At 33.0% G+C, this 72,089-nt stretch overlaps 1 protein-coding gene across 1 annotated transcript; it reads right to left on the bottom strand.

Annotated features, from left to right (window-relative positions):
• Nucleotides 1-33,953: 33,953 nt before the first annotated feature.
• On the bottom strand, nt 33,954-62,229 carry LOC133198957 (aminopeptidase N-like). The gene is made up of 21 exons (XM_061334856.1): nt 60,755-62,229; nt 57,306-57,415; nt 53,607-53,767; nt 53,099-53,219; nt 51,616-51,770; nt 51,337-51,450; nt 51,008-51,145; nt 50,849-50,914; nt 50,685-50,750; nt 50,326-50,495; nt 49,822-49,895; nt 46,524-46,648; nt 46,057-46,112; nt 45,765-45,912; nt 45,004-45,077; nt 42,671-42,775; nt 40,991-41,158; nt 40,732-40,872; nt 40,228-40,309; nt 39,690-39,763; nt 33,954-34,660 (listed from the first exon to the last, which is right to left on the bottom strand). The coding sequence occupies exons 1-21, from the start codon at nt 61,576-61,578 to the stop codon at nt 34,582-34,584; spliced, it is 3,051 nt and encodes a 1,016-aa protein (XP_061190840.1). The 5' UTR covers nt 61,579-62,229; the 3' UTR covers nt 33,954-34,581.
• Nucleotides 62,230-72,089: the final 9,860 nt, after the last annotated feature.

Raw genomic sequence — 72,089 nt, 5'->3', positions numbered from 1 at the left:
TACTTCATTATGAAGCATTAATGAACATGATTTGAAAAGTTGTGAACAAGGTGCCAAACATTATATTTTATTGAAACCGTCATTAAAATCAACTCCCATTAGTACTTTCAGTACTTTGATTATTATATATTATGCCTAATGATCTTGTAAATTAGATACGTACAGAAACGGCATGATGAGGATGTTTTTGATTAAAATACTGATTTAGACTGTCAGTCTAAATATTTTGATAAACTAGCGTTAGAGCAGACCAGCAGTAACGAAAATGGCATGTCAATATTAAATATCCCACCTTTATTTATGGTTCACGTGTTGTTGATACTGAATCAGCACAGACTGATTGACGCAGTAAGCTCATAACAATCTCTGCGGGATCTACAGACTCCATTGCTCTCCGATGACGAAGTTTATATACCTAATTATCTCTGATATATGTAATCGCAAATATTAGGTATCTCCAAACGAAACTATAAGGATTATTTGGGATGTCTACAGTCTTGTCAATTATTGCTACAACAAAAAACAGTTCAAAAGCCTTTTTAATAATGTTACTGTCACGTACAGTGTCAACCCTCTCTTAGTCATCCTCTCTATTTGTTTCATATAAACAGCGAATTCCCCAACATTCTTAATGTCTTGGTCAAATACATGTAATGCTAATTCACTTAATAAGCTACTTTCTAGCCCAGTGTAAGATTTGATACTGCTCTGGACTCTCGGTGTTCTGTTTAAAATGGCCTGACTGAGCTACGATCTGAGTGTTTCTCTTAATAGTAGACATGATATAGCTTTACAATACAAGTCGTACAACTGATGGAGCAATGATGTTTGTGCAGAACACGCTATTTTCAGCCGAAACATGTTAATTGTGGAATAAAAAAGAAAAGAAAGAAAATAATAGGGTATCGGGTGTCCAAATTAAAGAAATATTATTCTGAATAATTCTCCAATTAGTTGCTTGGGATAAGTGTTGACATGTATTCTAAATATCAGGCTGGAAGATAATGCACATGAAATTAATTTACAGAAAGAAAATCAAGCGCGCTTATGGGTTTGAGAAGCGGTTACGCTTTGAAGTAATCAGCAAAGGGTTATGTTTTGAATATTCTGTGAAAGGCTACCTACTTAGGATTAATAATGGAAAAGGAGATTGTTGTCTGGGAATTTTTGTTTCCATGAGAACCGATATTCAATGTTAACAAGGCACAAAACTACGTCCGATGTTTGTTGTTAAAAAAATGAAGGTATGTTGGTCGGAAAAGGTTTGGAGAAACCAGGCCACATTATTTCATATTCAAGATTAAAAATTCGACATAAAATTATAAAATTTAGCAAAATATATGTCCGATTTCAAATAGGATATTAAACTTGATTCAAATAGATATGAGACACAGAGACACTGGCAACTGCTAACCTTGTAAAGACAATAATGCTCTCCTCTTACCGATATGTTTGTGGCAAAAAATCAAGGAAAAATCAGACTGTAGGAAGAAGATTAAACTAAAGTCTTACAGGAAAAACAAGACTGAAGGTAATCATTGAGACTGCTATTCTATATAAAACATAAAACTTTATCAGACGTAATTGTTTAGTCTCAAGTCTTTGTAAAATCGCCAAAGGACTGGAACATTCATATATACATTTCAAATAAATATGATTATATAAAACAAACAATATTTTCCTCCCTTTTTTTTTTTTGTACATGAAAAATGCACTGACTAAGCATGCTAAATATTATTGCGCTGTGTGATTAGGTCACGTAATGACCTACGACCTTTCGAAAACATGCTTATAAATATGAAGTTTCTTGTTCCCTGTAGCGTTTATAACAAAGAAATACCACATATATGTATATTTATATATGAGCAGATAAAAAAATGTAAAATTGTCCACTACCACTAAAGAAAATGTACAATGTCGGTAGTAAAATGATAAATATACATGGGTTTGCACATATTGCAAACAAAACCTACTGGAAACAAGAGATAAATAATAAATATCAGTACTCTGCAATAAATAAAAAATAATGTGTAAACAAACTCACTAATTCAAAAAACCAGATCGCTACATGTGGCCGTGTGTTTATTCTTTATAATTTTGCTTTCTGAAGCATGTAAAATTGTTCTTATTCTACCAGATTGCTAAATATGGACTGTAATCAATTGATACTGATATGGCCTTGTCATTTCATGATTGACTGACTTTATAGATAAGTGTAATTATTCTTATCAATGTTGCTCTCTGAAGCTTATGAAATGGTTCTTGTTGTAATGAATATCGATAAGACTGGAGAGATCCCGAATAATCTCCATAGATTTGTTGACAGATACCAAGTATTTGCCATGAAATATCTCTGAGGTGACGGGGTATATAGAATCCGGCATCATAAAGCAGTAGGTTCTGTAGATCTCGGAGAGATCGCTGTGTCCTGACTATGTCACCAAGTCTGTGGTGATTTAGAAATAGCAACATGTGTAACATCACTAGAGGAGGGATTTTAAAAAGTGGATTGATATTCTTCTCACAGACATCCCGCTCTAACACTAGTTCATCAATGTAAGTGTACACCATTAGTAGCTCAATATCTCTCACTACAGCTCTCCTTAACTTAGTATCCAGAGATACTCCTCCCATGCAGCGTCTGCACACATCAACATTAACATGATATTCATACCTAATATACGGCAATGACATCCTCTTCTGCGCTATATGTAAACACCTTAGTGAGTCTTCATATCTACGTGTTCTGTAGAGGTACATAGCCAGATACAGAATGTCGGATAACCAGCCAAATTTACACGATTGTTTAAGCAATGCAGATACTTTGTTACCTCTGTAACAAACCTTATTGCTATTTTCATTAAGATATTTACAACTGTCTAAAAACATGGCCGAAATCCGTAGCACAATTGCTGTCATGAATTGCAATGTTACTGTCTGATACGGTGTCAACCCTAGCAAACAAGCCATTCTCTCTAATTGTTTCATGTAAACAGCGAATTCCTCAACACTCCTAATATCTTGGTCAATTAATGCTACTTCACTTAATAAGCAACTTTCTAGCCCAGTGCTAGATATGAGACTACTCTCGTCTGTACACACTCTCAGTGTTCTGTTTAAAATGGCTTGACTGAGGTAAGGTCTGATTGTTTCACTTAATAGTAGACATGATATCCCCTTACAATACAAATCATTCAACTGACGGTACAGTGCCGTTTGTGCAGAACTGACGAGTTTCAGTCGAAACATGTTGTTTTGTGGAATAAAAAAATTTGGACATACTCCAGTGCGTACCCAGCATATCATTAATTTAAAGCTTTCCCAAAAACATAACAATAGATAATCAGGTGCCCAAATTAAGGAAGTATTATTCTGAATAACCCAAAATACAGTTGTTTTTATGAAGTATGAGCAAAGAAGGGGTGGATTGGTCTGACAATTGATAACTTCTTTCAAAAATATTTTAAAGAGACCATAACATAAAAACTGACAGTGGTTCATTGAGTAAATAAGTTTTTGCTCTGCTAGTGAGAAAGATATTCTCCATTCTAGTCCATTATCAGGTGTACTGCCGATAGGAACAACATGAAATCCTCCGCTTACTATATCCGATACAACATTCTCGACTGGCCAACCTTGTTTACTACATCGCTGTATCCATGGTAGTGCTAACGTAGGCCAGTGTTGTGACCAGAAGCAGTACACAAAGTCTGCCTCTGAACCTGGGAGTATAGAAAATGAAGAAGAAGGTCCATGGGGGAAAGCACAAGTCATGTGGGGATCGCTGGTCTTCAAGGATTGCAGACAGTTATCTCTGAATAAAATACTTGAAATGTATACTTTATTATTCATTACTACACAGGAGTAGCTGATTTCTGCATAATTTGATGGGTTCATCAGAATTAATCTTGTAAATCCCATTGGTAAATCATCACACTCCATGAGAATCACGGTATCCTTGGAGATACGATAGAGACTGATCTGAGAGAGATGACAGATTACCTTGTGGTTAGGAGGCCAAAGCATGCAATCTATATCTGAAGTATTCAGTCTGAATCCTTCACGCCTACTCCCACTCCTTACTCTTACTAATCCCCTCATAATGTAAACAGGTTTCTTCGTGACCTCCTCTGTGTCCATCACTTCTTTCCTCATCCTCACTTCTGTAGGACTCCCTACTTTACGACACAGTCCTACATAGACAACTTCTGATAGTCTAGGTATATGATACATACCGATGTATAATAAAATAATCAAAAATCACATATCTGAAAAATAAATGATTATATTTTATTTACCTCTGTTTCAATGGAGATGAATACCATTATATATCATGATGTAATGCTTCAAAATATTTGCAGAAAGAATTCTTGAACCAGAAATTTTGTTATAAGTCAAATAATGTCGACTCTTTAAAAGAAAACTGTGCTCAGCTTTAAATGGCGCTTGGTTTTTTGGGCACTATCAATTAAAACAACATGTGATCAACATGAGAAGCACTGCGTGATATTTACATCCACATATTCATTTGACGATGAATGAAAGATTATTAATTTCCCTAGAATTTATTAAACAGCGTCTTCAAATAAGTAAATCGTATATACGTGAGCCTTGGTTATGCTAAAGGATAAAATATGGAACAGTTAACTTCTAATAACGAAAACAAATTTAAAGTCTTGTGCGCTTATTTTCAAAGAAATTCCTTTAGATTTAATAAATTTAGAGAAAAGGTTTATGTTTCATATATAAAACTCTTAACGAGGCCCAATCTACTTGGTTTGCGCATACGTTTTCATGCAACATTGTTTCAGACGCGTCACAGTACCCTTGATTGCCGTCACAATTGAATACAATAACCTCACAGTCAAAATGACGTCAAATTGCGCTAAAATATTTCGTTATTCTTGCATTCCTGGTAGCTTGACTGTGCCTGTTGAAAGCTCATTCATTCTGGCATTTCTATCAGTTCTTATATTTTAATAAATAAATGTTTTGATTAAAAAACAACTTTGTAACATAATTTATTTTGAGATATTGTGAATTTCTAAGTTAGATATTTAAAAGTTTTATCTTATTTTATTTTAATTTTTGATATTAAAAAATGTAACCTAAAGTAAACACATGTCTTTCTCCTTGAAAATGTTTATTTACCAATTTTGTTGATAACTATGTGTGCAGTTGGTTAACTTTAAAAAAAACGAGTCGATCATTTAAATGCAACCAAGAAGAAATACTTTACTTTCCTACATATTAACAAACTTTGTAATTTTATTGCCGTTTAACTCCCCCCCCCCTTACCTCTTTGTTTTCCAACATCTTTTTGTGTTAGACAAAATAACGATTGGTGAGAAAATAAATTCTTCCATTATGTAACGAGCATAATTTTGAGAAATATATACAAGACAACAATCATTTCTTGATATTATGTAAACCTACTGCGACTTATAAAGTATCTTAGATATAATTTAAAGGCCTATTTTTTTGTTTTTATATGCCTCCTTTTCACTACAATAAAGTCTACCCCCACTTTTCGTTTCATTTTTTAAATGAGGAATGGACATTGCATAATATATGTGAAAAGCAAAACATTTCACCATTTATTATTTTTTTTAATTTATCAATTCCATTGTTTTTATGTAGTTTTAGCATATGATTGTGTGCAAAACCATGAAAAATTGTCCATATTTTGAAATTGCCCCCATTTCACTACAATTAAGACAAGGTAACAAAATTTCAATTCATTTTTTCTTAGCATGGTACATAATATATTTTTAAAAAAAAAAATCAAAAATATTTGCCGGTCTATTTTTGTAATTTCCAACTAGATTGGGCCTCGTTAAAATCAGTTGGAAAGAGGTGATTATTATATATACATGCACTGACAAACCTGCATATCAGAAAAAACTATTTATCATCCGTTAAATCCCTCATAAGAAACAGGACAACCGCAGCTTCACTTTCGTTTTATATTGTAACAGAGTTCGTTTTGTTTAGTGTTTTAAGTATTACGATAATCTAATGACAATAAAAGTAGTGTTGCGTCAGCTGTTTTTTGATGTTTTACTTTCTGTAAGACTTACGTAATACCCTTTGTGGATTGTCGGATGTCACGATTGTAGCCGAGTAACAAAAGCAGACGACCGTCTGCAAAGAGGCACACTCAGCAGAATGAAGAAAATGATGGTGGACGGCGTTGGACTCACTTGGTAATCCGGCCAGGCCAAACTGTGGAAGTCTCTGATCCTGAGAGACTATGAATGTGGTTTTAAATTGTCTAAAAGCCTGTTGACATGTTTCATCCCAAATAAACTTACTATTCGTTTTCAAGAGATAGGTCAGTGGGTTGGGAAAAGTCAAGGTGTTTGGACAAAACTTCCGGTAATATTCCACCATTCCCAGGAATCTCATCAGTTCTTTTTTACATTAAGGTGCAGGCAAATTTACAATTGCATCAACCTTAGCAAATACCAGTCTAACATGGCATCACCTTATATTGGTAGATACCTTTTGGGGGTACATGTAACAAAGGCCGAACTTTCCTTCGCTCTCTCGGTCATTGGGACCTGTCAGTACCTTTCAGAAGATCAATTTACTTACGTATTCGGCAATACCGAACTTATCGAGACGGTCCTCTATTCTAGGAATGGGGTTGGAGTCAGTTTTGGTAATTGCATTAACTTTGAAAAGGTCTTTCGTGGTAGTGGCCATTTTTTTTCTATATTTTTATTTGCTCATATATAAATAAATACATTTGTGATATCTCTCTGTTATATGTACATGCAAGGAGGAAAAAAACTTCATATCTATATGAAGTTTTCGAAAGGTCATAGGTCATTACGTGACATAATCACACGATGCAATAATACTTAGCATGCTTAGTCAGAGCATTTTTCATGTACAAAATATGAAGGAAAATAATGTTTGTTTTATTAAATCAAATTTATTTAAAATGTTTACATAAATGTTCCATCCTTGACGAATTTACATAGCCTTGAGAATAAACAACTATGTCCTATAAGTTTTATATAGTTTTATATAAAGTCTTATATAGAATAGAAGTATCAAGGATTACCTTTAATCTAGTTTTTCCTGTAGGCCTTTAATTTATTGTTTGTTTTTATGTCGTTTTACGTCCCATTCGAGAATTTTACACTCATATAGAAACGCCACCATATACCGGAGAAGGGCGTCAAATTTAGACCTTTACTCGGCATTTAGGGCCATTGAGCAGTGAGGGATCTTTATCGTACCAGCGCCTGTTTTGACACGGGGCCTCTATTTTTAAGGTCTCATCCGAAGGACCCGCAACTTTCACTTCAACGTGCCGAGCCCTTGGCGAAGGAACAGTTGCTACCTATTTTTTATCTACTTAGGTCAGTCGCGGCCAAGATTCCAACTCACGACCTTCCGATCACGGAGCGAGCGCTCTACCGACTGAGCTACCGTGACGGTGCCTTTAATTTAATCTTCTTCCTATAAGTCTGATTTTTTTTTTAATTTACCTTTACGCAAGTTTAACTATCAAATTTGCACCTCTGCTAGAAAATTTCAATGAATAGGGCCTACATGCCACATTAAGAGCATTATTATCTTAGCAAGATAAGCAATTGCCAGTGTCTCATATCTATATGAGTCAAGTTGAATATGCTGTTTGAAATCATATATATATATTTTTGCTAAATTATGTGATGTTATATGAATTTCTAATCTTGAATATAAAATAACGCGATCTGGTGTCTCCATATCTTTTCGACCAATACATTATCAAACATTGGACGTGGTTTTGTGCCTTTTTAATATTGAATATTGGTTCTCATGAAAACAAAAATTCCCAGACAACAATCTTCTCACCATTATTAATCCCAAGTAGCCTTTCACAGAATATTCGCTTCAAAACATAACCCTTTGCCAGATGACTTCAAAACGTTATCACTTTTCAAGCCAATTTACACCTTGTCCCGTTTCTTTCAAAATCTACGACGGGCAGTTAGTGCAATATTTATATACAATCGATGAACACATAAGTTTTACATTTTATACAGTTTTGCACTCGGAGGAATCATGTACAAGGAATGTTCAATCAAAAATGCTTATGTTCATCAATAAACAATATAAGGACGAAGAGCATTTTCTTCATATTTTTAATCCATCATTGTATCCCCTTTGGACCTTAACACATATCTTAAGTCTCTGCACCCTTGAAGAAACTCCTCAGGCCACTCTTTTTTGGACGGTTGTTCAAAAGACACCAATTAATAGCACTCCACAGAATAGATCTAGAATTGTAGCATCTTACTTTTTCGTTTTGGTCTTGATTTCTTGGGGAAAATACCTCAAAATCACTGATATAAAGCAATTTTGGAGGGTGGTTAAGCTCTATCAATGTTCTTTTCTTCAAAGGGATCTCTATACATAATTGCAGGGGCATTGTCAGGTACATGAAAATCACCCTGGGGACCGGTAATTTGACTTCTCTTACAGACAACTTGCATAAATTTCCTCAATACAATTTCAACATAGAAACTACCATTGATGGTCCTGCTTTTGGAGTGTATGTAAATGGACCCCTCGAGGAAAAAAGAAAAACTGTATCAGACCTCTTTGGAGTTTTTGTCTCTCTTTGCAATAAAAGGATAACAGCTTTCCCTCTGATTTCATATTTTATTATTGGTTTTCCTTTTTATGTTCTGAAAGTTGCGTTTTTAAAACCAATCACCAAGGTTTATCAAACCTTCCTCTGTAGATTAATTATTTTCGTTAATAGATCCTTGGCAAATATAATTCGTGTTTTATTTTGGGAGTCTGTAAGGAAACAGGATAATTATTTGAAAGACATATTTTTTTAAAGATTCATTTCCTTTGTCAGAACTACATGATCTATTGTAGTGATGAAGTGTCTAATGTGTTTCACTATAAATCTGCAATTTTCCGATACTACAACATCGCCACTTTTTGGTGTCCCTGTATATTCAAATTGACAAGTTTGACTACGATTTTTTGAACTCTTCCTTTCCACTTTTGAATAACGTAATCCATCTGAACACCGTCTATCCAAATATACAAACCATATCTCCATTTTGCTTTCAATTTTTGTAATGGGGCACAGTTTTTAAATACGCCTTCATATTCATCTACTTGACAGAGTCATCTGTAAATAGTTTTCAGCTCATGCCTCCTTTAAACGTGAATTTCTTTTCGACGACAGTGGGAAAGAGCATGGGGTTTTCGGAGATTAGGAGTTCTCAAAGAGACAAGTGAAAAACTAAAATTAACTTCTTCTAATTTTGCATTATGGACCGTATATTGCATTACGTTTTGATCGACCCTAGTAACTCTTAGAAGTGTTTATGATGTTTAATTATACTGCTGATGATATATAAGCATGTATGTTATTCTAAGTAAAAAAATGGGGGTAACAAGTTTTCTTGGGATTGATTATCCCACACATTTTAGTAATGACTTTATATTTATACAATAATCTTTTACTAGCACAGCACGCATACGAATGAAGAGAAATCCTTGGCTAACATGTTTCTTTTTTTAATTTTGCACATAGAAGGAAAAGGTAATTATGGCAGATTAATAATGCCGATATTTACCACAAGAACGCATATTTTTTTTCCCTTTCACATATAATTACTCACAAGTATAAGGAATATTTATACATATTCCATTAAGTGAGATTCTATTATTTCGCTTTGCGTACTTATCACACATTACAATGTAAACATTCATCTTCTGCAACCTGGATTTTATGTTTTGTTGTATTGTGATAATTACTACTCACTTCATGAAGGCATGTGTTTGGGTATTATATTTTTCATTTTTTGTTGAGAAACTTGTTTCATTTTTATTTAATACGATCCTTAATAAATTGTAGGAACATTAATAAGTCTTTCCGTTATAAGAAGTATAACTCTTGAAAATTACGAAAGTTAACCGGATTTACTAATTTTGAGACGATATTTGTTGTATTGTAGGAAAATAAATGTTTCCGCCATTACAGGTTTTACTCTTAAACTAAACTAAACCTGACCAGATTTGTTGATTTGATATGATGTAAGAAAATAAATGTTTCCGTTATTGCGCGTTTTACTCTTGAAGAACACTTAACTTAACAGTACTTTACCAATTGTAAAGAAATTTATAACCACTTATTTATCTTCCAAAGGAAAAGAGGACATTTATATCAAGAAGGCACTCTCAGATTTAAAAACTGAGAGACAGCAATAACATGTTAACTAAATGTAGTCCTAATACATATAAGCATTTTTATAAATCAAGTATTTTATAGCTGTTTAGGTACATGAGAATGTTTCTTGTACTAGCACCTTTAAAAAGATTTATCAACAGCAGAACAATCTCTAACTTTCATAGAATTTCTCATACATTGAAACAATACAAATAGGAACCAGAACAAGCACGGACCTCTAAAAACATCAGAGGTGGGATCAGGTGCCATTGAGGAGTGTGTTTCACCTGTTGACCGGTCGTACCTATCGCGTGCTCCTTGTCATGATAGAGCAAACGGAAAAATCCGTGGACATTTGAATGTGTAATTAATGACCTAACAATTAGTATGAATAAATGTCAGTCAGCATTCGACTTCACGATAGATTGTATTTTCTGACATGTTTATTGTATCGACATAGAATTTGCGAAATGTTGACTTTAAACAAGACTGTTGATATCCTTGTTTCATCAACTTGTTTGTCAATAGCTTGCCTCGTTTTAGAAATTTTTCGTACGTAGGGCATGCACTTGAGTTCGAATCAACTGGGAAAATAAACTTTTTATGCAGGTGATAAGGGCATTTCGAAATATAAATAAGGGAAGTTGACGATAAAAAATTTAAAGTCGTCACGTGTATCATTATGTTTTGTTGTTAGGTTATCATTAACATCTTTTTTAAATTAAAATACTAAATATGTGCCAGATTCTGTGGTATCTTTAATATCGATTTCAAATGATATATCGAATCAACGTTGGAATGAAAATAAATATTTTTAAATATATACATTTGTGGTATCTCTCTATTATATAAACATACAGAGAGCAAATCTTCATACCTGTATGAAGTTTTTCGAAGGTCATAGGTCATTATGTGACCTAATCACACAGAACAGTAATATTAACCGGTATATAAAAAAGACTTACTTTACTTAGCAAAATAGCATGTTTTTCGTGTATAAAAATGTACAAAATACGCAAGTAAAATAATGATCAATTTACTAACAATGTAAACGAGTATTTAATACAGTTTTTGATCGATTTTACATAGAGAATAGAAAACTACGTGTTATAAATTTCATGTCTGAGCTGCATAGTCTCAACGTTTACCCTTATTTTTTTGTAGACATCTGAATATTAGGCCCTTTACATAATTTTTTTTTTCATTGAATTTTACTCACAATCAATTTGAAAATCTGTTGGAAAATATCAATGTTATGCAATCACGCAACAAACAGCTGACAAACACTTCGGAAGTTAGGTAGGCATACCTCCATTGATAATCGAGATAGTTTCCTTAACAATGTAAACTGTCGCCCGTGTCTCCATGTCCACATCATAATAAATATGCCTCACTGAAATCGTAGGTTTTATCTTTCTGATCAAATTTTATAATTGATTTTATGTTAACTGGTCGGGACAAGTGTCTCTATCCATCCCTTTTCGACCGAAATTCCTCCAACTGTTTATTATCAAACATCGGACGTGTTTCTTGTGATTTTTAACATCAAATATGGGTTCTCATGAATACAAAAAATTCATGACACTAATAACCTCAATATAATTGATCACAAGAAGCCTTTCTCAGAATACGCGGCTAGGATAAGGCTGTCCATAAAATATCAAACTGTTCCAACTGTAGTAACTTCTCTGACCTACCTAAATATGAAGTCACAATAATATATGACGTCAAGTCACTGCATACTTGAGCTGACATGACGGGGAAAGTGTCATAACTTTTACATTCCTTTCACATGACATGTAAGATTTTTCAGAGCTCTTGTTTGATTCAAGCGTCTGGATTGTTCTTTGAGCTTAAGTGTGCTGTTATGATGTTGAACATTTGAAATTTAATATCGTTATTCCTTTCACTTGTCCGATATACATATATTCAAACAATAACAAAAAAAATGACTGTGAAACGCTCCCCCTTTAGTTATAATTTATAAATTCATGTATATATTGGACTGGCACAAGTGATTAATAAGGATAAATTGAAGATCTTCGGATTGAATCTACTAGAAAAGTACGTCCTCTAACTGAATTTTGCTGGGGGATTGTATGTAATTTATCCTATTTTGTATAAAGTGCGATAAAAAGTGGAAAATAACCCCTTGTATATGAGTAAGTTTAATTTCTCGTGGAATATTTTCTCGAGAAAGAAAATTCAGCCCCCAGCACTTTATATGTATCAGAGATTACGATGAATTGACTTATGTGACGCATTTTTCTCAATAATGTTGTTTTGCAATTGTGCCGATGCGGTTTTTGTGTAACATTTAGGATTTTATAAGTGTCCGTCAGGTGATCAACGAAGTAATGTGACATCACAAAAATGCGTTATTATAATACAGTGAAACCTGTCTAATCCGAATGTTGTGTAATCCAAATTCTTGCTTAATACGATGTTATCTTTATGTCCATTTCAGTAAATGTATTTGTTTAAAATGTTGTCTAATCCGAAATGTTGTGTAATCCGGTCATTTTCTTTGGAACCAGTAGTGTCCGGATTAGACAACTTTTACTGTACCTGATTACACTCTCATCACAAGTTGACTGCAAATTCATTCATAGATTACAAATTGAAATTAAAATCTAGCTCAAAATAAAATGTATATTAATGCATATTGAGCCTTCGGACAGCCTTAACATAGTTGCGTATTCCCTTCAAAACAGAATCCTTTGCCAGATGAATTTGAAGCGTAACCGCTTTTCAAGCCGATTTAAGCCTTGCATAATTTGCCAAAATCTACGACGAACAATTAGTGCAATACTTATATTCGATTATATTCGATTGTCCCTCTCAAATGTATATATAAGTAATAAATAACAAGTTTAAAAAACTTCACTAGGAAATGAAGTGGGTCGGTACGTGATCAAATCTTCTGAGAAGGCCTTCGGCCTTCACAGGATTTTTCACTTCACAGCATGCCCTTGAGTACGAATAATTTGAGAGACATAAATACCATATGCAGTTGATAGAGGAATATCACTACATAAATAAGGAAGGTAAACGATGGAAAATCTTTACTTATCTTGTTTGTCATACAGTTTAGTTGTTAGTTGGCCCTTGTCGTCTATAGACAGTAAATAAATTTCTTCATTGATAAAAAGTCGCTCATATATCTAAATGTTGAATAAAGGACCACAGCAAGAGCTCCTTTTTTTCATGAAGAAGTATTTGAATAAATTCTACTTCATATGAATACAAAAATAGTTCTGCCAATAAATGGGCGCAATTGGCCATGTTAGTCATGGGAATTCCGATAGACTGATCATCAAAAACCACACACATATTGTCAATAAGAAATTCAAGTGCCTAAAATAGTGCTTTAATGGTACACAAGGTTATTTGAAAATTTCATTTTATATTCATCATTTGTTATTGAAACAAGAGGAGAAAACGAGCAGCGATCGATAAAAAATACAGACAGCACAATTTTTTCAACAGGGAATAAAGCAATGATCCCTAAAAATTCCATGGGTGGGATCAGTTGCCTGGGAGGAGTGAACATCCCCTGTCGAACGGTCACATCCGCTTTGATCAATATGTTCTAATCAGGTAGATTGAATAATTCGTAGTCAAAATAATTATAAAAACAAAGACATAACAATTAGTATGAAAAAAAAAACACAGCCAAAATAAGACCTTATAATAGGTTGTATTTATTAAGAAGGTCATTATAATTTAAGGATTTAAGAAATTACGAAATGCTGACCTTTAACAAAATTAATAAAAAACCCGTATATCAACTTATTTGTCGCTAGTCTGCTTCTGTTTGAAAATTGATCGTACTCAGAGCATGCCCTTGAGTATCGAATAATCTGAGAGACATAAATACCATATGCAGGTGATAGGGGAATATCACTACATAAATAAGGAAGGTTAACGATGGAAATTCTTAAGTCATCTTGTTTGTCATACAGTTTAGTTGTTACTTGGTCCTTGTCGTCTATAGACAGTAAAACATCCAAAATGAAATAGAATTGGCAGACTCTGTGGTGTCTTTTATTTCGAGTTCACTGGCATGCATAGAGTCGACTTATGAATTGAAGTAATTATTGTTAGCAAATAAAATGTCGTCTTTATATTTGAATGTTGAGTTGAATGCCACAACAAGTTTTCTTTTTAAATAAAGAGGTACATTTATTGCCTATGGGAAATTCATCAGATTGTTGGAAGACTTAGTCTCCAACGACTACTTATTTCTGGTAGATAGATTTGTCAATTAAGAGATCCAGCGTCCTTTTAATATTAAACTTAAAGTGATTTTTTTAAAAATAATTTTCTAGAAGATCTTTCACAAGATATGAAGATTTCCGAACTCTTATTTTATTGAATTGTCATATCAACTTAGAATGTGTCGTTCATGAGAGGGACCTTCCCCATTAAATAAAGTTTAAAGTGCAGTAAGTTGTGTCCCTTTGAAAAATGTTTATTCAATGATCAGGATTTTTAATGCTCTGTTTTTTCCTGAAGTGTGCCGAAAAGTGAATTCATCTCCAAGTTCCGGGATGTTTATTCGGGTTTTCCCTCTTGAACAACCATAGATTTACCCACCATTTTATAAACAAGTCGAACTGCACGTTTTAAAGCATGCGTTGTTGTAAAATAAATAATGCATTCACCAGGTTCTGGAGCCATACAATTGAAATGAGCTCACTTTTGATTTCATTGTCACTTTTACACAAGGTGGAAAAGTGAAACTGAGATCAAAACTGAGCTCGTCTAAGTTTTATGGCCCCGGGGCCAAGTATCGAATTACTGAACATTCCTGTCCAAAAAAAAAAAATCATCTTTATGTTTTCTCCTATATTGGTTTTGTTTTCACTATGCAAAAAAAGTTTACAAGTAACTGAGTAAGACTGGCGCAGAGATTGTTGTGAAGTACATTTCACAAGAACGCGTCCACAAATATAATTGCAATTAAGTGAACCATACATAGGTCAACTAGTCACTATTTGGACTAAACTGTCCGAATTAGAACAAATACACTGTAGGACCCTTTCTGTTCTGTGTTGTCTCTTTTAGTTATGCTTCAAAATAAAGATGTTTCTGGCAACGGTGTACATTCATTAAGTTTAATTAGTTGAATAAAATGAGCCACTAGTGTTATACCTGACAGTGGGCATTTTTATTCGACAAAGGACTTTATAAGTCAAGTTAAATACGAATGAGAATTATTTCCGTGTAGCATTCATATATTTTGATTTGAACATATTTTATAATGTACTGAAACATATAAAGATTGGGCAGCAGGCCTAACCTGCAGTTTTGACTCAGCTAGGACCAGCAGATTAGAATAATTGGGCGCACGGTGCACAAAGAGATGATATTTAACATAACAACAATACGGCAATACTTCTGTATATTTTAAAATAAATGCGTCATGTTTTGTGTGCATATTATCAAGATCTCAAGTAGATACGGCAGGTAGGTTAATTTCATAGCAACAGAGATGTACACAAATGTAGGCCTTCCCTCGATTGTAAATAGCGGGGAAAAAATGTCTGACACTATGTCACAATCTTTTAATGTTTAGTTAAGAAAAAAATGTTAACACAAAACTCTGGTCAATTAATTTGAAAACATTTTGTGAACAGTGAGTTGATTCCCTTTAAAAATATAGCAATATCAGTGTCTGATAACTGATGTTCTACTTACGTCGTCCTTAAGTATCCATGTGATCTGCTACTTTTCGAAGTGATGTCACTAAATTAGTTTGAAAAAAAATCAGAAAATAAAATTATTTTCATGGTATCTTGGACAAAAACCTTTTGATTTGAATTCAAAACCATGACAGATAAAAATTGCATCATTCATGCATTTATATAACGCTTCATAAAAAAAAAATTGATAAAGATGACATCAAATATTCTAAATAGGAGATACTTGCATAAGAAAAATGCTAGAAATCAATTTGGAACGCCCAAAAAGTAGGGTTTTGAAAATTTTGGGAAATACACATCTATTTTGTCATGAATAATAGACTTTTTATTCAGTCATGAATATTTTAGCTATCCGTATCAAGTATGTGTAAAAGGAGGAAACTGAACATTATTTCAGCTCTTGTTACATGTATATCACGTACCATTCACCAAGTATGGAATGCTTTTATATTTTACTTGTTGTTTTCATAATATCCTTTAGTGATCGTGACTGTTTTCTACAAAATCACTGTGCAATGATTAGCGATGATCTTCCGACCTCTCTCTGTCTTTCTGTAGGTTTGTCTGTCAATAACGCACAGTGCCTATCTCTTTGTTTACAAGCTTGTATGTTTCTGTATATGGTAAGTCGGGATCGAGATTCAGGAAGCTGTTATTGTTGTCCTAAACAGAAGACAGGGGCAGCTATAAATGGAACACACTGGAAGTCATATTTCCTCAACAGTGCGTAACTTCAAAATTGTGTATTCATTTGTATTTGCATAGAATATTTTTCATCTTTTCATTCTTAAGACGATTATTTTTTCAAATATTTTTTCCCCTTTATCTTAGTAATATTTCAGTCCATGAATTGATTTTGCAAAAGCCAAACCGATCTCTTAATTATAGTTTTACCGGATAAGTAATGAATTTACAGTTATCTTGATTATCATGATTATTATCTGTTCTAATAATCTGTTAATGCCCCACTTTTATTTCTAAATAAATTTTGAATCATATATTAATATGGATAAGGATTTATATACAATTTTCATTTATTATCCAAGTTAGAAGCATTCATATTGCATAAAAGGTACAATGACATCAAAATTAACAGAATTCAGAAATCAAAACTTTTTGTAGTAAATCAATATTAACATCTGTATTGCGCGGATAAAATAGCATTAAGCAGAAAACAAGGTTAATAATGCTACATAAGGACCGAACATTGAAATATATTTATGCTGATTTACTACATCTGGAGAAATGAGGTACACTTTATCCATATTAAATGATCATGTGACCGCTACTGATTAAAATTCATTATATTCCTAAAAATCTTCATTATTTAACTTTCGTTGTTCTTTTCATGAAATAAAAAACAAATTTGATCACACTTTCATCATGTTGTGTCAATAATCAAGAGTAATAAAACAACGGTATTTTCCCCACTTTGTTTTAAGTCTGGAATAAATGTTATTTTCAAGTTCAAAATGCTCCATTTTATCATTTTTACAATAAAGATTTTTATTCTGAAACTGAAAGTACAACTTACATACTTTCACTTCATATGTCATAAAGAAGAACCCAGTCAGAAAATGGCAAATATTTCTAAATTGACAAAAGCGTTCCCAGCTCCTAGATCACCACATTTGACGAAATGCGCATCTGGTGCATCAACATTGGTAGTGTATAAGATTTACATCAAGCAATAATGCAAGCTTCAGATTTAAACTCAAAAGGAATCATCAGCTTTTCTCATTTGGGAACAAAAGAGTGTATTCTGATCCACGACACAATAAAAGATAGAACCATATGACGAAGAAATTATTCCGAATTAATATTTTTTAAAATCTCTGTTTATCTCTGTTTTTCTTTTTTCCTAATATATGTATAATGCATTAACGAGAAATCTGCCATATCAAATACAATATGGCCGCTATGCAAATTAGCAAAATATACACCATTTCTCCATATGTTTTATTTATTTCATAACCAATGCTACATCTTATGGAACATCATATTTGAACTCCTCTTGCACTGCTTGCCCAATCATGTACAAGCTCGGTCATACCAATAAAGCAATGCCTTATTATTTTATGATATATTTTATTATATTATTTTATGTGCGGTATTTTATTTTTGCGCTAAGCAGTTCAAGAGGAAGCTTATTTTTGTGCGTTTACATTTAACCATTCATTAAAGAATTATACTTGTAAGGAAAGAGAAGAATTGTTTGAAAGTTTTCTTTAAATGGACAGTAATTCAGAGTCATAATATATTAATCATGCAAAAAATATTGAACTTAATAGCCTGTCCTAGAGGGTATCTGCTGTACACATGCACTGACGTCGAAATAACGAATTGTCGAAATTGTTATAATAAACTGAATTTGTTATAGTAATTTCTTTGAATTTGTTATAACAAATTTATTGAATTCGTTATAATGAATTTTAAAACAACAAGTTTTAAAATTCGTTATATAACAAATTTAATTCTTTATAACAAATTTATGAATTCGCTATAACGAATACAACAAGTTTGTTATAACAGATTGAATTCGTTCTTACGAATTCAAAAAATATTTTTTGATAGGTCCTAAATGGGCTTCGCATTAGCCTCTTTTAATCATATTATTTTCAATATGTAACATTTATATTTAGTGCTTACAGCTGACGAAGCAAAAACTCAGATCTGGATTCAAGGGAAAAAATCAAACGGGATTTGGAAGTTTCACGATGGTACACGTTTTTCGAATTTCTTCTGTAACCCAGTACTATCGAACGGCTCATTGGAAAAACGGACGAGGTTAAAGACATTTGATGATTTTACATGCCATGACGATATTCCCCAAAATAAATATGGATTTGTTTGTGAAATTCTGTATCCTTAGATACTTCTGCTAAATGGGTTAATGTCTTTAACTTATGCTCTTCGACTAGACTGTCTCAACTCAGCTAGGACATTAAGATGAAAATGATTGTACACAATGTGCATGGAGTAGAAATATACAAGATAGAAACATATGCTTGAGATGACACTAATGCTAATGAATATAAAGTAAATGAGATGCATTTTTGTTTTCATTTGTGTGACTGTGTGTTTCATTAAGATCTGAAATAGATAAGGAGGATGAGTTAATTTCATTGCAGCAGAGATGTGTTTGCATGTCGAGAATTCCTCTCTGTTTTTCTGTCGGTTTTTTTTCTCTTGATAATGCAATTTACGTCTGACACTATGCTAAAAACTTTTATTTGTTAAGCAAATGTCCTTGACATAAAACTAAAACAAATACAATTTCTGATGTTCAAATGGTTGAAAACTTTTTTGTTTAAATAATTCAAGAGCTCGTACACCGTACGTTCACTGATCTACTTTGTTAAATAATTGCTTGTAGTAAGTAGTAATAGTAGACGCATTGTTGGCACCACAATTTAACGTTGTTTCATAAAGAAATGGTAAAGACTGCTTAATATTTTGCTACAAAATTCTTCATGGAAATGTTTTGTTAATTGTGTGAGCCACAGTACACAAACGAAGATAATATGTTCATATAATGCATTATAAAATTTTGTACTAAAAATGCTTTCAACAAATGTGATGCTTTATTCTTATACATATCTTTGGTTGTTTACAGGTTTTATCTTTAGAGATTAGTGTTACGCCATTTACATTTTCATTCAGGTAAATTTCTTTTTTTATCAATAGAAGCAGAGACAGTGTAGCACTTCAGGCATGAAATATGCATTTGTGTCTGATCAGTATTAAAATTAAAAAAATCAGTGATATATTTATTTGACCCATTTTTAAAGAGTGTGTATCTTTTAGTCAGTTGATAAGGCCGCGACATTCAAACATTAAAAGTGCTTTTCAATGTAGACTATTAGACCTTTTGTTTCGTATACATTTCAGATTGGTTTTTTTTATGAATTCTTAAAACATCGATCTGCAAAATAATAATAATTAGGTTTTTGATTCTCTCAGGAAGAATATTACGAACTAGGGCTGATTGTAACGGGAACCGTTACAGATGTTCCCCAAACGCTCCCCAACTCCCTTTTGGTGCCTTATTCCCTTTAAACTTCATTAAATAAGGCAAACTCTATGCAAAATAGAATTTAACAACATTTTTCCTGAAGTTAACCAAGTATATTGCAAATTTTAGCATTGCACGCGCGCGCACGTGAATGCATACGCATGATGACCATATCGTCTTGTCTACACTATAAATATATTTTAATATACCGAGTATTAAAGCATTTAATCAAAAAGTAGGAAAAATACGGCTAAATCAAGTATATTGGTCATTTGAGCATTTGCACGCGCGCACATGTGCATGCATGTGCGTAATGACCATATCATTTTGACAACACTATTAATATATTTTAATATACTAAATATCAAAGCATTTAATAAAAAATATTTAGAAATTCGGTAAATCAAGTGTATTTGTAATTTTCGCATTGCATGCGCGTACACGTGCATGCATGTGCATGATGACCATACTTTCCTGTAGGAATCCATAATGTCCATCTGTGTTCTAAATTTCATCCTGTTTTGTTGAAAACCAAGAGAGTTAAAGACATTCAAAGTTTAAGCCAATCAGATTGCAGCGCACGTGCATGCGCGTGATTTCATGACAATTTTTATATATCGTATTATAGTACATCCTAATGTATGACTATGTTTTAAATTTCAAAGTATTTTGTCAAAAAACAAGAAAGATATTGAGATTTTTGTTTCAGCCAATCAGAGCAAAGCGCACGTGCATGCGCGTGAGTTCATGCTAATTTGACCATATCATCTTATCTTCACTACTAATATATCCTTATATTATGAGTTTCAAAGCATTTCATCAAAAAATATAAAAGTTATGGCTATATTAAATATATCAGTCATTTCACTCATTGCACGCGCCCTCACGTGCATGCATGTGCGCGAAAAATTACCTTCGTTCCGCACATCTACACAACATGCCTATTAACCCTAAAAAGGTTTCAACTCAATTGGATGAGCAGTTTCCTAGAACACTCGCGGACAAAAAAGTACCGGAGAAGAAATAAGAAAAAGAAAGAATAACTAGAAACTCATTGCGAGCAATGAGAGGTCTTCCGTCCGATTTTGAAAATAAAAACGTAAATTCAAGCTGAAAAGGTGATAAAAGAAATTCAGGCACTCTGGAGATTTAACCCTGGTTGTCAGCGTGAAAATTCAACGTGCTAACCATTAACCATTCACATTTTTGCATCACTTCCTGTCACGACCGGAAGTAACGGCGATATAAGATTTCCTCGCAATTCAAATAAACCGATGACTGACTATCAGTTCTGAAAGTTTTAGACTTCAGTCGTTTACTGTTGCCGAGCAATATTGTGAGAACAAATTCTAATTCTGAGGACAGGTAAACACGCGACCGGAAGTGAATTTTATAAAAAAAAAATCAAAAAAAATCTCTGACTTTTCTCTACACATTTGCAGTATCTACAAAATGCATAAAAACATTTCAAGTACTTTATCGATAAGCAATATTTATGAGAAAGTTAAATATCGAAATAACGTAGTTTATCACCTAAAACCGGAAGTTGACGTTTCCGTTTCCGGTGGAATCTAACCTATTTCAAAACAGCGAAAGAGATGCAATTAAGTGATGCAAACTTTAATTTAAAAAAGAAAAGTTAAAATTTTTTATTTCTTTGATCACTTCCTGAAACGACCGGAAGTTACGATGGACGCGTTTAACCAAAATGGTTTTGCCTACTCCTCAAGGTCTGCTACTGATAAAAATTTGGTGTTTTAATCTTTTACCTGTTTTTGATATCTCGCTCAGACAATTTTTCATTTTGAGGACAGAAAAACACGCGACCGGAAGTGAATTTTTGAAAGATATTTGAGGTTACTTTAGACCTTTGCAGTCTTTATAACATATTTAAAATTCATTTCAAATACATTATCTATAAGGAAAATTTATAGGAAAGTAAAATACTCAAATTTTGTAGTTTTTCTCTTATAACCGGAAGTTGTCGTTTTTCTTTCCGGTGGGACCAACATCTTTCGAATCTGTGAAAAGGATGCAATAAAGTGATGCAATTTTTAAATAAAAAAAGAAAAGTTGAAATTTTCGATTTCTTTGATCACTTCCTATGACGACCGGAAGTAACGGCTGACGCTCTGAACCCAAGTGGTTTTGGCTACATCTTAAGATCTGTTGCTCATATAAGTCTGGTGTCTTAATCTTTTACCGTTTCCGAGATCTTGCTCAGACAACTTCTCATTTTGAGGACAGAAAAACACGCGACCGGAAGTGAGTTTTTGAAAGATATTTGGGGTTACTCTAGACATTTGCTGTCTGAATAACATATTTTAAAATCATTCCAAATACTTTATCTACAAAAGATATTAATGGGAAAGAAAAATACTCAAATTATGCAGTTTTTCTCTTATAACCGGAAGTTGACGTTTCTGTTTCCGGTGGGGCCAACATATTTCAAAACTACAAAAGAGATGCAATAATGTGATGTAAGAATTGATTTAAAAAAGGAAAGTTGAAATTCAACGATTTCTTTGATCACTTCCGTAAGCGACCGGAAGTGCCGACGACGAACGAAAAGGTGCCCTCTCCAATCTAGAAATCATGTTCTATCATCTCTTACAAGTCTCCAGTTAATATCTTAAACCATTCTTGAGAACACTCGCGGACAAAATTTCATTTTAAAATCAGAAAATTGTCCATAACTTGGCACTGGAACCGAATTTACCAAAAAACGGAATTTTATATAAAATTCATATAAAGACCTTTTATCCCTGAAAATTTCAAGGAAATTCATTGAATAGTTTTCGAGAAATCGCGTGCACAAAATTTTGTCTAAAAAAAAAAGAATAATAATAATAATAACTAGAAACTCATTGCGAGCAATGAGAGGTCTTCCGTCCGATTCTGAAAAAAAAAAAAAAGAAAACTCAAGCTGAAAAGTGATAAAAGAAATTCAAACACTCATGAGATTTAACCCTGGTCGTCAGCCTGAAAATCCAACGTGCTAACCATTAACCATTCCCTTTTTTGCATCACTTCCTGTCACGATCGGAAGTAACGGCGATACAAGATTTTGTCACGATTTAAATAAACTGATGACTGACTATCAGTCCTGAAAGTTTTAGACTTCAGTCGTTTACTGTTGCCGAGCAATAGATCGGAAGTTGACGATTATTTCCGGTGGAATCTAACATATTTTAAATCAGCGAAAGAGATGCAATAAAGTGATGCAAGTTTTAGTTTAAAAAAAGGTAAAAAAAAAAAAAAAATAAATAAAACAGGTTTTTTAATCCTCAGAAATAGTTCTATCATTTAATTGTTGCATATTTAAGATCAGAGGTTACGTCCTAAATTAAATATCGAAAAATAGCTTTAAAAATTGGCTGTTTTGTAGAAATTTTCAGGATACGAGGAAAATGACGCATTTCATGACGTCTAAATGCATAGACTAGCCAGAAAATTACGTCATTTTTGATAGATACGCAGTCATCAAAGGTCTAAATGATATTTAATGCTTTGTCAACTAAAAACAAGCAGTTTCAGTTTTTCTGAAATTCACAGGGCTAAAAAAGGTCCTTAGTGAACCTTGTTCTTTAATATTGAAACCACTACACTAGCGCAATGTACCAGCCATCATCGATGTTTACCTTGCACTCATTCCCTGAAGTAACGAGTGTCAGGCAGGTTAATTTTTTTTTCTTATAGTGCCGAATTATGGGATGAAAACTAGCCAGCTAAATTTTGTGCAAGTGCTAGTAGATTTACATCGGATTTGTTACTTGATTTTTAACAATAACTGATAGCAGAGAAAATAATCTGTTACTGATAAAAACTAAAAAAAAAAAAAACTATTGTGTTTACTTCCTTTATTCTTTATGCATTCAGTTTTCTATTCTATGCAATTCCAAATACAGACATGTCCGTGTAATCTTTTTCTGTACTTCTACACTACTGCATCAGACCATTTGTGAAAGGCGGGTCAAGATACATTATTTCGCGCCAAACGTCACGAGTAAATCTTCGCGCCTTTTCTTTGAAATGTGTCTTCAATTGAATAAGTGTACGTGATAGATTCAATGAAATTTTAAAAAAGATATGTTGCTATAGCCTGATTTTCGAGCCTAAGAATGTTTATTTATCACACTGTACATAAACATATCGTGTAAGGGCAAGTAACATAAAGGCAGCGCTAAGTTTTCTTACACATTTCATATTCCTCTTAACCCCCAAAGTGGACTATTCCATTTAGTAACACATTAATGAAAAGTCTTGAATGTTTTGCAACAAAACACGTCTCGCCATATGACGCTCAAGGAATCTGATACCTATTATGTTCGGTAACTTGCATCTGTAAAGGAATATAACCCTACTAAGATCAAAGAAAAATATTGAAAAACGTAAAAGTTGAAAAAATGGACTTTTTTAATTCGCTTCCGGTAGCGACCGGTAGTACTCACGACGCACGAAAAGGCAAACCCGCATATCTAGAAGTCATGTTCTATGCTCTCCAACAATTCTCCAAATCATATCTTTAGCCGTTCTTTAGATCTCGCGCGGATAAAATTTCATTTCAAAATCAGAAAATGTCCATAACTTGGAACCGGAAACGAATTTTTACAAAATTTTTTCAAATGTAACAATGGCATTTCATAGCGCATTATCCCTGAAAGTTAAGTTTGATGGAAAACCATTGAATACTTCTCGAGATATTGCGTGCACAAGATTTGTCTAAAAAATCTATTTTTAAAATGTATTCTGGTAGACAATTTTAAAAACAAATTATATATTAAGCATTACAATAAAAGTCTCTATTAACCCTATTAAAATCAAAGAAAAATATTGAAAAACGTAAAAGTTGAAAAAATGGACTTTTTTAATTCGCTTCCGGTAGCGACCGGAAGTACTCACGACGCACGAAAAGGCAAACCCGCATATCTAGAAGTCATGTTCTATGCTCTCCAACAAGTCTCCAGTTCATATCTTTAGCCGTTCTTTAGATCTCGCGCGGATAAAATGTCATTTCAAAATCAGAAAAATGTCCATAACGTGGAACCGGAAACGAATTTTTACAAAATTCTTTCAAATGTAACAATGGCATTTCATAGCGCATTATCCCTGAAAGTTTGATGAAAAACCACTGAATAGTTCTCGAGATAATGCGTGCACAAAATTTGTCTAAAAAATAAGAATAATAATAATAATAATAATAATAATAAGAAACAGTAGAATCACTATAAGGTCTTCCGTGAAGACGGAAGACCTTAATAATAACTAGATGCGATCTCGTTGTGAGCAACGAGTGTGTCTTCCGTCCGCTTTTTCGATAAGATGAGATAAGAATTTGACTGAGATTTTCGTTTAGAAATATTGATATAAGTAAATTGTTAAGACGAACACTTTTGCTTTAGTATGTGTAACAAAATATTGATCATTAAAAAGAAATAGATTAGTAAAGACTTTCGGCCCATCTTGGCCACTTATAAGAGTGGTCAGCCCCTTTTCTTGATACAATCTTAAAACTGGCCCTTCAACTCCCTAATGGGGACGTTTAGCAAAAATTGAAAGGTTATATTTTGTTCAGAACATTATTTTGAACATCTTTTATTCAATATTGCTTATCTGCACATTTCTCACTTTCGAGATATAGAGTGCCAAAGATTTGGCATTCTGGCCCTTTTGGCCCCTAATTATGTAACATGTGATGTAAATATCATAATATATAATTGAAAATTGTTGAGATAATCATTTTTGTTTCAGTAATAAATTACAAAATATTGATCATTAAACAGTTATTGATTAAAAACTTTTAGTCCCTCTGGGCCCCTATTTTGAGGGGCCAGTCCCTTTTTCTTCATACCACTTTAAAGCCCTCATGATTCTGAACACTTTTTGTTCAACAACTATTCAGAAATTCTTTTTCGTTTCCGAGATATATGCGAAAGATATATCTAGGGGCTGGCCCTTCAACTCCTTAATGGGTACGTTTAGCAAAAAATGAAAGGTTGCATATTGTTTAGAACATTATTTTGAAGATCTTTTATTCAATATTGCTTATCAAAATATTTCCCACTTTTGAGATATAGAGTGCCAAAGATTTGGCATTCTGGCCCCTTATGGCCCCTAATTATATAACATATGATGTGAATATCATAATATATAGTTGTAAATTGTTGAGATAAACATTTTTGCTTCAGTAATGCATTACAAAATATTGATCGTTAAAGAGTTATTGTTCATAGACTTTCGGCCCCTTTCAGTCCCTATTATGAGGGGCCAGCCCCTTTTTCTTCATATCAGTTTAAAGCTCTCATGATTTTGAACACTTTTTGTTCAACAACTAGTCAGAAATTCTCTTTCGTTTCTGAGATATTTGCAAAAGAAATATTTAGGGGCCGGCCCTTCAACTCCTTAATGGGTACGTTTAGCAAAAAATGAAAGGATGCATATTGTTTAGAACATTATTCTGAACATCTTTTATTCAATATTGCTTATCAAAATATTTCCCACTTTTGAGATATAAAGCGTCAAAGATTTAGCATTCTGGCCCCTTATGGCCCCTAATTATGTAATGTATGATGTGCATATTGTAATATATAGTTGTAAATTGTTAAGATAAACATTTTTGCTTCAGTAATGCATTACAAAATATTGATCATTAAAGAGTTATTGATTTAATACTTTCGGCCCCTCTCGGCCCCTAATATGATAAGTCAGCCCTTTTTTCTTGATACCATATTAAAGATCTTGTCATTCTGCACAAATGTTGTTCAATATGTTATTACAAAATAATTATACTTTAAAAGATAAGATACAAAATGTCTCAAAAATTCACTCATGATTCGTGTCCTAAATTTCGACCCCTACCGAGCTTCCATACTAGGCACTTCCGGAAAATATCTAAACCCAGGTGCAAAATGGCATTATGTCCTCTATCATCGCTGAAAATTTCAGCGCTCTAGCTCAAGCCGTTTTTGAGTTCCATCGCAGACAAGGAGGTCCTCTAAATTTTGATAAAAGGGCGATAACTTCCGACCGGAAGTAAATGTCCCTTAACAGACTTGCCGGAATTAACTTCAGATGTCAACGCATCTACCATGAAAATTTAAATAAAATCGAATGAGCCATCTCCGAGAAATCGTCTGCACAAATTTTGTAAGAAGAAAAAAGAATAATAAACTAGATGGTTCTCGTTGCGAGCAACGAGTGGGTCTTCCGTCTGATTTCAGATAAGATTAGTTAAGATCTTGACTGAGATATTTGTCTGTAAAAAGTGAAAGGATGCATATTGTTTAAAACATTATTCTGAGCTTCTTTTGTTCATTATTGCTTATCAAAATATTTCCCCTTTTCGAGAAATCAAAGATTAGCATTCTGGCCCCTTATGGCCCCTTATTACGTAACATATGATCAAAATTTTATAATATATAGTTGCAGAGTGTTAAGATGAACATTTTTGCTTCAGTAATTTATAACAAAATATTGATCATTACAAAGTTATAAATGAAATACTTTTGGCCCTTCTGAGCCCCTAATTTGAGGGGTCTGTACCTTTCTCTTGATATCAAATAAAAGTCTTGTGATTTTGAACCCTTTTTCTTCAACAACAATTCAGAAATTTCCTTTCGTTTAAGAGATATATAGAATAACACTATTTAGGGGCCAGCCCTCCAACTCCTTAATGGGGATGTCTTGCAAAAATTAAAAGGGTGTTTATTGTTTAGAACATTATTCTGAACATCTTTTGTTCAATAATGCTTATCAAAATATTTCCCCTTTTCGAGATATAAAGTGTTAAAGATTTTGCATTCTGGCCCCTCATGGCCCCTTATTATGTAACATATGATCAAAATTTTCTAATATATAGTTGCAGAATGTTAAGATGAACATATTTGCTTCAGTAATTTATAACAAAATATTGATCATTAAAAAGTTCTAGATGAAAGACTTTTGGCCCTTCTGAACCCCTAATTTGAGGGGTCAGTACCTTTTTCTTGATATCAAATAAAAGGTCTTGTGATTTTGAAGACTTTTTGTTCAACAACTATTCAGAAATTTGTTTTCGTTTTCGAGATATGTAGAATAACAATATTTAGGGGTCAGCCCCCCAAGTCCTTAATGGGGATGTCTTGCAAAAATTAAAAGGGTGTATATTGTTTAGAACATTATTCTGAACATCTTTTGTTCAATAATGCTTATCAAAATATTTCCCCTTTTCGAGATATAAAGTGTCAAAGATTTTGCATTCTGGCCCCTTATGGCCCCTTATTGCGTAACATATGATCAAAATTTTATAATATATAGTTGCAGAATGTTAAGATTAACATATTTGCTTCAGTAATTTATAACAAAATATTGATCATTAAAGAGTTATAGATGAAAGACTTTTGGCCCTCCTGAGCCCCTAATTTGAGGGGTCAGTACCTTTTTCTTGATATCAATTAAAAGGTCTTCTGATTTTGAAGACTTTTTGTTCAATATGTTTTAACAAAATACTTCTATTTTAAATGTTATCATCAGAAATGTCTCTAAAATTCACTCATAAATCACGTCCTAAATTTTGACCCCTACCGAGCTTCCATACTTTGCACTTCCGGAAAATATGAAAATCAAGGTGCACATCTAGAACATGTCCTCTATCACCACTGAAAGTTTCAACACTCTAGAATTTGTCGTTCCTGAGTTTTTGTGCAGACACAAGGTCTATCTAAAAATCGATTAAAGGGCGATAACTTCTGACCGGAAGTGATTTTTCAAAAACTGACATGCCGTTATAAACTTCAGATAGCAACGCATTAACCCTGAAAATTTGAAGCAAATCGATCGAGCGACCTCCGAGAAATCTTCTGCACAAAATCGGTAAGGAAAAAAAAAGAATAATAATAATAAAAAGAAAAGTGAAAAATCAACAATAGAATAATAGAAGGGTCTTCCGCAGAAGACGGAAGACCCTAATAATAAAGGTAAAAAAGAAACCTAAGAATAATAGAAGGGTCTTCCGCTGAAGACGGAAGACCCTAATAAAAATGAAAAAGAAACCGAAGAATAATAGAAGGGTCTTCCTCTGAAGACGAAAGACCTTAATAAAACATAAGAGACATCATTTCTCCTAGACAAATTACTAGTCGTTAAACATTTTTGGATGTTTCCGTAAAAGTCTATTTAAAAAAAAAAAAATTGCTCTTCAAGCAGGGATCGAACTCAAAACCCTTGGGTTGAAAGGCAGGTGCGCTAACCATTAGGCCACGCATTCCGACAACAGTAGTAAGTTAAAATGTTTAGGACTATAGAATAGATGCAAGCGTATTTTTAGAATCGGTAGGGGAAGAAAGAAGTTCCGTAAAAGCAAATAGTTCCTGAACTTGCAAGCAGTATATAAAATAAGAAGGGACGGGCTGCGTGAGAAAACGTTAACACTGTTCCCTAATGAAAATGTATTAGTGGACTGTGGCCCGATTCATCGATATTGTGAGCATGCTGATTTTTTTGTAAATACATGTAGCTTTGTTGAAAGCTTTAAAGATCGGGTTCGGATTTTAGCATTTCTGACTGAATATCCTGAAATAAATATGAAACATTTAAATAAGCATTTCTTTGGGTTATATTAAATATATGTAGCACAAATTAAACTCCCAACATGCATTTTTAGAAGGGAAACACGACAATGAAAGCGAGAATTGTTTTTAATATATCGAAAATCGCTATGTCTGGAAACTGATTAATTCCAAATAAAAATCAAATAAATTCCACATGTAAAAGAAAGAGAGAATGCTCGTTATTAAAATGTCATATCATATCAGGAGAATCGAATGCTATTAACGACATCTGAAGAAATAGCCAATAAAAGGTTAAGATCATTTCTTCGTTCACCTGCACTTTAATTTCAAACACAACAGAACTTGTAGTTTTTGCCGTGAAACTTCATGACTTCTATATACTTATAAGACTCACCGTAAAACTTTCCAGAAAGTTTCTCTGAGGTCTATACTACATTTGTACCAAATTTGGTGTCGATCCGAGGTCTGGTTTGAATTTTACAGAAATATTCTACGTTGTTGTTGATGTGATTTTTTTTTTTAAGAAAGGGGGGGGGGTGAGTTATTTTTTTTATGTTTCTTTTTAACTAACAATTGTAACTACTTCCACAACCTTAAGCTTGATTGTGACCTTTGGGTCAAGGTCAAAGGTCAAGGTCATTTAAAAAAAAAATCTTTACATTCTATGTTTTAACCTGCTACTGTAGCTGGATGCATGTCCTTAGTTTCAAATTTAACCCAAAGTCATGTTTGCCGATAATTTTCATTATTCTCTTTTTTTTTTTGGAGAGAGGGAGAGAAGGACAATAAAACTTAAGAAAGTTCCAGTAGGTTCTTAGCTACAACTCCCTGAAATCTTATATCTATCTGAAGTGTGATTTGAAACTAAGAGAACGATTTCACATTGCTCTCGGGATGATTTTTTTCTTTGAAGTTTTTCCGGAAAAAAAATGTAATTTCTAAATTTTTCAGAGAAAGATCATAAAACTCTACAGGGAGTTACTTTGGAGTCTCAGCTACAGTTCTCTAAAGTTTCGTGTCGATCCGATGTGTGAATTCAATTCTAGAGAAATATTGCATGTTGCAACTGCTGTCTTTTTTTTTTTCACGAAAAAAGGGGGGGGGGTTATATAATAATCCTTAGCTTGTTACACACTGGGAGTTGTAATCAACTCTCCACTTCCTCAGTAAACATTCTGACCTTAATGTCAAGGTCCTATATCAAGGTCAAAGTTCAAGGTCAAAGGTCTAGGTCATACAGATAGGTGGAAAGATCCAATAAACAGAGGCATTTCAAGAGATTTCTGCTCAGAAAGGTTAAAGAAATTAATAATTACTAGACGAGCTTGCGTCAAAGATTTAGCATTCTGGCCCCTTATGGCCCCTAATTACGAATTTTTTTAAAAAAAATTTTAAGAGATATAGATGCAGATTGGGAAGATGAACATTTTTGCTTCAATAATTAATATCAAAATATTTAACGTTAAGGAGTTATAGATGAAAGACTTTTGGCCCCTCTGAGCCCCTAATTTGAGGGGTCAGCCCCTTTTCCTTGACATCACATGAAAGGTCTTGTAATTTTGAAGACTTTCTGTTCAACAACTATTCAGAAGTTTCGTTTCCTTTTCGAGATATGTAGACTTGAAATATTTAGGGGCCGTCCCTTTAAGTCCTTATAGGGGCTGTTTAGGAAAAATTCAAAGGATGCACATTGTTCAGATCATCATTCTAAACAACTTTTGTTCAATATTGCTTTTCAAAATGTTTCCCCTTTTCGAGATATAAAGCTTCAAAGATTAAGCATTCTGGCCCCTTATGGCCCCTAATTACGTAATATTTGAAGAGAATTTTAAGATATATAGTTGCAGATTGTGAAGATGAACATTTTTGCCTCAATAATTAATATCAAAATATTTAACGTTAAGGAGATATAGATGAAAGACTTTTGGCCCCTCTGAGCCCCTAATTTGAGGGGTCAGCCCCTTTTCCTTGACATCACATGAAAGGTCTTGTAATTTTGAAGACTTTCTGTTCAACAACTATTCAGAAGTTTCGTTTCCTTTTCGAGATATGTAGACTTGAAATATTTAGGGGCCGTCCCTTTAAGTCCTTATAGGGGCTGTTTAGGAAAAATTCAAAGGATGCACATTGTTCAGATCATCATTCTAAACAACTTTTGTTCAATATTGCTTTTCAAAATGTTTCCCCTTTTCGAGATATAAAGCTTCAAAGATTAAGCATTCTGGCCCCTTGTGGCCCTTATTTATGTAACATATGACGTAAAAATCATAATATATAGTTGTAGTTTGTTAAGATAAATAATTTTGTTTCAGTAATGTATACAAAAATATTGCTTGTTTAAGAGTTATCGATTAAAGACTTTCGGCCCCTATCGGCCCCTAATGTGATGAGTCAGCGCTTTTTTCTTGATATCATGTTACAGATCTTTTTATTCTGCACAAATATTGTTCAATATGTTTTAACAAAATAATTATACTTTAAAAGATACGATACAAAATGTCTCCAAAATTCACTCATGATTCGTGTCCTAAATTTCGACCCCTACCGAGCTTCCATACTAGGCACTTCCGGAAAATATCTAAACCCAGGTGCAATATGGCAACATGTCCTCTATCATCCCTGAAAATTTCAGCGCTCTAGCTTAAGCCGTTTTTGAGTTCCATCGCAGACAAGGAGGTCTTCTGAATTTTAATAAAAGGGCGATAACTTCCGACCGGAAGTGATTTTCAAAAAAACGATATTGCCGGAATTAACTTCAGATGTCAACGCATCTACCATGAAAATTTGAATAAAATCGAACCAGCCATCTCCGAGAAATCTTCTGCACAAATTTTGTAAAGAAAAAAAAGAATAATAATAATAATAATAAAGGTAAAAAAGAAACCTAAGAATAATAGAAGGGTCTTCCGCTGAAGACGGAAGACCCTAAAAAGGTAAAAAAGAAACCGAAGAATAATAGAAGGGTCTTCCGCTGAAGACGGAAGACCCTAATAATAAAAAGAAACAATAGAATCACTATAAGGTCTTCCGTGGAGACGGAAGACCTTAATAATAATAGTAAGAAACAAGAGTAAAAACAACATGTTCCCAAACTCCGTTTGGGGAACATAATTACGGCGTTGATCTAATTAGCTTGTTTAATTAGATCAACAATTTCTTCTCTGAAATAAAAGCATAATTTTGAAAATGTTCTCTTGAAGATTGAAATGAAATTTTCTGTTTCTAAAATGTGAAAGGTGGTTGCTGGTGTTCCTTTTTAATAGAACCTGTGAAGTCTTTGGAGACCAGGTTTTCCAAAACCTTTTTTGGATTGCGATGGGCACTTCTTGTGTTTATATATTCATTAGAACCAGTTAATATTTTGTTTTCAAAAATCTTCTACATAAGAAGAAACTCATCATTTCTCGTTTACTATAACCTAGAGGTAGGAAGTTTGCCTTATGATCGAGGGGCCCGGATTTGAATTTCTTTCACCTAGGTTGCGTCAAACATAAATAAGGACTGTTCCCTCGGCCAAGTGTTCGGCATTGGAAGTAAAAGTCACGGGTCTTTTAGATGAAGTCTTAAAAACCGAGTACCCATATCACGGTTGTCGTGGCACCCTCACTGATCATTCCCTGAGTGTGGAGTACTGGTCTAAATTGCGGCGGTAACATGTCGTTTTCTGTAGTCCAAGAATTAGATTAGTTGTGTCCTAAAAATCGGGGGTTAAATTACATGCATTACATCTAAATTAACAGAGAAAGACTTTTCTTTGAAAACGTGGCGAGAGTCGTAGTCCCTTTCTCATTTGATGCTTCTTGCCTGCTTGTTTATATCTCAGGAAACATTTACCTTGGCCATACCTTTTAAACGCTGGTGTTGGGACTTTCATATTTCACATGTTTATTTCTTCAGGCATTTTTTGTGCATTTTTTGACCACGTTACCCTTACCTCGGAATATGCCCTTCTTTTAAAAATAAAATCATTATCTTTATCATTTTTCTTTGATATCAGTTTCATCACCTGCATTCGGGGTTTATATCTCTCAGTTAATTCGACACGCAAGAGCATGCTCTACGTATGCACTATTTTTAAAACGAGGTAAATTATTGACAAACAAGTTGATGAAACAAGAATATCAGCAGTCTCGTTTGAAGTCATCATTTCGTAAGTTCTATGGTCGATACAATGACCTTGTCAACAAAAACAATTTATCATTGAGTCAAATGATGACTGACGTTTTTCATACTTATTGTTAGGCCAATATTTACACACTGAATTGTCGACGGATTTTTCCGTTATTTCCCGATAATGACAAGGAGCATACGGCGGGTGTGACCGGTCGGCAGGGGATGCTCACTCATCCATGGCACCTGATCCCACCTCTAATGTTTTGGGGGTCTGTGTTTGCTCTGCACCTACTTTGTAATGTTTAACGGACTTTTGAGCTTGAATACTGTTCGTTATCTCCATATATTTCATTTCATAATGTTCCTAATAATCAACGCAAAAGTTAATCAATTTTATTTTATAGCAATATAAATACAAATATTACAAGACTATTATTATGTTTTTAATATTGGTGTACATATTAATCTCCTTCATTCATCTGTTGCAGACAAATTTTAAAATTAGCAAACGATATTTAATTTCTCTTCGCATCAATGTTAATGATAAAATAATGACACCTTCTTTTAAAAATATTGCTCTCTCACTCCCTCTCATAATTCTGTGAAATATTGATTATAATTAAAAAATACACTAAATAAAGTTGTTCACAACATATATCACGACAACATCCTTTACAAAATATTCACAAAAAAACTCAGTAAATTTATATACAATATTATGTATAGTAACAGTTACTATATACTATGTTATACTTTCAAACAAATTCAATTTGCTACTGAAAGTTAAAAAGAGATCGGAATATTAACCATACTGCATTCAACTTTGTTAAAGGCTGTGTTTAGCCTTGTTGATGTTTGTCATTATACAAAATGAACACAGTTTAACACACAATATATTTTTCTTTCATTGAAAATATCATTCACAGAATTTTTTTTCATTGGGAAACATTTTTATAAATTTCTTTAATATTTGTCCCCTCTATGAATCATTTATATTTGTTACTATCATAACATCCCAACGACGTGATTGCGTAACCATTCAGTGATGACGTCATAATTTTCATTCATCCAGTTAATGTTTGCCCTGGAAAAAAATATTTTTTTTTAATATTACATTGAAGAAAACACCCACTTACAACTAGACATTTTGCCCAAGCACCATACATGTCCTTCACTAAGAAAAAAATTATATAAGATTCAAATCTCTACAATATCAAATACAGAATCAGATTTTGAAATATCTCTCCGGTTTAAATCATATTTGATGGATACAACAGGTTGTACAGTTGCTTACTTATATAGGTTTTACTGTTTATTATCTCCTTATAAAAGAATGTAGTTCTACACAGTTGTTTACTTATGTAGGTTTTAGTGTATATTATCTCCTGACAGCAGGATGTTAATCTACACAGTTGTTTACTTATGTAGGTTTTACTGTATATTATCTCCTTACAGCAGGATGTTAATCTACACAGTTGCTTACTTATGTAGGTTTTACTGTATATTATCTCTTACAGCCAGATGTAAATCTACACAGTGACTTACTTATGTAGGTTTTACTGTATATTATCTCCTGACAGCCAGATGTAAATCTACACAGTGACTTACTTATGTAGGTTTGACTGTATATTATCTCCTTACAGCAGGATGTTAATCTACACAGTGACTTACTTATGTAGGTTTTACTGTATATTATCTCCTTACAGCAGGATGTTAATCTACACAGTTGCTTACTTATGTAGGTTTTACTGTATATTATCTCTTACAGCCAGATGTAAATCTACACAGTGACTTACTTATGTAGGTTTTACTGTATATTATCTCCTGACAGCCAGATGTAAATCTACACAGTGACTTACTTATGTAGGTTTGACTGTATATTATCTCCTTACAGCAGGATGTAAATCTACACAGTGACTTACTTATGTAGGTTTTACTGTATATTATCTCCTTACAGCAGGATGTTAATCTACACAGTGACTTACTTATGTAGGTTTTACCGTATATTATCTCTTACAGCCAGATGTAAATCTACACAGTGACTTACTTATGTAGGTTTAACTGTATATTATCTCCTTACAGCCAGATGTTAATCTACACAGTGACTTACTTATGTAGGTTTAACTGTATATTATCTCCTTACAGCAGGATGTTAATCTACACAGTGACTTACAGTACCCGCATCGTTATTCTTAACAATTCTATCGTGTCCTATCGTGCGTTTATCCTATCGTATCGTGCGTGTATCTTATCGTATCGTGCGTGTATCCTATCGTATCGTGTTTTCCGTTTATCAGGTTTTGCGTTTTCTATCATGTTTTCCGTTTATCAGGTTTTGCGTTTATCGTGAAGATCGTTTATCAGGTTCTATCGTGTATCGGGAAATCCTCGCTTTTTATCTTTACCTTGAGAAGAAACACCCGAGGTATCCCGAGTTCATTTTTCGTTTTGTTAATTTATTTAGGATTAATTTAACTGTTGAACAGAATCACAAATTAATACTCTAACTCTGGTATATTTGTTTAAGAAAATAAATAAATAAATGAAATAAATAAATAAATAAATAAACGTCAAGTACCGTGACCAAGCAGAGAGTGTAAATCGAAAGCCAAATTCTATTTTTGGACATGAAATAATCCATCTACTAGTCATTCGTTATTTTTTTCTTTAATTTCTCGATTTGTAAGAAACATTTTTTGTCAAGATAGAAAGATACTTCCTTTACACAGAGTCACAAAAGCAAGACATTTATTAACTTTGCTTTGATAATTATAGAAACATAAAGCAGTAGGTATGAGTGTAAAAATAAACTATAAATAAAAAAAAAATATCAGCATCATTATTACATGTAAGTCAATCCTTTCTATCAATAACGGGAACATAAATTTTGTCTATGCGCGCAAGTTTTGTTGTTCCTTTTTATTTATTTGTTTCTCTGATGTGTCAACAAGTTAAATTACAGTTTATTTTACATGAACATGCTCCATTCAATTCATCATATGATAATTATATATTTTAATATAGATGTTTGCCATTCATATTTGACTACTGCATTTAGAAGATGTAAAAACAAAAAAAATAAATTAAAAAAATAAACAAAACCATACTAATTTTTATTATACAACTTACCTATTTCGACGTGAAAATGAAGTGAGTATACATGTACACGTATATACCGTAATTAAGTGACAGGTGGAAGCGCTTCCGTGACAAGAGAACTGACACCTAAACGTACCTGCCTAATCAGTACACTGTCTTCCTGTCAGGTCAAGAATCCACCCCCCTTTCCCCCTACATGACCATGCCCTTGTGTATTCAACGGAGACATACCTGAACTCCCCTCTCACCCGGTGTCAGGCATTTACCTTGAATCCTACTAGGTTTCAATGAAATGCATCTTCTTATTTTCTGGATATCGTTTGAACAAAATTAATTAATAATTTAAGATTTTATACAAAGAAAATTGGTAAATGTACACTTCTGTTACAGATTAAAAATTTAATAAATGAATCAAATAAAATATAGGCGAGTTTTGTCCCCCAAACTCCGTTGATTTAGTTCATTTGTATACATTTATTTAATTTTTATAGGTTTACAGTATTAAACATTATTGGTGTGATCAAATTTAAAAAAAAATGCGCTTGTGGTACTTCCGGATCTTCGGGTTTTCTATGTAAAATAAAAAAGAAACATTCTATTAATCGAAGAATATGGTAAATAATTCTTAGCAGAAACATACGAACTTTGCCTCGCACGATTTTTTTTCTTATTAAAAAGGCGCCTCAAAGATACATGTAAAAAATTAAAAGAAATCACCCGGATCTGCCGTGATACACAAGGCGAGTAAATACCTTGAATTTAATATTAATGTTTATCGATTGCATTTAATACTTGACTATGTTCAAGAAGTCAATATATTTATTTATTTATTTATTTATTTATTTATTTATTTATTTTGCTCTTTGAATTGGATCTTTTTTTGAGTGGTTATGGAACACCCCCCTTCTTCCCCGCTGACTATGCCTCAAGTGGGATTAAGACTTTCATAATTTATTACAAAGTTTTGTCTAATTTTGCCGATGTAGTTCTATATAAGATAAATTTTGTAACAATTAATACAAAGTCTAATAGCAATAATTTACAATTCTTCAGTCCGAAAATCCACTTTTCGTATTGTGTAAATTAATTTATAATTTTGTGTGTGTGTGTGTGTGTGTGTAAGGGTGTGTGTGTGTGTGTGTGTTCTAATATGTTGTATACAAGAGTATGTAATAATTCATTGTTATTATTTAATACAAAGTTTAAGTACCCAATAAATATATTCACATACATTGTAAGCTTAGCATACACGCGTCTATAGTAGATACAAATTCTGTTATTGTAAATGTTTATAACACAGGCATGCGTAGAAAGCAATTTCATTTCTTTGGGGGCGGGGGTCTAAAAAGAAATGTTTTGAAAAGCAAACAAAAGAGGCTGAAGACATTATTATTGTTGATGGGCAATATTATCATTATATTTCTACTGTATACTACACATGTTGGTACACTGTAACTTTTTTAGGTATACGACTGCATGCTCCCTTCTTAATCTTACATGCCTATAGCATTAGAAACACCAGAGAATAAATACAAAAGAATGGAAATGCGGTATTTTTTTCGGATACTAGATGATGACAGATCTAGTGACGTTTATTAATTTTATTGAATTCGATTTCTTTCCACATATATACATAATTTTATACGATGTATGTAGGAATACGTAAATACTTTCTATGTGCACGGGATATGTGTAACATATATATTTATACATAGGAGAGATTATTTAATCACAGTCCAGTGCTCAGTCTGTGTCAATGCAACTAGCAATTTCAGCAAGTCATGTGTTCAAAACGTAATGAAAATAAAATTAATTTATATCAAATATAAATTTAAGCAAGTTCGTAAAAACTTTGAGGAGAAAGCATTAACATTGAAAAATAATAATGATTTTTTTTTTCGAATCCCCCCCCCCCTTTAAAATTATGACAAGTAATTTTTTTTGTAAGATTTGAATTATTCAATACAGATTACTAAAGGCGATTTTGGATACATCACAAACTTCTAGCACAAGATATTGAATCTAAATATTTCACTTTTTACATGGAGTTCTTCCATAGAAATAATCAATGTTTGTTATGAATAAGGTTTTATTTGTTAAAATAATGAATATATTTATAGCGTTTCGTGAATCTATTGACATGGGTGTAAAACTTTGCTTGTCTAGCGAATTTTTTAGCCACCTATAAATTAAAATCTCCGTAATTAAACGATTCAAAATTCAAATTTAACGATTCGATGGAATTTCGACATTTGTATAATTACACAAACAGTCGCCTAATTTCCATCATAGATTGGAATTAATCTTAAATAATTACAGTTTGAATTTGATGACGATCAGTTTTACATGTATTGACGGAAAAAAATGTATCTTTTACAAAGCATCATTACATTAGATGTTTTATCACGATAAAATTAATATATTTTATCATTTAGATATGCGGCTTTGTAAGTAAATAAAATTATTATACTACTAAAAAGGAAACTTTTCGTCTTGTCAAAAAACGTTTCGCATTTTGAAACAATCCTATCAGGTTTTGCGTTTATCCTATCGTGAAGATCGTTTATCAGGTCTATCGTGTTTTGCGTTTATCGTATTTTGTGTTTATCGTGTTTTGCGTTTATCCTATCGTGCGTGTATCCTATCGTATCGTGCGTTTATCCTATCGTATAGTGCGTGTATCCTATCGTATCGTGTATCCTGTAAATAATAACGATGCGGGTACTGTACTTGTGTAGGTTTAACTGTATATTATCTCCTTACAGCAGGATGTAAATCTACACAGTGACTTACTTATGTAGGTTTTACTGTATATTATCTCTTACAGCCAGATGTAAATCTACACAGTGACTTACTTATGTAGGTTTAACTGTATATTATCTCCTTACAGCAGGATGTTAATCTACACAGTGACTTACTTATGTAGGTTTTACTGTATATTATCTCCTTACAGCAGGATGTAAATCTACACAGTGACTTACTTATGTAGGTTCTACTGTATATTATCTGCTTACCTGATAAGAGCCAAGGAAGTCTGCGTTTGTTTCTTTGCCACCTTTGGAGGCTTGTCTTTAAATAAGGTTGCCAACTAAAATGGATGAATAATTTTATCCACATTTTTGTTTCAAAATGGAACATCCAAGGAATTAAAATAATGACACGAATCGTATCAGTAATATAAAGTTTTGCTCATGCCATGAAAAAACAAGTTTACAATTTGAACTAGTATAATGTTAAAGCACTCAGTAAAAGGACTCCTTTTGAAGATTATGAAAGGTTATAACAGTACTGTAATTGCAACGATTAAGATTCTCAAATTTAAAGCTTCTGATATTGTTTTTTTTCAAGTTTTCTCCCATTCTAATTAATGTAAAAGGGTCAGTTAATGAAAACATTATTTTTTATAGAAAGTGCATTTACTGTAAATCCAAAAACTTACAACGTAGCACATTTATTTAAATAAAGGACAACAAAGCTTATCAGACTACTGCAAAATATGATGGAAAAACTAAATTTGATAATTTAAATTCTGAGGCTAATAACAGTTTTTACCTGCTTATATTCGAATTCAGAGTTAACAAACTGAGTAACTTCAGCTATCGTCTCCCTCAGAAGAAAATTGTCAAATCCAAATCTGAAAAGAAAAATTGTTTTTGTTTCATCCTGAATTTTCTCTGACTTTTTATCATGTAACTTTATTTGTTATATTATTTAATGCTCTCAATGTTTTTAGCTGCTTTTTTAGAATTCTGTATTATCAAAAATGTATTATGTATAAACATACTGTGATATTGTGTAAATTTGTATAAATTTGTGTAAATAATTAAAATTCAAAAATTTAGTGACAAAATATCAAAACACTGTAAATACAGAACAATCTAAGGTCAAACTGAAGAGTTTGAATTTCTTGTTTTTAATATAATAAACATGTTCAGAAAATTCAAAAATAATTAATTAATATGAATACATGATGAAAACTTCGTTTTTCTTTTCAAAATTATCTCAGAAGTTAAACTTATATGGAATATGAAGTCCATTTTCTGTCGAAAATCTTACTGTTCATTTAGCTTGTCCCATTTTGTCATAAGTAAGTGTAGAGTGATCATTCTTCCCAGAGGGCGCTTTGACAGATAACTGATAACGAGACGTACGTCCTGCATCCTGATCCTTGAGGAGTCAAAGATCCAGTTGGCGTACCTGAAGATAGAAAAATATGATATATGTTAATGAGACAGAGAGAAATACAGCAAGTCCGTCTAGAGTAGCCAGGCAGGAGAGATGTGAGAGAGAGAGAGAGAGAGTAGAAAATTTCCACCTCCAGAGTAGCCAGGGTTTCTGGGACTGTCCTAGCGCTTCCATCAGCATCTCCCTCTCCACGGCCACGTTAGTTGACTGTGATTTGTTCCAGACATAGTCCCACTCCTCCACCCCTCCTTCCCTGACCCCCACCATATATATCACTGACGAGTAGTCACTGGGGAGTCTGAAAACAGAAGTGAACATTAGTTAAAATGGGTCATCTTTCTAAAATGAGTTCTTTTATGCTATTCTCCACTTAGATCTTCTCATAGAGATTGTGAATGATACTTGACATTTACCTCTATTATCATTGGGGTTTTTTTTATTATGCGATATAATTTATAACTATTTAGAGAAAATGCCGAAGGAGCAATAGAAACAGCAGCTTTCAGGACGAAAAGGCTATCCACTGAGATATTGGTCACGACATTCCTCATACAGTATTTCTTTTCTGTTTAAACTTTTAAAATTATAATTTTACACATTTTGTCTAATTCACTGGGAAAAAAGACGCTCTGTTCAAAATTTTCACATTTAATCAATAGATTCAAGATTATTTTTTTTAAGATTATAGGAAATAATTGGGAAGAACTTTATAATGAGCACTATGATAAATAATAGTGACAGACGACATTAATACTGTGTTTCTCTTGAGGCAAATATGGAACCTTAAACAAGAGACAAACATACACACATGTAACTAAAATAAAGGGAACTCAGGTATCCGGACGCTTCACATATCCGGACAAATTGACTGGGAACCAAAGCGTCCGGATAAATGAGGCTCCACTGTATTATTTATTCTTATGGTTTGCTTGCTCGAGATATTTTTCATATAAGTACATTTTTTTTTCTACAAAAGAGCTCAAATGGAGTTCGTGCAGACTTCCATAGAAGAGCATGTTATGTACCTTTGGATTTAAGGATCTCGCTAGGGAATCAATACGCTTACGACTAGCCAAATAAACAAAAATTAAAATACGTTTCAATTGATGAGGTACAACTGAGTAATTCATATCACCCTTTAGTCTTTCTAGATGTCAAGCTGAATAACTAGTGTAACTTAGAGAGGTCTTTCAGAGGTAAAAACTGAAAAACTCATGTCATCCTGGTGTCTTTCCAGGGGTGAAAGTGAATAACGTATGTCACTTTGTCTTTCAAGAGGTAAAATTGAATAACTTGTGTGTTTCTTAAGTAATTCTGTGATCTTTCCAGGAGTAGAATATCTCAGGTCATTTTGGTCTTTGCATAGGTTTAACTAAATACGAATCGTCATTATTTGACATTTCAATAGGTTTAAACTTTCGTCATTTATTGAAGCACTTGAACTTGAAGAGAAAGTTTATCGATCTTTCAATTGAGATCTTTGATATCGAGGTCCCGTAAGCGATATGCATACATGTGCTATAATTTGTGGCACTTCACCTAGAGCAGGTGACGTCTCTATATGAGTGAAAAACTCGAAAGGGACCTTATACAACAATCAGTTATAATCTTCCCATTCTTTAAACCGAATAAATTGCATCATTTATTGGTCTTTCCAGAGGTAAATTAAAAATTACCAACTTACGCCATCCCTTGGTCTTTTTAGAGGTTAAAAATATTAACTTAGTCATTCCATAGTCTCTCCTTAGGTAAAAAATTATTAACTTACGTCATCCCTTGGTCTTTCCAGAGGTAAGAATTATTAACTTACGTCATCCCTTGGTCTTTCCAGAGGTAGAACATTCTCCTGGCGTAGGCGACAGCTTTCTTATACCCGACATCACAGGCCAGCTTCAGAATGGTTTGTCGTAAAAATCTAAATAAAAGTTGTCAAAATCTAAATGAGTGTCATAAAAATTTTAACAAATGTCGTAAAATCTAAATAAATGTGACAACTGCTGTAAAAATCTAAATAAATGGCGCAAAAGTCTCTCTTTTTTTTAAATGTAAAAAAAAAAAAAAAAAAATCTAAGTGAATGTCGTAAAAATCAAAACAATTGATTTGTCCTGAAATTGTTTATAGTTGCTTCTTTAAAAAATCTATACAATCGCATTAGAGTAAGAATTTATGTAATTGTCGAAAGAATCTAAATAAATTTGTTGAGAAAAAACATAAAAAGTCATTATCGTAAAACTATTTATCAATGAAGATTTTCTTTCTTTTTTTTTTAAATCTGCATCAATGTTGTATAATTTATATATAGATAACGTCGATTTAAATTAACGTCATTAACATCTACCTGGGCTAATAGCTACACAAATATTCTAAAAATGTCCAGAAATTTCGTGATACATGTACATGTATCTATTCAAACTCTAACACAGAATTTTGTCTAAATGATGTTAAATTTACATTTATAAATAATTGACGTATCTTGTCGTATTTTCAGAATTTTCAACGTGTGAATTCAACATTACATATTAATTGGAGGATCTGAAATAATTATCGCAGGTATTTTGCTCGATATAATTAGAATTTTAAAAGTATTGATGTCATTGATCTGTCGTCTAGAATATGCTGTTGAGTTATATATGTGCCATATGAAGGTTAATTGAAGTTTTCTTTATAAGTCTAGTTTAATTCGAATTTTCATTTAGGTAGAAGAAATCAACAAAATTCATAGAGTTTAAATTTTTGAAATAGAAATCTATATACATATATTAAGTATAATTGAATGCACAGGCCCTTAGATCGCTTTAAAAAAAATTAGGTGTTAAAAATCTTTTTTATACACCCCAATTTTTTAAGTCCGATTTAAGCGATCCAAAGGCCTATGGTTGAATGCAAATAATTCAATCGCATAATTAGTACACGTATATTCTTTATCAGGACGGAAAATAATAATTCATTTTTAAAGCTTTAATGATTTTGATATAAATGACTGTGTTCTTGGGGTCGTTTACCTACATCGTAGTAAAAAAAACCCATAATCATCTGTATACAGATCTGCCAATTAAAAAAATCTTCTGTCTTATTTCTAACTGATCACAAAGAAAATTCGAATGAAAGGGAAATAATATCAACATCTGTCACTACTGGCAAACTTCCGGCTGATCTTTCAGGCATTGCCAGCAAAGAACTATTTTACATCTGTTAATTAAAGAAGACATACAGCCGCCATAACTCATCCTTTATCCGGAATATTATCCGTGATAGACTCAAATTTTACCGAACTCAGTATATGAATCAATGTCCCCTTACAGTTCGTTCCACTGTGTGACACATTTTTCAACTTGGCGGGACAACAGAGCATAAAACATGCACTTAAAAATACGTAACTAGATATTGGCTGTAGACGTCCTTGCGCAGCCAAAATGCTGTCAGACATGCAAAGGAATAATGGTGTTGATACACGATTCATTTGTATCCTTGCATGTTTGTACTAACTTTTCAGCAGTGAATTAAAAGAAAGGAACTTTGGGTTTACATTACGTAATTTAACCTGTCTGAAGTATTTTGCTGATTTTATTCCTTTAGCTCCTTTTCGCGTAGAAGTATTTCATTATCATTAAGGACATACTAAACACACATGTAAACGTGCTTCACAACGTACATGTACTTTCCCTACCGATAACTTTTAAAGATATTCTAATTTACATTCATAGACAATCAGACGATCTATGATTTATAACAAATCAGCATGCTTTACCAGGGTTTCTTGAACAGGTATCAAATGATTAAAAAATCATATAATATTCAAAAAAAATTATCAAAACTTAAAATTAGAGCTTTAGCTAGTTTTTCTTTAAAAAAAAAGTATACGTATCTAATTATAACTTGATTAAAGGAGTTTACAGAATCCTTAGGCATTATAAAAGTTTACAAAGGTTCTTCAATAATTGGAACTTTAAAAAATTATACAGGGAGCAAGTAAGTACATGTACGTTGCGTGTGTCTATTTGTCCTTTTTGGAATCAAGGTTCTGTGCAATATGTGTTTTTGTTTTGTTGTTATTGTTTTCTTTAATTGTAAACATTCGTCCTTTTGAGGGGTCTAATAAGAATGACTCTGATATGAAAGCTTCTTCCAGAAGAAGTCAATACCTTTCTGGTAGATTCCCTTCCACTGACATCTCTATTGAATCAAACACTGGCGCCACCAGGTCAAGCAGATATTTCTAAAACGCAGAATGACAGACGGGAAATCAATACCCGAAAATGTACAATCAACAGCAAATATAACAGTAATGCACAGATAATAAAATAACACGAACACAAGTCAAATAGCCCTGTCATAGTCAATAAAAGAAGACACGATATTGACCGAGGTTGTTCCGTTTGACCTTGATAGATTTGGACACTGATAGCTAAATGACTGTCATCTTTCATTTTTCCAGAGGTTAAATGAAAGTGGCAGTGGAAAGAAATTTCGTATCAAATCTCAGTTATCCTCATACTTTGGGAATATCAAGTTTGCTCTTAAGGGTTTGAGTTTTTCTTCATTTTACACATAACCATAGTTCATATTTAAATCATGTAAACAATTGCAAGATAGTTGGTTTTTTCCTTTGGCTTGATTTCTTTTTCATTTGAAGAAGAAAAATTTTTTAGGTGATCTATTTTCCGATTTATTTTTTTTTTTTTATGAGGCTTTTAATGAACATTGAAAGAAAAAAAAACATAAACTGAATATGCAAGGGAAAATATGGTTATGACCCCAACAGTTGATGCAATTAATTATTTGTATCTACTCTCATATCATAGATGACATTTATAATAATCAGTAAATTATTTCCAGTAAATGAATATTTGTACGAACGTCATCCTTTAATTAAAACTTTCCATATTTCATCAAATATATTTACCTGTAGAAGGACATATGCCCCCGACTTAGAGATAGAACTCTTAATATACTCTACAGAGTCCAGAAATGCCACCCAAGGAGCATAACCCCTCTCATACTTTAGATATGTCGTCATATGTAAAGCAACGTCATAATCCAAAAGTTTTGCCCTAAAATCAAGAAATTCCTTTAGTTGTTATAATATGAATTCAGCCAATTATGACTATTCATAAAAAAAAATTAGCTGCATCATTAAACTTAATATTGACAATACAAAGAGTATTTAAAATCCAAACAAAACATTGATAATGTACCTTGCTAAATTGAACGAATCCCCAATTAACCCTGCTCTGTTTGCCTCTGGAAAAATCTGAAAAATCAGAGATGGGTTTCATGAATCGATCTACTTACTACTTATTTGTATACAATTTTGGAAAAATTTTGTAACATCCAGAATTATACGTAAGTCGTAGCCCGCCTTTTAATGGGGAGAAGAAAGGGGAATAGACTGTTTTTGTTTAAGCACCCCTTCTCTCTTCTCATTTACCATAATTAGCCCCTGAAAAGGGACAAAAAAGAATGCAATTTCTTTATTATTTGATAGATTATTTTCCATTTAAGGAACTTAACTTTCCCCTTTTCTCCTTAGAAAGGTTTCAACCGCACTCTACCCTTTGCTTTTCAACATTATATCAACTTTCATAATGATTTAAGTATTTTATTCACATTATTAAAGGTGACTGGTTCATGCCAATCGTTTAAGAATTCAACACATACTTACTGTATGGTTTCTGTTTAGTTGATTTGCCAGTTTTCTCCACATACTAACTTCATAATTAACACGATAAAATCCGGTGTACTCATAATTAGCCAGAATCCAGGAATCAATTGTCCGCGGAATCGTAGCTGAATTCAAAAATCGTGAAAACAGAATAAATAAGGAACAAGGTGAGAACAGAACTCAGAATTTTTTTTATATAAATTCTTTAGATTTGCAATTCTCATTATCTTGGATAAGCTTCTAGCATGAAATTATTTCTTAAAACAAGTAATTTACACAAATTGACTTTCGAAACAGAAAAAAACACTCTCAATATAAGGTACATGTATATACTGTCTTTTTTTCTAGACATTACTTTCACAATACGACTTGGTAGATATTGGTGTATTTTAGCATTTAATCAATACTATATATATATGATTTCTTTCGTTTGAGGATCGAATTAGACAAAAATCAATTTCTACTTGGTAATAATAATGAATGGATTATTCCGGATATTTAAAGTTTTCTATTCGAATACCTGTACAAGCAAGTTCAGTCATGCGGTTCAATAGAACCGGTTTCAATTGAGTGGTTTGTTAAAGCTAGTTTAGGACGACACGTACAGTTGATAATACGTTAAAAAGGAGTATTCTACTTACGTATAGTAGTGTGGTCCCTTTTTACACCCTTGGTTTACCACTTAAATATTAGCATACGGTATTTTGTTTGTTTTCATTGTGTATAAAGAACTATTTCTAATTAAAACATTGTGTATTTATAATGCATAATTAAACATATCAGAAAATACAAGCCTATTTTTTAACACATATCCCACTAAAAAATGCCGGAACATTTACCCTCAATCAGACCACGGTTTCTCTATTACATGGAAATGGGCGGTGACATTTAGATTAGATACTATAAAAAGATCTTGGTAAGATATTTTTCTTTCAAAGACGAATTTTATGTTCAAGATTCACAATCAACTACAAATACAATTTTTCCGATTAAAAAAACTTTGGCAATAAAAGCTATAACAAGATGAACCAAACATATCCATGCTGATCGATATAAAACTGAGTACGTTTCAACTGAGAACTAGCACGTATACTGGGGGCATTTACCCGTAAGATACAAAACCACGTGGCTTGTTACGATTCTAAACAGGTCATAAAGAGGTTAATCGCATGTAAATGAAGTCAGCGAAGAGATTCAAAATCACAATACTTTTACTTTGGAAACGTAGAGCACAAGGTTGTTCAACAAAGATATTTTCACTCAACCTTTACACATATAATATACACATTATAATTCAAACTCGACTGTGAACAAACCTGTGCTCGGTGTTAACGAAAGCTTTGAAGTGTGTATCTGTCACTGATTTCTTTTGATATTCATGAAAATCAAAGGACCCTACCTATAACGCGCAGCTTCGTATGCTGTCTATATCTATTGTTTGACATTTTAGATGATGATTTAAATAATAAAGACATTAATAAATAATAAAATTTAATTTTTAAAAATTTAATAAATGTGCGAAATTTGACTAGTAACCGGGTACCACAGATAAGCCTTATTGAGACTTGTTCTTTGTTAGAATTATTAAATTTTATGAATCAAATGATATTTTCCCGCGTTTCGATAGTATAGCGGGAAAATGTTGTATTAATGACAAGATGTTTATACACATGTAGTGTGGATTGGTCAGAGAGTGACCAATAGAAATTGATTTTGATGTGTAATAGAGAACTGGTTTTAAAGGTTGGTCACTTCTAGCCGCCGATTTAAGCGAGCAACATCAAAGTTTTCATAATTTGTAGATATAAGAATTTTTTTTTATCAAGTATACATGTAGGTTGTGAGGTCCGTCGCAACTATTTTTGCATCCAGCGGCACTTGGCAACGGACACAGGTTTCTAGAGTTTTTAAAATTATTTTATCTCTAGTTTTTCCTGGCCGGCCCTGATGCTTTTCAAAATTTTCAAATTATATAATTATAATATATGCAGCAGTTTTTGCAAAGGACAAGGTATGGTAATGGCCGAATCTGGCCCCTTATTTGATGTAAAAATCAGAACACAGTTAAAATTGTGATAGCTTGTAGTTATGAACCTAAGATGATGCTTGATTTAAAACAAGCACTAATTTTGATTCAAAGCTTACACGGAGGGCACAAGAGTGTGCAAAAGTAGGACATTTTCCCGAATTTCCTCAATTTCTGTGGAATTTTGTCAAATTTGCAATACTTGTCACTTCGGGAAACATAGAGCACAAGCTTGCCTATCTGAGATTTTTATACAAAAGATGCATCTGATACTAGTGTATGAGATATATAAATTTGGTTGATAGGCAAACTTGTGCTCTATTTTTTCTGAAACAAAATGTGCTCTAAAATCGATGAAAATTTGCATAAAAATGAGAAAATTCGAAAATTGACAGATTTTCTGACCTTCCTGTGACCTCTGTGTATCCCATAACTTAGAACCAATACTCATTTTGTGGCAGGAGTGACAACAGGTTTTTATTGATAAACTGTTGCATCATCTTAAAAGACACCCCAAACCAGGGGCCAAAAAGAGGTCTTAGCCTATCTTATCCTTTGATGGTTTTATTTCTTCACACAATGTACTGTATGTATATATTGATTTATTGTTTTGTGGAGACTGTCAATAAAATACGGCGTCCAGCGCACGCTCGGCTGGCTGTCATGCATAGCATGTTGTTGTTTTTCATGTTGGTATAAAAGTAATGGAGTGAATACTGTATATGTACATGTTATTTAACAATATGTTTTGTTAATGCATTAAAGCTGCCGAGTTTCATTGCTAGTCGATTCAATGTGTTGTGTTCCTTATTATTACTGATTTGGTATCAGGAATGAATGGGATTTAAAGGAGAAGATATATCGATAGAAAGGTTTAAATGCCGGAGGAGGAGAGGAATGGGTGTTTGACACATCATGTATCTTAAAGTTACTAAAATTTATAGTAAAGAACCCAACTGATATGACCAGGGGATCCGACCTCTTTCTACATGAAAAAGATTCTGGTTGGTCTGGACTTAAATTCTTAGATTTGTCATATTTGGCTGGTTCTAAAGCTATCCTCAAGTTCGGATTATATGTGAAATATTGTAAAATTCTATGTAGTGTGAAAAATATTGACCAACCACTACTATTCAACGTTTTATCTGAGTGAATAAACATGGAATCAACATATATTAATAAAGAACTACAATGTACTACACATTTTGTCAATTATCTATCTATTTATCAGGGGAAAAAAATATACATTTAAATAATATATAACCGTGTTACCTGAAGTATTATTCATCCAGACCAGCTGGGTTTCGGATTCATCCTCTGTGATGTATGTAAAAGGTACGACCCATCTGAAGTCAAATCAAAATAAAATACCTATATACATTGTATTTCAAAAAAATTTGTCCCCTTAACATGAATAGTATTTATTACAAGCATGCTTAGTCCAATAAAACTTCAAATAAACATGCAAAGAAGTATTCATTTTCAACCATAATTTAAATTGTATTTCTATAGTACACAAGATATATTGTAAAGCGCTATATAAGAGAGAGAGAGAGAGAGAGAATGAATTAATCAGGTAAAATTCATGGGAGAGCAAGTGTTTCATACAATAAGAATCTCTAAACAGATAAGATTTGAAATGAATTGCCCTACATCAAAATCAAACATGAAGCTTCAGATTCATAAGTGTAGTCACCGTGTCTCCCCAAACCTTTCCACTTTCCTTTCCATCAGGATAAAAAAAAGTTTTCAAATTATTGACATGATCTTTCTTACTTGTATTCCTCATCGCTGGACTGTGAAGTGTTCATACTGTCCAGATAAAGAAATCGTTCTTGAGTCAGATTATAGCAGTCCCTGTCCGCCTGCATCGTGACTACAGGGAACCCCATCTGACGGGTCCACGTGTTCATTGTAGACTTAATATCGTATTTATAGTTCACTGCCTTAATTAAAAAAATACAAATAGTAACTGAAGAACAAACAAAATCCTTATCAGATTTATCAGAGTTATTTATGGTGGGTATAAAACGATTAAGTTATAATTTCTGCTATTGTTGAATTAAATTATTTTCTTATAGAATAATCATTATAATGTTGGATTAAATATAAGACCCTAGCTTGGTCGCTTTTACCTCCGTAAAGGTGTCCCAAAGTTCGTCCATTTCTGCATTTCGGAACTTGAATTTGTTGACGTAGAGCTACACAATGTAAACATATGTAATATGAGCTAATACTGTATATTTTATTGTTGTCTAGATAAGAGAATTGCGAATATGCTTCTATAATCGGATAGTACCCTAAGGCCTTTCTGGAAGTCCTCCCATCCGACAAAACCTAACAGCATCCTTAAAATGGCCATGCCCTAAAAAGACATCGAAACAAATAAGTCGTTCATTAAATCAATAATTGCATGGCGCTCGTAACAGCACGTTCGTTTGGTTAAATTTATTTTTACCTTGCTGTAAGAAATCGAGTCAAAAGATTCTGCAATGTCGTCTGGAGTGGCGATGGGGGTAGAAACCGGATGTGACGTCGTCATTGCGTCTTTAACCATCACCGGAAACACTTCTTTTGCGACAACAGACAGCGTGAACTAGAGAGATGAGACATCATAAGTAAAATAATTTCATTCAAGAGGGTTCTTCTGAATTTATGTAAATATTAGCATGATAAAGACACTTGTAACAATGATCACACACACCCCTAATTTAATGGTATTAAAACAGATCGAGAGAGCCGAATTAATCTTGAGCTGATTCAAAAAAAACCTATATAAAAACGCACGACGTTCCAGTCCGGATATATAGCATCCATGGCGAAGTACATCAGGAGACTGGCAAATCCTTCATTTAACCATAGGTCGTCCCACCATCTCATCGTTACCATGTTTCCAAACCACTGAAATATAGGTTTGTATTTTATATACATGACTGTATATGTTACCGATAGACCATTGATTTGTCTACAATACGCCATGCAATTATTGATTTAATTTTATGAAGATGCCTTTCTATATATACGCAATTTTGACTTCTAATTGTTTGCGCGATTTTGAATGCTTACAGTGTGTGCAATTTCGTGTGCTACGATCAGGGTGACCATCAACTTGTTCTCGCTCGAGGATACGCCTTGTTCGTAAAGAAGCGCAGTCTCGCGATAAAGCACGAGACCCCAGTTCTCCATGGCGCCACCGCTGAAATCCGGAACAGCTACGTGATCTGAAATGGAATTATTATCAAAATGCATAGAATAGTTCATGCATTAAAACTTTTAAAACAAATATTATTATCTTTTTTTAACTTGCCAATTCTTGAGTACTTTATTCTTGATGGAATAGAAAATTAGCAACTTACTCCGAATCGTAAAAACATTTAATATAATATGCCCGCTTAGTTGAAATACATCAAGATATACTATTTTGTGTTTTAAAATGTTGGCGATATACAAAATTAACTACACACTTTTTCCTGTCTTGGTTTGGGGTTTAAATTTGTCCTCGTCAATATGATTATATGTATCGATATCTTTCTTGATTTTTTACTTGTTTTGATTTACGCAAACTTTACCCGTGTTGGTCATTACGTTTAACATCTATCCTGTCATGTTCAATCGTTCTATAACTATCTGGTTCAGTACGTTCTTTACCTGTCGTGTTCAGTAATCCCTATATATCCCTCTTGTTCAGTGTGTTCTATACCTGTTTTTGTTCAGAATGTTCTATACCTGTCTTGTTCAGTACTTTCTATACATGTCTTGTTCAGTACTTTCTATACCTGTCTTGTTTAGTACTTTCTATACCTGTTTTGTTCAGTACTTTCTATACATGTCTTGTTCAGTACTTTCTATACATGTCTTGTTCAGTACTTTCTATACCTGTTTTGTTTAGAACTTTCTATACCTGTCTTGTTTAGTACTTTCTATACCTGTCTTGTTCAGTACTTTCTATACCTGTCTTGTTCAGTATTTCTATACATGTCTTGTTCAGTTTTTTCTATACCTGTCTTGTTCAGTACTTTCTATACCTGTTTTGTTCAGTACTTTCTATACATGTCTTGTTCAGTACTTTCTATACCTGTCTTGTTCAGTACTTTCTATACCTGTTTTGTTTAGCACTTTCTATACCTGTCTTGTTTAGTACTTTCTATACCTGTCTTGTTCAGTACTTTCTATACCTGTCTTGTTCAGTATTTCTATACATGTCTTGTTCAGTTTTTTCTATACCTGTTTTGTTCAGTACTTTCTATACCTGTTTTGTTTAGCACTTTCTATACATGTCTTATTCAGTACTTTTTATACCTGTTTTGTTCAGTACTTTCTATACATGTCTTGTTCAGTACTTTCTATACATGTCTTGTTCAGTACTTTTTATACCTGTTTTGTTCAGTACTTTCTATACATGTCTTGTTCAGTACTTTCTATACCTGTCTTGTTCAGTACTTTCTATACCTGTTTTGTTCAGTACTTTCTATACATGTCTTGTTTAGTACTTTCTATACCTGTTTTGTTCAGTACTTTCTATACCGGTCTTGTTCATTTTTTCCTATACCTGTCTTGTTTAGGACATCTGTGATGTTGAAGTATTCCGTGAAGAAATGGTAGCATTGGACAACCATACTGATTGCGTATTCTGTCTGATTTATCTTGTTTGGCTGGGACCATACACGGATCTGTGAAAAAATAACGGATACAATATCAATAAACATCGAATGAATGGTATGTTTATAGATAACTGACATTGAATCAATGGGAATTGGGTGCGGGATGTTTATAATTCTGAATTTTACAAATAAAACAGTCATTGTTCAATTTTCGAATTATACTTAAAAATTAAAACTAACAATCATAATTAATTTAATTTTCATCTGCTGTTGCATGCTGTTTTGTGACATCTAGGCTTCGAAGAAGCTTATTTTAAATTGAGTGTGTGTGTATGTATATTGCTATACCAAGTACTCTGGATTAATTATCATTCACCATGTCAATGAGCCATTTATAGTTGTCAAAGTTATGGTTCTTGTGGGTTTAAATTCCTGGTTAAGGATGAATCCACTTACATCAAATTTGTTATCAAGGACTGTTTCTCTGTGAGTAAAGTCAGAGATGACTATTGCCAACAGATAGGTGGACATGACAGGGGTGGTATCGAATTCCACTGTTTTCCAACCATTTTCCAGAGTTTCCGAAATCCGGGGAGTATTGCTGAGAGCTTCGTATTCTGCAAAAATTCGAAATTTCGGGCATAAAAAAACTGGCATAAAAAATTAATCTCTTTGTGAAAATATGCTAAAACTTTCGTTTACTGATTTTTATTTGGAAATAAAAATGATTACACGACTATTAACAATGGCAACTTAACTATATGTGTAGAAAAAACTGATATGGATATATAACAATATTAAAGCTTACTACAAAGCTGACAACTACATTAAAAACTTTAAAAAAAGAAAAAAAAAGAAATTGAACTCCATTCCCATTCATCAGACTCCTATATTAGCTTTTATACATGTTTTGACACAGAAAAAGCTGGCAATATATAGGTTATATATATTTTTAAATATATTCTTCATAGTTAAAAAAAAAATCATGAAACCTCTCAAACAATGTCATCTATTTTTTTAAGTAAAAGATGTTATGTTTACTACAAATTCTTCATATACACAATTACCCTATCGGCTCTACCTAAACAGTGATTGTATTCGTGAAGTCGTCGTCCACTGTTCAGTATGTTTTCATGGTAGAAAACGCAACCGGTGCCCTATAATCTGCAGAGATTTTTATTTTTTCAAACATAATTTCACAATAATGTCACATAAAGTGATTTAAAAGCTGTACAGAATTTTAAGGGCGATGACAAAACGGTAGAAGTTTGAACATCATAGAAAGTCTACAATTTCTTAGTATTTTAGAAATGTGAAATTTGCAACATTTACAATCAAAATTGGTAAAAAATAAATACGTATTCATGCATTATTTTTTTGTTTGCATCTTTTATCTTAAATAATTTATCTTTTTTGACCTAAAAAAAAGATGGGTGTAATATAAAAATAGGAAAGTGTATTATATTCTATTGTGAACTAATCAACAAGTTATATAACAATTATTACTGAATTCATCGACAAATCAATTTTCTCTGCAAATTTTAAAAAAAAATCTTCATTTATAGACGTGAGAAAAACGAGGCCTGTCGACCTCCTGGTCACCAATAATAATGTAACAGTCAATAGCGCTGAGAAGTGGAATGATTGAACTTTTATTGTGGACCCCCTGACGGGTGACGATGCTGGGAATCTGCTGTGTGACCTACTTATTGCCGAGTGATTGATATTTGATTGACCTAATTATCTTGAAATGTTCGCATTTTGCTCTGTGACGGCCCGGGTTATGAACTGTCTATATACGCGGCAAAACATATACTGCGTCTTAACGATCGAAATATGTAGAAGTGCAGTATCTCTTTAAAAATGAACTGACATACATGTAAAAAAGAGAGAAAAATGACGACATTGAGGTTTTTTTTTCTTGGGAATTATTTACAGTACCAATAGAACGTCAATTTTTCTTTTCCTGGGCAATCAAAGACCAATAAATCTAATATTTTGTTCAAATATGTTACACGAAATTATACTGTACAGTAAGGGGATATAGAGAATTGCAGTCGTTTGTAGTGAAGTCTAGTAAGAAAGATGCCAGCATATCATTTCATTCAAAACTCTAAATAAAAAAAAAACACTATAGGATTGACTATATAAATTATTTTGTTCATTGAGAAATGAATCTAAAAAACGAATCGCACACTTTATGAAAGCCGAAGGCTTTCATAAAAAAGTGTGCGATTCGTTTTTTAGATTCATTTCTCAATGAACAAAATAATTTATATAGTCAATGCTTATAATTGAATTTCAGCGAAAAACATGTTTCTTTTCATGTACATACTCATTATTTAGCTAACTCAAAAAATTGTGCACGAAATTTACATGCCGACAGGTGCGTAGAAATATATCGATTGGAAAAATACACGATTCTTGGGAGCGGATCTAAAAGCCTGTAGTACACAAGGCGGGTATAATTTTCTTTTAATTGTTATAAAAATAAAGAATTCCCCGTTATGTTTTATTGTCTTTATAATGATTTACCAAGTTATTGATTACGTGAGTTATGAAAATCTGCACGTGCAATTTTTAAAAGCGATTACACATGAAGAATGCAGAAACTTGCTTTGTTGTCAGTAAGCAAACGGTCAACGCTAACACGTCGAGTGGAGTGCAATGGAATATTAGAAAGAGATATCTTCAGGTTAAAAAAATCTAGAAATAAACTTGCTTGTCGATACACCTTAAAATACATGTACACGTACAACTTGCGACAATTAATATGGTTAATACCCTGTATAAGTTTGATGTGCAGACGAAATACTTGAGAATGTGATAATAACACTCGCATCAGGAAAACTTAGTCTAAGGTCCTTCTTATCATTTAATTTTCATAACCTACATAACAATTTTTTTTCTAGTTTGGTTTTCAATTTGTACTAAATTCAATGTAAATTCTTTCTTTACAAATAAAAAACGTAAACACGTGCTTCTTTACAGAGTTATATCCCTTGCCATCCCCGGCATTACCCATTGACAACAATTATCTCGCTTAATAATTCATTTGAATATTTTTCTTTTTTCTTCTCAACAAGAATTTTTATTGTATAATTTAAAAATAGAAACATATGATTAAAATATTTCCTTTAAAGCACACGGAGAGAAACAAAAGATTTACAGAAGCTGAATTTAAATCATGAAAAGAACATTGTCGTACGTTTTAGAGACTATTAGTTTATAACACAATCGGATTTATATAATAATTGGAATGATAAACACTAACAACAATTGTATCAAAATGACTATGGAAAAGTAGTTCCGTTTCTAAAATTGAGATTACTTTCATCGGAAAATGAACAAAAAAATTCTCCGTAGAAGTACATTAGTTCGAAGTGATGAAAGTAAGGAAAATTGAATTATTAATGAATAAAGGATATTTTTATTGATATTCACCAAAATGCATAATCATAAATGAACGATTGTCTATCTTAGTTTATCAATTAATTTTTGATTGATTGATTGATTGTATATTGTTTTACGTCCCATTCGAGAATTTTTCACTCATATAGAGACGTCACCATATACCGGTGAAGGGCTTCAAATTTTGACCTTTACTCGGCACTCAGGGCCATTGAGCAGTGAGGGATCTTTATCGTGCCAACGTCTGCCGTGACACGGGGCCTCGGTTTTTAAGGTCTCATCCGAAAGACCCGCAACTTTCACTCCAAAGTGCCGAGCGCATGGCAAAGGAACAGTTGCTACCTATTTTTTTATCGACTTAGGTCTGTCGCGGCCGAGATTCGAACTCACGACCTCCCGATCACGGAGCGAGCGCTCTACCGACTGAGCTACCGTGAACGGTAATTAATTTTTGAGTGCTTGGTATTGTGTTTAACATAATACTTGAAAAAATATCGAGGTAAATATTTATTCCACAAAAAGGTGGTTCGTAATTTTTTTTTTCATGACTTCTACTTGGAGTTACAATATAACAATCTACTTTGAAATATTAAAGTAGCGTTATTCTGTCGGGTTCGAACATTTCAATCTATGTCCAGTTAATTAGGGCTTTCATAGCTTTCATGAAACAAACATTTTCACAAAATTAATACTTGTCTTAATTTCTATCTAAGTTAAGAATGAAAATGAAGACTACACACTCACCCTCCTGGTGAGTCAGCGTTAACCGGAACTTAGCTTTCATATCGGGCTCGTCCATACAGGGAAACGTCTTCCGTGCATCAGTGGACTGAAGCTGCGTTGCTGCCAAACGCCTATAAAACATTGATTTGTTACTCTTTTCTCTGTCATCTTTTTGTTGTGGAAGCTTCTGTTTTGTATATTTCAACCAAAGTCCTACGAAAGCTTAAAGTGTTGTGATTTAAATATCTTCTTAAATATCACGGGCCTAAAACTTAGAAAAAGCTTTTTTTGTGAAAAATAATAAGTTTGTTCAAATAACGGTCCCCTGCCCTGCATGGGGGCCACAATAGGGGATCTCCGTTTTATAAGGGGGGGGGGCTATATAGGGGAAAAGCTTTCATGTTCATATGTAAGCATCAGGTAAAAATTTTTCCAAGGGAATTTATTGCAGGAAAATATTAGTAATCGTCTCACATAAAACATAGCCACAGAATAAATCTCTTTATTTTGAAAGAATCAAATTATTTTAATTATAGTCCCAAGGACAGGGTAAGTAAAACAATAAGAATCTTTTTTAAATGAAAAATCTTCATCAAAATCAACAAAATTATACTCATTCTAATATGCAATTTCTTAAAGTTGTGAAAATTATATCTTCAATCTATTTTCCTTGGGACTAAAATAGAAATTACAGATCCGTCAAAATAAAAAAAAAATTTCTAACAAAGCAGGACCACTTTTAATCGTATTGATATGCAAACATTCCCACGTCGGATTAACGTTTGCTCAAATATTGGACACTGAGACTAGAGTTGGAGCTAAAGTCGGAGATCATAATAGATAAATAACGAGAAAAAATATTTCCCCATGTAGTTGATTCAAGGTGAGTGAAGGAATGCCACCCCCCCCCCCCCCGGGGGGGGGAGGGGGAGGTCAACAATTCAATTCAATTTGTTTATTTACCAATTAAGGGCCCTCATGGGGAAAAAGAAAGTTCATTGTAAACACCAGTATATTTTCATATAAATGTAATACAATATACATACATACAAGAGAGAAAGAGTTGCATGATTGATAGGTCAACACTCTATTTGAAATTTGAAGGAAAGATCTTAAAAGCTTCTTCTGAAAAACAAGAGTGTCGATGCGACTCAGGTTAGCCTTGTGGCCTATGCCCCTCTTCTTATTTTTAAACTAAATTTGAATACGGACTTTTCCGTCTACCTGATCAATTAATATGACAGGTGTAACCGGTCAACAGGGATGCTAACTCCTAGGCACCGGATCCCACCTCGATCGGGGGGGGGGGGGGTGGTCCGTGTTTAATGCCCTATTTTACAGATTTGGGTTGTTTGTAGGTTGTTCGGAATCGATCTCTATTCTTTATCTTCACATTTTAACTGCCAGAAGGAAATTAAATAATGTGCGATTTCTTTTATTCAAATCATTTGAGTTCAAAAAAATATCTGCTATACTCAGCCAAATGAAGAAATCATGTGTGTTCAATAGAGAGAAAATAAATACCAATCAATTATTGTTCAATATAATAAAATACTAACGTATCTCATAATCGGAACAACAGAAAAATAAAAGAATCAAAAATAGACAGAAAAATGTACAGAAGTGGACTTATATCAGGAGTGTAATCAAATCATTCATTTCGACGTGAATTGTATCCAGGGAATATATATAAATATATATAAAATTGCCCATCGTGCAATTTAAAGAAAACGAAAGATCTGAAGCTACATAGATCACACAAACAAATAATTTAGATACGTAACAGTGATAAAAACAGTTAGTAATAAAAATCTGACAGGTTCTATAAATAGTTGCTGTGGTTTATTTCAAAGCGAGCATCTGTCAGATTTTTATCTGCCTCATCTATGTGTGGAACATTTGTATATATATCTGATCCACCGATAAAGGATCTGAAAAAACGAAGAATTATCATAGAATAAATTATATAAACACATGTACATATATACCTGCCACGTTGATATTAAGAAGAATATTAAAGCTAATATCCTTATTTTTAATTTCATACTCAAAGACCTTATTTTTTCAATAATTTCCAGCTTTGACCAGAAAAAAAAATCAAGAATTAAATTTGCTTGGCTTTACGGTATGACAAACATCCTTAATAAAGAACAACTGTAATGATTATGTATGCTTTATGACAGAAAAGAAACAACCAAAATTATTACGTATAAAGTTTTGTAGTTTATGATCAATTTTAACGTTTATTGACCAGCTGTTGACGGACGTTTCAAATTGGACAAAGTGTTATATTTCTCATTATTGCACAAGAAGCGAACATGTTTCTTTCATTTGGATGGTTTGTGTGTTTGAAAGATGTAATCTCTGACGAGATGATTGTGCCGCTGACAGTTAAAAGTGCTGAGTTAATTGTCTGTAACATTGTACACTGATTACTTTCTGCATGTCTCTAGTCAAATTATCGCACTGAATTGTCAAGATCTAACTATTCAGTGCTTAGAATGCTATTCTTCTACATTTGGGCGTAAGTAATGTTTTAAAAAACAAATATTGTGTGTGCACACCAAAGAGTTCTGATTCTGATTTTTGCTGTTAGTGTGATCTGGCCTACGATCTAAATTGAAATCTACAGTATTTCTTAATTTGTAATCATTCATTTCAAGCATTCTTCATTTTGGTGGATTTAGAGGGAGAGGGTGGCCCCCTCCCCTTTTGTGACCAAAACTATACATAAGATAAATAATTTTTTTTTTTTGGTGGGATACCAGTATTGCTCTAAGTAATATACGTAAAGTATATCTTAAATAAGTGAACCCCCCTCCCCCCAAAAAAACCATAAAAACCTTTAAACTTGAGATCTTCCGGGGAATCCCCCCCACCGACCTCCAGACCCCCAACACCCTCCCCCCTTTTAAAGAATTTTGGATCCACCACTGTTCTTAACATTTAAAGGCCTTTTTTTCCACTGAAGTAAAAAAAAACAGTGATACGTTGTTGCTTTCATTATTTTTCCTAGGGGTAAATGCCACTCACTGTATACTTAAATAGATGAGCTCAACATTTACAACTTTATACAAAATAGTTTTCTTAGTGTCCAAAAAACATTTTGCACTGGTGTATAGAGAACCTTAAAGTGAATTCAAAATATAAATATTTTTTTAACAAGAGGTCCATGGGCCACAACGCTCACATACGTCGTCTCGTCCCCTGTCGTTCTTTTGCAAAGATTAATTTCTTATTTCTATTTCCATGTTAAATCAAGATTCCTTTGGTGGTCCAATCTGAGCAATTAAAACTGAATCCCCACTAGAGAAGATATGACTCATTGTGAAATTGCTGTTCTTGAGAGGACAGTTAAGTATTTATTGTCATTTGTATTTGAAATTAAACTTTACGTTTTAGTAAAATTCGTAGAACAGATAATAGACAATTAATCAATAGGGACAAGAATAGTGTTGTAAGATTCATACCTGGTTTCCCCCTCCGGAGTGACGTATTTACTGAGGTAAATGCCCCTTAGGTCTTCGTGTAAATTCCCGCGGTACCCCACGCTCACTTTATACAGGGTTCCTTCTGAGAGTTCCGAACTAAGCTCAATCACCCAAAACTGATTTTTGATGAAACGAAATTGTTTTAAAATCCCAAATGTTTTTTGTGTATCTACATCCGTAATTTTCACTGAAGTTTTGTTCAGAAATATATGAGAAATATGAAATATGACAAAACGTGTGTTTTTGGTACATTTCAAGGTCATGTTAACATGACCACGATAAGTTAAGTTTTCTAAGTCCACTTTAAGATGAATCTCGTAAAGTAAAGGCATGAGATCTCTCGAAAGGCGAATTTCCCGCCAAGGTGTCTCTTTTGGAATGACTTTTTCTTCCGGAACCTCTTTGGATCCTTCCTCCTCCTCATGCCTATTTTCTGAAAGTGTAGAATTCTCTTCTTCCGCAAGATTTTCACTTAGAATAGTAATAGAAGTTTGATTTCTAACATAGGAGTAGTCTAAGGTAACATTTGTGTAAGGTTTTGGGCTATCACAGCTACAAATAGGTTCCGACACCGACCCGTAAATGATCCTCTCTTTTTTCACAAAGGCAACTAACGCAACTGCAGTACACAAAATAATCAAGTTCCCGAGAATTAGACAGGTGCCCTGGAAGCGACTAAGATAGCACCCTGTCCTTCTCTCTGTACTGTATTCCACAAACAAATCCTTTTTCTCGATAGACTTGCTCATCAATCCATTTTGTTCTTTGCTATGGCACGTCATACCGTTTTCCCTTTGATCCATGTTTATAACTGGTTTACTTACCTTAATGTATATCCAAAGTTACTCTGCATTTTCTCAAATAATTTTAAAAATAATTCATTTTTATCCCTTTTGGCTCTACTTTAACTGGCTTTATAACGTCTGGACACGGTGTAAATCGTAGAAGTTTTCGTTGACACGGGTCTAATCTTAATTATACAAAAGCATCTTTTCGAACACGTATGGATTTAACAAAAAAATAAGCCATCTATATTCCGGTAAAAGCCGTCAGACTCCTCACGTGCAATTCTATCCAGTGGTCCGTTCTCCGTCATACCATTGTAAATGGCCGTCTCTTATCTAAGCACAATCTTTGAGGCGAGTAGTCTCGGAAATCAATTTTATCACAATTTCTTTTCTGGAGCTTGTCAGAAAGTCAGGAGACACCCCGCTGTTGTCAAATGAGAGGTTATTGTAATCCAAGGAAAAGGAAGGGAGAAAAGAAATTATCATTAACTGTCCTGCGAATTACCATTGAATTGATTTCATATGTATATCTTTCGCTTCTCGATGTTAAAGAGAATCGTTCTTAGGAAATGTTACGTTCTACGGAATCAAAGAATGAAGTTATATGGAACAAAGGGGAAATAAATTTCACCTTCAAAATAACCATAATATAATCAGAATATAATGTATCCAAACCCCTAAACCTCTGTACACAAGGATTAAATGAAAAAAATTAAATCAGAGACTCAGAGGATTAATGCGATGTTTCCTAAAATTGCGTCACGTTGTATAACGACTGGCGTAAGATCTCGCGATAAGGTGCGATATTTATCACGGAACAGTGTCAGATTCACACATAATGATAATTCCGACGTTCTTTTTCCAATTAGCCAGGCATGTTTTACTGAATTTGACAGTTCTGGTATAGCACAGCTGATGTTTAACCACGGTAGTTCTTGATAAAACTTCAGCACGGTGGATTTATTTAAAGTCAATACGTTTTACGCTCTTTTTTCGTTCGGGTGCAAATGTCCTTAATTTTATAGAAAACAGAGGCTTTTGCCACGCGCGTGGTGTGATTTACTATATCTGCTGACTTGTGTATGAAATGAAGGCGGTGAGATATGCGTGTATTTTATTGTCAGTTCTCATAATCCGGTACAGGTAAAACCGTTAAAGAATTTATTCGATATTCAGCCTTCAGAATATATGCCAATCTTTATTAGCATAACTCTTTGGTAAAAGAAGATAATATTCAACTCTCTTATTTATAACAGACATAGAAAGATCTGAAACATTATTTACAGATATGGCCCAAATTTGCTTGTATCCAATTTCAAAAGCCGCGCACTGTTAAAATGCAATGTCTTAAAAATTTCGATCCTTTCAATAACGTTATTTTTTTCCGTTTGTATATTGGTATCTTGATAAGATTTAAGTCAATTATGCATCCTATATACTGCTCGGAAAAAAAGAGTTCATCGTTGATTCTCTGAAATTACACCAATGTAAATAGACATATTCTAGTGAAGTATTGACACGAACTCAAATGGGTACAATGATATTGAACATCCGATGAGAAAAAGATTTATTGCATGCTAATTCCAGATCACGCGTATTAATTTATCGTTTTGATGTTTCCTAAAAGAATTAGTGCACTTATTAACACATTAACAACTTAATGGATAATCGCGAAAATATGAATAAATCATTGTAATCTGCTAACAAAATACGTTTGGACAAAGAATCTAGAAAAAAGAAAAGAAAAGAATTGGAATTTGAAATCATAATCGTCGATACTCTTTGAATTATTCCTAGACATTATATGGATGATTAACTGAGTTTTCAATGATCCCCTGTTGATGTTCTTATAACGAGATAAGAGAGGATCGTAAAACATTTCCTCCCTCCATTCTCTACATTAAATACTACTTTTTCTTCTCTATTGTCCATTTATATGAAATGGCCGATTTCTTGTCTTCTGAAGAAGACATAATGTCACAGATGTTGGAGAGTTAATGTTATAGAGTGCGCGTACGGAATATTTTGACCTCGGCCAGAATGTGTAAAGAGAAAAATGCTGACGTTCTATAGCTACGTGTAGATGCTCTGTACAAAGCGAGCATTTTCGGGTCAAAATAAATAATATAACTGACATTTTTTTCATTCTCACCGATATATCAACGACTCACATATTTTTTACGTTAACCAAATACATGTAAATGAATAACCTAAAAATGTGACAAACTTAATGCTTCGTTTTAAGGAAATGTCATGTTTTAAATTTTGAATTTACCGGGTGGCAGTAAATACAAAATTTACAACATTTTATAAATTTTGTATTTACTGCCACCCAGAAAATTCAAAATTTACAACATGACAGAAACTCTAATCACTACACACAGAAGAATTCTTATTCCATGGAAGTTTTCTGCCCTTTGATGTAAGAATAGAATATTACACTGTGAAAATTGCGTTTAGGAAATAAACACTTCTATTACATGTTTAGATCTAAACGTGTATAGTATTGTGTTTAACAACTAAACACTTATGTCTTTATATGTTTTATATCTAAACGCGTTTAGAAATTAAACACGTTTTACTGTAAAGTGCAGAGTTATCTTCCCGGAAATGATACACATATATTTGAACGTTAATTTGAACGGCTATCTAAACAAAAAAAGAAAACACAACAAGCTAAGGTGATGTATCAATGAGAGTTATGACAACCCAATTCAAGGGATAATCATGACGAAATAGTGAAATATGTGAAAGGGCATCTTGTTACTGCGATACATTAAAGGTTTGTTTTCTTCTTCTTTGCATTAATTAACCACGATCAGCAACGTAAATAAAGTTGACTTGGGATATCTTGAATTCGTTCATAGACTTGCAGGATAGGAAATATTATTAAATGTCATTAAAACATCTATATTTATATCTGTGTAGTTTCACTTAAATTGGAACAATTTTGTTTTTTCAAGCAATGTAAAATATCAGTGATAGTGTACTTTTTCTAAATTCTGGCTTTCTTTCCTACAGGCACTGTAGTCCAGATCGAACTCAAAATACACGTATCAGAGTACCTGGTGTCATCTTCAAGTGCAATTTTGTTGTTCCATAATCAACACTTTGAAACTTCATTTGTTGAAGACTATTGTGTTAATTCGACAGTGTTTACAATTATCCTTGTACATTCGAAATGGATTACTTTCTGGCAGTTATTGATGGGATATAGATTATAATATGTGGTGCTTTGGGACTTGCTGAAAGTTAATAAAATTTGATATTTTTGTGATTGACATGAGGAAAACTCTGCAGCCGATTCAAATTATAATGATTATAATAAATATGTACATAAATATACAATTTGTATTTTTAATTCAACAATTCTTCAATAAAGCCTTTTAGAAATATTCAATGAAGTTTTGATATTAAATTGTCAGCTTAATATTATTTTCTTAATAATTCTGAAGATAAAAAGTTTGATATCTATGGGTACGTTATAAATTATGTGTCATTCTGATTGAATTGTTGAGACTAATCAAATCTTTTCAGTTCTATCTCCTACATTATTTGACGTGTAAATTAAGTACATGTACATCACACAGTGTCCATTCTATTGTATAATTAAATACATATCCCAACGTTCAGTGGCTTTATGGAAAATAATTAATATTGGTTACATATTTTGAAAATTTTGACAATGCGCATTTAAAAACATATACTTTTTGTGCCTAAATTTACGAGAGTGTTTTGTTTTTCTGCAGGTCCAATTTAAACTTATGATGTGTTTAGATTTTAAACACATCTGCTGTTATGTGTTCCGAATTTAAACACTTGTGTTTATGTGTTTACATGTGTTTAATTTCTAAGCACACAAGTGTTTAAATTCTAAACACTTACTAAGACATGTTTAGGAATTTTACATGTTTAGAAATTAAACATATAAAAAAGGAGGTGACAAGAAAGTGTTTAGAAAAGTGTTTGAATTGTAAACACATTTTTTACAGTGTAGTAAAGGGCATCTACATTGAATGACACAGGTTGAAATAGATTTGATATTCCTAACATTATTTTACACAAAAAAGTAAAATTAGGTACATTTTGCATGCATTTTCCGTATGTAAGTAACTTCACTACTTTCAGTACTTGTCCTTGGAAAAAAGATGGCAAGTGCAATGTGTTCAAAATAAAAAAAATAAATTAATAGACCCGATTGCCCAAATTGATAAGACTTTATGTAACATATACGCTTTTTTACAATATTCTCAAAGTCCAGACATTTTTCACTAGTGTATATAGCGCTTTCTTTAATACTGTAACATACTAAAAAGCAATCAACATCAGCGTGAGAAATCATTCGGGGGGGGGGGGGGAGAGAGAGAGAATTTCATATTTTTAATGTTAAAAAAAAAATGCAAGATTTTTTTAAATCCAATTCAAAGAAAAATTTTCAACCCTAGGTCTAAGGAGTTTCCAGTTTGAACTCGAGTTAAAGAGTGCACACAGCCTTTATATTCCTTGTTTAATACACTAATCTTTACCCCGAAATAAACTCAAATAGTCCTAGTATCACAGTTTAGGGGAAAAGTGTAAAAACCTTAAACAGTACATGTAGTTCCAGTACATTATGTGTGTACCAAATGGCGGTAATTTTAAGCGAAGAATGTAATTTTTGAGAATTCATGTGGACATGAACTACGACACTTCACGCCTGCATATTTCATGAAGCGCGTTAGCGCTTCATGATAAATATGTAGGCGTGAAGCGTTGTAGCTCATGTACCTCATGAATTCTGAAAAATTAAATTTATATCTTATATTTACATTATTTTTTGATGACTTGCCACAAATTTTTGTCATTCAACGATCATTTTTTGAAGAACAAAAGTTTGCACTATTTTTTGACTTCAGTCACATCACAATGGAAATATTCTTACTCATCCCATGGTAGTTCATGAGAACAACTTTTCTAATTTGGAAAGAATCTTATAAGGGAAAATATTTTGGAAATGTAAATATATAACTTATTGTAAAAAAAACTAATTCGTTCTAAACATAAACATAATGAAATTTGAAGGAGGGGGCAGATCAGTTCTTTTCAGGGGGTATAGGGATGTGCCGCTTAGACATTTAAGCCAAAAGTTTTCATACATTTTCCATGCATCTTCAAATTAAACACGCGTTCGTTTGTTGGTAATAAGTAAAGTAACAACTATTAGTGCTGTCAGATTTATATTTATAGCCTATTTACTGTATTTTTTAAGGAATAACTGTCTTATTTTTTGGATTCATGATGTGATCAATCGAGTGGCTTGCGTGATAATTTGCATAAACGCCGAAGGCGTTTATGCATAAAATTATCACGCAAGCCAATCGATTGATCATCGTCATGAATCCAAAAAATCTGACAGTTATTCCTTATATTTACATGCTCCTGATTCTGCAAATTCCCGTGCTAATAGCCCCGCTTCTGTCTCTATTTGTCCCGCCCCGCACGTGATTTTTTTTAACCGCGCCTATCGATGAACCAGTAGATTTATGTAGAAATAAAGTATTTTTACAATTTGTAATTTTATCTCGAACAAAGACATTGGAAATGTAAATATTACCGTATAAATTTTGCTGTTACAGTGTATAAAATCTCTCTAGAGAATTCAGTTGTATCCAAGTAATGCATATACTTTAGATACATGAAAAATAATTTGTAAATTAGTTCATACCATACCCCAAAGTCAGGTAGGCTTTTTTAAAATACATTTAGACAACTCAATATGATAAACACATATAGATAACGATGTACCTAGAGTTTGCAGTTTATTTACTACGAAATTTTGGTTCCAACAACATAGACAGATCCAGGATTTTTTTCTTCGGGCGAGGGGATGTATTTCCCATTAAACCAGAAGTCTCTGACGAGACTGTAGCTCTACTGTTTGTATTTATAAAGGAAGATAAAAGTAGCACTTGGACTTGAAACTTTACAACAGCAATAAATAGAATAATGATCCTTGGTTTAGTCTCTTTTGTGGCAAGATTTGTTATTATATCAGACTAAAACTGTAGGAGGAGTAGCCTTTTAAAACAATTTTACAGAAATTTTGATTTAAGTAACCATGGCAACATCATTCAACAAAATCAAAAAACAAAAACACCAATTATGTATCTCTGTAGTCTACTTGTATGCCACATTATACTGAAATCAGACAAAAAGTGTAGGAGGAGTAGCGTTTTGAAAGTATTTCAAGAAAATTTCTATTTTTAGTAACCATGGCAACACTGTTCATCGAAATCCGAAACTGGTACAAAGAATTATGTATTTTAGTGTAGTTTACTTGTGTGCTAAGTAATACTAAAATCAGACCAAAACTGTAGGGGTAGCATTTTGAAGGTATTTCAAGGAAATTTCTATTTTTAGTAACCATGGCAACAATGTTCATCGAAATAAGAAAATCAATATAAAGAATTATGTATCTTAGTGTAGTCTACTTGTTTGCCAAGTTATACTGAAATCAGACCAAAACTGTTAGAGAAGTAGCATTTTGAATGTATTTCACAGAAATTTCTATTTTTAGTAACCATGGTAACACCGTTCATTGAAATCAAAAACCGATACACAGAATTATGTATCTTATTATAGTCTACTTGTGTGCCAAGTTATATTGAAATCAGATCAAAACTGTAGGAGGAGTAGCATTTTGAAAGTATTTCACAGAAATTTCTATTTTTAGTAACCATGGCGACACCGTTCATCGAAATCAAAAACCGATACATAGAATTATGCATCTTAGTAAAGTCTACTTGTGTCCCAAGTTATATTGAAATCAGATCAAAACTGTATGAGGAGTAGCGTTTTGAAAGTATTTCACAGAAATTTCTATTTTTAGTAACCAAGGCAACACTGTTCATCGAAATCAAAAACCGATACACAGAATTATGTATCTTAGTGTAGTCTACTTGTGTGCCAAGTTATATTGAAATCGGACCAAAACTGTACGGTATTCTCACAAGCAAAACAAGGGTGTCTCTTTTTTTTATTACTAGATAAAATCCCGTGCAAGCGCAGGGAATTCAATTTGTACCACTGCCGACAGAAAATATATTATAGTTTCTACTGACAGCCAACAGGCTTATAGCAGGAAGAAATACTTTTTCAAAATCCCGCATGAAGTAGATGTTTATTACGAAGTACAAAATTGTACTTCGTGTTCGTTGCCACAATGCTCTCACTGAGGAATATACAAATTTTACCGATAAATTTATGATGAAAACCTACTGTACATATATGTAATAGTCTTTCGATATATAAATATATTCACAACCTATAGTGTTATTAATGATTTACCATTATTTCAATGACCATTCACACAAAAGCTTTTTTTATGTCCATATGCAGCTATAATCGCCTCGTTTTTCTTTTTAACATCGGGCTTGACGCTATATGATGTTCTAGAAGCTTCCGTCAATACTACGATCGGTGAACGACGAAAATAATTTGCACATTCCCCTTTATAATCGGTTATCACAACTTATTTCTTTTATATCATGTAAATCAAGTTTTGATTGGATAATTCAGTGATGATTTTTTATGAAATAAATAAACGATTGCTTGTTGTCAGTTTCATAAAAAAAATTGCCAGTAACTTAGATCCTCCAACCGGAAACGCCACCGTACTCACGTTTTTGCTATTTCATGGCTGTTTATAGAAAATGAAAGTAGACTTTTAATTTAATATACGATATTTACTATGCAAGTGAAATCTAAATATAGTTTACGGACATCATCTTGTATCTAGTTTATTCTTAGAGAAGTAAGTAAGAACTCTGGTGCACCCGTTTCGGAGTTTATTTGCAAAATTTATAATTATTAATTCATAATTATAGATTTTGAAAATTCGACCTCTTTTAAAACTATTTCTATCCACCTTCAGCATTTTTTGAAACTGCATTTGTATTATGCATTGTATTATACATCTTGAAAAAATCAATTCACCGCAGTTACTCAAATGATAAAAATGTGTCGTACATCTAACAATTTCTCACCAGTGGGCTCCTTTCTAAAGTAAAATGAAGAAGTGAAAAGCTGCAAATGAGACAACGAACCGGTTTCTTTTTTTGTGTGTAAACAGAACTGAAACTTCTGTAAATAATTATAAACCTGTGAGGTTTTTTAAAGTTTTTATTCCAATGACCTTGAACTTGTCGGAATAACCTGGTCAAAGTTACAACACACCATCAGGACATAAACATTCTCTGTACCAAGTATGAGCTTTCAATGAGTCTCCAATACAAAATTACAGCCAAGAAAAGAATTTCATACCTTTCTGCCAGTGACCTTGAGCTTTCTGGAATAACCTTAGGTCAAAGGTCATGACAAATCCGAAGGACATTAGTAATCTTTGTACCAAGTATGAGCTTCCAGTGGTTCTTCATTACAAAGTCAAAGTTATAGCCCAAACAAGAGTTTAATACTTTTTCTGCTAGTGACTTTGCACATGTAGGAATGACATTGGGTTAATGTCTGGACTTAATTACCCTTGTGTCAAAAGCAATCTCTGTACCAAGTATGGGCTTCCAGTAATTCTCCATTACAGTTATAGCCCGGATAAAAATTTTATACTTTTTCTACCGGTGACCAAAAACTTGCCGGAATCACCTTGGTTATAGGTTATAACACACTGTCGGGTCCTAAGCAATCGCTATATCAAGCATTAATTTTCAATACTTTTCCTTAATAAGTAAATGCCCGGAGATGTTTGCAGGGACAGACAGATAGATGGACAGACAGGCGGACAATGTGATTCCTATATATACCCCCCTGAGCTTCGTTTCTTGGGAATATAAAAAGTTCCTCTTTTGAAAACTGTAGAAGGAATCATCCGGACAATTGGGGTACCCTAAAGGTAATATCTTGCAAAATAAGACTAAGTTCAAAAGCTGGTAGGTTTTTTTCCCCCATAAATTATCAAAAATTAAAATCCAAGAATCATGCGCGTTTCTGATATATGTACAATGAAAAAAATGAAGAAGAAAGATACGCAAAGTAAAAAACTTTTATCTTAATCAAAAACTGTATGAGGAGTTATCCGTATAAATGGGGTACCATATAAGCAATATTTTGCCCCCCCCCCCCAAAAAAAAAAAAAAATAAACTAAGTTCAAAGGCTGGTATATTTCGAATAAATAATAAAACAAAAATAAATAAATAAATTCCAGGTAGTATGTGCATCTCTGATGCATGTTAAATTGATCTACTAAACAACAACAACAACAAACTATAGGAGGAGTTATCCGGACAAATAGAGTACCATTTCGGCATCCGTCCACCCGCCATTTTCACAATTTCAATAACCGATTTATTATACGGAAAAATCAGTTTAAAAAGTTGAGTTTTACTTAACATTTTATTTCCAAGATGAATAGAAAAATATTTAACTTATATCAAATTTAAACTGTCCTTTAGCGGCTTATTTTAAAAATATACACTAAAATATCAATACATATGAATGCTTGCGCTCCCATGCGTCAGTCATCTTTTTTCTTTCTTTTTTTTTTTTGCTCGAATACGCGTACTCAACTTCATGGTAGGCATTCTGGAAATACTACAGTCACTGTAGATGAACTATCATCTGAATTTTATGATCTGAAAATACATATGATCTGAAGTTTCGTATTTTGTTATCTAACCTGTAAAGTAACGTAACTTAGGCCTTATAATGCCTTTAGTGATCAGATATTCCCAAAATTTTAACAAATAAGTAGCTTTTCTTAACTACAATTATTAATCGATTCGGCAAATTGAAACAATGACTAATAATCTCTGGGTTTCATGATAGCTACAATTTTTTTTAAAGATAAGTTTGTGTATCCTGAAATAGTTTATCTGTGTTGCAGGGACTGCTTTTCGAGACGGCAACAGGTACAAGTATGAGTAAAGCTTACGTATGTATAGCGCGCCGTCTGGTGAACAAGAAAATAAAAAGGAAACTCATTGCGTAATTCGTTTATTGTTATTATTACATCTTCTTCCTTCATTGATCATTTTTCACAAATAAAAGCCTTTTGATCAGAGCATGGATAGTCGTGCCATTTACCATTTTTATGGTATACTGCGCAATGTTCCTCGTTATTTTGTGGTTGGTCTTTGTCCCAGTTTGTGAAACTCATTGTTGCTCCTGATGAAAACCATCTCCATTCTCCATGTTTTGCTAAATCGGTACCAGACAACCAGACCCGATCTTTCCGGAAACTGAATCCAAGCATTCTCCGTTCCATCATTTATCTCCACCAAAGACGATTTTTTCGTGCGACAATACATTTCCGCTTCAAAAAAGTATAATTTTGTCGTTACATATTTATAACAATGGTCGTTATATTTTGTCCATCCCCTTCTGCATTTTTTAGCTTTTACAAGTGAAGTACTGGAAAATTGGTCAATTTTTAGTTCCAGAGAATTCAATTTATTCATCACCTTGGAACTGCAGGAATTCTGTGTTCCTCTCGTGCATTCATTGAAAGAACACCCGGCGTCCGAGCAGTGGGTTT

Source organism: Saccostrea echinata, unplaced genomic scaffold, assembly GCF_033153115.1.
Source record: "Saccostrea echinata isolate AGI-Se365-2 ecotype Australia unplaced genomic scaffold, CSIRO_AGI_Sech_v1 ptg000033l, whole genome shotgun sequence".
Classification (NCBI taxonomy): Eukaryota; Metazoa; Mollusca; class Bivalvia; order Ostreida; family Ostreidae; genus Saccostrea; species Saccostrea echinata.
This window is presented reverse-complemented; position numbering and strand designations above follow the sequence as displayed.

Coding starts and splice junctions, on each gene's coding strand:
- LOC133198957 (XM_061334856.1), bottom strand. CDS start 61,578: ATGGATCAAAGGGAAAACGGTATGACGTGCCATAGCAAAGAACAAAAT. Junction 51,451..51,615: donor CACACGAAATTGCACACACT/GTAAGCATTCAA, acceptor CCTATATTTCAG/TGGTTTGGAAACATGGTAAC. Junction 46,649..49,821: donor CTGGATGAATAATACTTCAG/GTAACACGGTTA, acceptor TTTTGAATTCAG/CTACGATTCCGCGGACAATT.